Source organism: Ornithorhynchus anatinus, chromosome 2, assembly GCF_004115215.2.
Source record: "Ornithorhynchus anatinus isolate Pmale09 chromosome 2, mOrnAna1.pri.v4, whole genome shotgun sequence".
NCBI lineage: Eukaryota > Metazoa > Chordata > Mammalia > Monotremata > Ornithorhynchidae > Ornithorhynchus > Ornithorhynchus anatinus.
The window spans coordinates 78,067,372-78,139,460 of NC_041729.1; the positions used below are offsets into that span (position 1 = coordinate 78,067,372).

Below are 72,089 nucleotides of genomic sequence, written 5' to 3' on the forward strand. Positions count from 1 at the left end.
AAAGGTCATATTTTAAGACAGGCTTACGAACAACAGAAATCAATTTTGTTTGTGTGTAATATTTTATGCATAAAAGTCAAATAGTCCATGTCAATGGCCAGTTTAAAAAATGCTTAATCTAGCAAACATTAGAATATAAGAGCAAGGTACCCCCAGAGTAAAAGGCCTATCTTTCCACCTCTAGGTTTTTAGACATTCTAAATCCATGAAGTAATTCAGTAATTTTCAAAACTGATCTGAAGACTATCAAAACATGCAGACACAACACTCTTTGGCAAGTTGTGTGTTTCTTCCCAACCTTTCATTTTCAATAAAGACGATGCAAATGATTACTTTAGTTATTAGGTAATGTGTTGCCTCTCTCTCCATCTCCGAAAGGGCCAAAACTCCCTATATCTTATTTTTGGCCAAGTTCAAGATAGAAAATCATCTATAATGATATTTGTAAATTATGAAATTCCTAAAAATGGTTTCAAAAGTAGCGAAATGGTGCCCCCCACCATGACACTGTAGTCATTTTTCCTACATCACCGCTGAGGTTAGGTAATTCAAAAAACAAGCATGCAAACAGACACGAGCACTTGCCTTGTCAAAGGGGGATGGGAGGGGGCAAGGTGGGAAAAATCTCTAAAATCACAAATAAATGGAGATTTTAGATAAGATCTAAAACATAAGACACATACAGATAGGAACTCTATTATCCTGGTTTGTTCCTAAGCTAATAAAGAAGATTAACAAGATGATCACCACCTTGCATCTATTGGAGAAGAAAACTAAACAAATAACTCTGGATTTTGTCTGGCTGGAATTTACCTTTTGTCCCTTTGGGATGCATCTGCCAACTGCTCCCCAAGGTTGGAAAAACAAGTCACAAAATCAAACAATAGAATATAACCTTTTTTAATTTTTATAAATAACTTATCTGTTACAAAGACAGTTTACCCAGCTAAATCACAAAACCATCAACTCAAGATATCCAAATTAGGTTTTATTAATAAAACAGGTAAAAACTGATTTGTCAATCTTCACATAGAACTGCAGATGAAGCTGAAAAACAAGGCCTCATTTTTAAAACAAAATGCAAAGAATGCAAGTGCTCTGTGTCCACTGCCTAATTACCTGGGATGATCACGATTTTTTCCCAAATACAAAATGTAAAAAAACCTTTAAAAGGGCATTTGCATTCACAGATAATCACCTGGTTATTTTTAAAATGTCTACTGATAACCATTTACAGTGGGTGACAGTCTATTTTGTCTCTTGGCTTTTGCTACATTTTAGCACTTTCTTTTTGCCCCATTAAAAGTGCTGCTACATAATTTTTATGCTTTTTTAAATGCATGCTTACTCCTTTTGCTTGATTTCCATTACCCTACATTCCTGATCTCCTGAATATGTTTGTCCCTATAAAAATAGATCATAATAAAGAGATGCTTGAGGTTGCTTCAGTGTTCAAGTCTGCTTGTTTTCACTATTCCAGCTTTTCTTCTGTTGTCCTAAATATGGCTATCCTTGTTTTATAAATATATATGACATCGCCACCAAGTCAGGTTTCGAAACTGGCTGCCCAAACAGTAAAGCATTTACAGTTCTCTTAAGAAAGGGTTGTATGATGCTGCTGTCGTCATGTTGCTGGACTTTGTGTACTTCCCCAATAAATATCTCCTGAAGGTTTTGCAGGTCACCAGGCAGAAGAAGCAAGCTTAATCTTGTTGATCTGTTAGTGGGTTGAGCATATCTTACTTTTCCTGGGCCAGACAAAACACTCCGTTGTGTCACCCACCATAAAACTCAGTGTACAGAATGTACTATATGCAGAGCTCTTCTGACAACTCCTGCATTTTACCATGCTGCGTCTGTGGGTCTTCACAAAACATCAGCATTTTACAAGAGCCGTGTACAGAATGAGTAGTTATTGTGTGCATGGTTCCATTTCATTAATGCTCTTTTATTTTAAGGCATTGCTTCTCGCAGATAAAAGTTTAAAAAGGGACATGATCGTGCTTAATCACTAAAGAAAAAAAGAAAGTTAGTTAACAAAAGACTATTACACTATACATACAGAAGTACAAGAAAATAATAAAGAGGAAGAAAAGAAATCACTTTAAGCAAGCTCTAGAGCTATGTACAGTAAGAAAAGCTTTGGGGCATTTCACTGTGTGTATTGTACAGACAATGCATGCAGTTCTCCTTCTCATCTTTAGACTTGATTGTACTGATGCTGGCTTCACAGAGTGGATGCATTTCCAGGGAAGATGAAGACAAGGCCAAAAGTACCACAGATTTGTGAAGTTCTTCCCCTATCCATTGGCACAATGTGGCAGCAAACAGTTTAAATAGTTAAACCTTGTTCCTTTTCATTTTCTCCATGTATGTAGTGTTTCACTGAAAGCTTTTTCTTTTTTTTTTTAAAAAAAAAACTATAAAAGCTATCATTTTATTCCTTTCCCCGGTCAAAATTCAGTAGTGACATGAGGGGAGAAAGGTACTGGGAACACCCAAGCATGAACACAACGAGCTATCCTTAATTGGATATTGGTAATACTGTACATGATTTAGGCAGCTGGCAACCAAGTCTTTCCACAGATTCCCTTACATCTGATGAATTTCAACTGCCTGCGACACAACACTGAGGTATTATTAGCTCTGTGGGCTGACATTTAACATTATTAGCAAAACACCATCTTGTCACACTTTCAAATTTACAAAATCCTATGCAAAGAAACTCCTCCCCGCCCCCCCGCCCGCCCCATCCCCCAGTGACAGAATAGTCCCTTATAAATGTGGTAGGGTTTTAGAGAAGATATTGGGCCTTTTGGCTCAGAAATGCCTGGGCATCTCACACTGTTCACAACGGTTTAAGGCCGGATGATTCAAAAAAGTACAGGCTGTACAATTCCACTGAGCTCCCTCATCTTCCTCCATGTCTTGAGTCTTTGGTGTTTTGGCAATGGACCTTTGATCTGCAAGTAGGCAAAAAAATTTTCATTAGACAAGCAAAGCCCAGAGAAGCCAAGAGAAGCCTAACCAACTGCTGATTCATTTTTGAATTGAAATGTGCGAGCCAGAAAGGCTGTTAATTGGCTAACCAACTCCAGTGCAGGTGTCCAGAGTTTCGGGCTAAGTTAGATCCCATCGCAGGAGGGCTGAGGCGACACCTGGCTAGTGGAATCCTTACTCCGTTCCTCGGGGGTTCCCTTTATCAATCACTCAATAATATTTATTGAGTGCTTAATATGTGCAAAGTGTCAAACTAAGCGCTTGGGGAAGTATAATATAACAACATTGATAGACAAGTTACTTGCCCATGACGAGCTTACAGTCTAGAGACCTATCCTCCTTTTTGTCCACTCTTTCTAATTACATTATTTACCCCTGTCCCTTCCCTTCACCATTTGATAGGGAATAGTATTATTTATTCTTTATTATAATAATAAATATTATTATTTATTCTAAGGCAATTAATGGATTGAAGGTTCCTAGGGACATTACCTCGAAGCGGGAACAGGGAAATGCTCACCCATCACCTCTTGTTCCTAGGGGCCCTCCTAGCTATGGGAAATGAAGATACACTAGTGCATCAAGTAAATGACTTGATGAGGTTAACTCTGGCTGCATACTTACATCCTTTTTTCCTCTGAAAATACATTGGAAACTTTTGGGAAATGATTTTAAAGATTACAAATCATCTCTTACAAAATTTTTAAAGGACTTCCATATTTGGTCAAACCTGGTCGTTTTTTAAAAAAAAAACCCAGCAAATACTGACAAAAGGTGACATCTTTAATTCTAGACAATCACTTGCCGCCTCTGTCATGCTGAAGACTTCCAAACTCTTCATCACTGCTTTATCTTCTCTATTACTGCTCTAATCATCTTCTCGCCTTTCAATCCTCAATCTCCTCTCCACCATACCCACAGATCATCAAAAATACTCAAACATGCATTCATGCTCAAATACAACCTCAAACAGCACTCTTGGAGCAAAGAGGTAAACCTGCTCTTCGATAGTGCTTGGATACACCAGGAAAATGCAACAGTTGCAAGGTTTTCTTTGGCAGACAAAATGGTTTTGCCCTCCAATTTACAGGCATCTGATTCATTTTACATTCGCCACAGAGAAAGTTTGGAACCCTAAGAGGGGGTATTTTCCTTCTCAAAAGGTAAATATTTGGATATTCAATTGTCCTTCGGCTATCCTCCACCCCTGCAGATTTTTGAAAGAGTACTGGAGTTGCTTTGATTTTCTTCCCCTAAAACCAAAGAGGGTAAATCTTTTATCTCATATAATCCCATTTTGTTCCTAAAACAAGATATTCTTGACTTTTGAAAAATCTGTTTAGGGACCTAATGCAATGGTCTTTTCCCTCTTAATCTACTCTTGCACAAAAGAAGTGCTGTTTTCAAAAAGGAAATGGAAGAGAAGGATGAGGAAGCAGTGACATAATATTTACAGCACTGGTTTCTATACTCCTTTGCCTGAGGTCGTTCAGTGTTTCACAAGGAAATCTATTACACCAATAAGATAGTCAATTTCAATGTGATAGTTTTTAAAAAGTAGTAATTCAAATAGATTTCAATCAAATATGGGATCGCATTGTTGCCCATCATTTAAGGTAACTTATGGCTAAAAACAGATCAAAAAGCAATAAATCTAAATCGATGAAAATTATTCTCACCATTTGATTTATCTTGGGGACAGTTTTATTGAGGAGGTTTACCAATATCTTTCTACCAAAACCCTACCATTTCTTCAGCTGCCTCAAATCTTTCCCACTCCTTACAGAGAGGTAGGAAGGCCTTATTACTCACAAATTTATACAAATTAGAACAACAACAAATATGCAAGCAATCTGTTTCCAAAGAATTGTCATGACATGAACTAATTAGGGCGTGAACATAAACAATCAGATACACTAGGGGAAAAAACTTCAAAATTAAGTCAGAAATTCTGAGGAACTTAACACATGTATGTGGGGTGTTTTTTTTTTAAATTGGATGACACTATTCACAAGAATTCCCTTCAGCTTCAACTGCAGCCCGGGAAGCAAAACAGACAAAAATGAGTTAGAGAAGAGATATGAATGCAATTGGTTAAGAAGGTATGCACTCTCCTTAATTCTAGGAGATTAAGAATGTTCTAGTTGGTTTTAATTGATTTCTACATTGATGGGCTTTCATTTAGTTTTAAAAAATTCTGGGGGAGAGGGGGAGAGGGAGAGGGATTCTTTACAATTTCCAAAACATGTTTCTTTCAAAACATCTAGCAAACAAATTTAATTGAAGTTTAGAGCATTTCTCTATAAAGTAATTTGAACTTTTTCTTAAATATTCCATTACTCTAAGGAGAAAACATAATTTTCTGAAGAACTCAATTTATGCATACCAATTTGGGTTATGCTGGCAAGGATATAGAAGTGCAGGAATGCAACTCCAGGAAGAAAATGTTCATGGTAAACGGTTTAGAAAGTTTCCTAGCCAAAAGGAACTAAAACTATCTAGAAAAAAAAATCAGAGCTACTCTGCTGAAGCAGAATACAAGCTGTTTGAATCTTCATATGTGTAATATAATTTTTAAGACAGTCTAAAATGGAAATTAATGTCTATATTTGGCTTGTACAGTTTCAGTAGTCAGAAAAAAATATACCATAATTAAGCCTAAATCCACATTTCCACACTTTGTCATTCCCTCTTCTTTATACTCCCTTTAGGACCAGAAAAATAAAAAATAGCTAAATGCCATCTTACAGCCTGTCTGGTCAAATAATAGCAGAATGAACTGCATATTAAAAAAAAAGACATAATAGCCCAGAGGGAAGTTGAGGAAGAGAAACAGCATCTCAAGGCCTACAGGGGGTAAGGAAAGCAAATAGGAGAGAGAGAAAAACAAAGGATGAACACACTAAAATCAGTGGAAAGACTGTCATAGAAAAGGTAACAAAATGCCACGTGGAAAACAAACTGGAGAGGTGAAATAAACTAAAGAAAAAGAGCAACAGGCTATGGGGGAAAACACTCAACCGAATACTGAAAAAGATGAGACCAAGACAGAGGATATAGGGAGAGAGGGCAGTCAACTAAGGTAATTAAATGGTTTATTAAAAAAAAAAACCGAATCCAATTTTTTAAGCATTTAATTCCTTGGGAGGAGGTTCAGGGCCAAAAAACATACTGTTTATAGTTCGGAATGCATTAGAGGTTCCGACAGTTCTACATATTAATAAAGATTTAAGAATGCCACACTACCCAATGGGACTCAGTACCCATATTGGAAGATTTTATCAAGTGTTTCTGTGATATTAATTTTAGTTTTCAAAACTGTGGATAGCCCTTTTTAAGAGTCAGATAACAGACCTGATTAATCAGTCCCATTGTCTCTCTGCATGTTTGTGCTAAGCCCCTGCCTCTTTTAGAGTGCAAAGTTTCAAGTAACTAAAAGACAACAATATTGTTGGGGGAGATACACGGGGGGTGGGGGGGGGCAATAGAGGGGAAGCATTTTGAGGAAGCCTTGATGAGTAAGGTTTTATATATGGCTTTTCCATTAATATGAGATTCAGTACAGAATCATTTGATAGGAGGAAAAAATCTATCATGGCAGCAGGCTTGCCGTTAAAAGAAACAAATTTGGGAATATTTAATATTGAACAAAAAAGGACTCACTTTACTATTTTTCTACCCAGTCTCTTTAATGGCAAGTGCAATCTCCCACTTTCTCTTCCACACCTTTTTCTTAGCTACCCTAATACTTTCAACACCATTCACTCATCACATCTTTTTCAAACCAGATTCACCCACTCACTTCAAAATCCTAGCACAATAAATTAATTCAGTATCCTAAGCTCCCTTTCCATTCCTCTCTTTATCTTGAGTACATGTTTAAGTTTTCTGCCTACTGCTTTTGATATATATACATATTCTTCTGTATTATCTGCTAAATATGAAGCAATCTTTCACTCCACATTCCCAGGATGGTCTGAAAACTTTTGTTAGAATAATGCAACACTCCTATGTTAACACACATGTCAAATACATCTTTGATTAAATATTTCACATCGGTTCCCTAAGTATGAAATATTTATTCAAGAAAAATAAAATCTGCTTTCATTCAAACATACCTAAAATTATTATTTAACTAAATGGTTTGTAATATTACCACTTTTTCTAAATGTCTAACCTAGTAAGTTGGAAGTGCTATGTCAATTATGAGCCAATAGGATGAAGAATTTAATAATGTGTTTTTTCCCCTTTACTTAACACTATTTCTACGACTAGACTTTAGGAAATATATTTCAATCCCAACTTAGTATTTAACCACGGGACATGATTGATTTGCTCCACAAAGCACCCAATTGAACTCCTTCAGGTAATGAGTGAATGACATATCTGATTCCTGAATTCAGAGCAAACAATAATCATCAAGTTCACTTATTTGTTAAACAGTGCCTTTAAAGCTGCTGCCAAACACTTCTCATAACTTGCAAATATAATTTGGCAGTCTGGGATACTACTTATTCGCAAGATCCAACAGAGTTCTAAATTAATTCACCTGGAGTGAAAATAAAATGTAATCTAAAGGTGTACAGTAGGTTCAATTCTCGGTTTGGAGCTCTTGAAAGTTGGGCTGCAGAGGATAAAGTAGGGGTACATACAATTTTGCTTTTTCAAGATAATTACATATTTCACAGTTAATGGATACAGTACCTTTGGGTTTTGGTGGCACAGGACCTACAAATCCAATATTGTCATAAAAGTTATGAATTGCGCTGGGATTAAAATGTGGTCCTGAAATAAAAAGTAAATATCAGTATTATATGGCTCAAAAATGTTTTTTTTAAAAATCATTTTATTTTGAGAAAAGAATTACAAATACAGGCAATTCTTTTCACTTATTTAGTACCTGAAAGTACATATCAGGTTTTATAGTTCAAAAATACTTTTCATTTAAAAAAAAAAGAACAGAAAAGAATTATAAATATGGGTAATTCTTTTCCCTTATTTAGCTTCTTTAGTTTCATCATTTCTGTGGCTTTCTGATTAAGTACCTCCAAACCCCAGGGATCCACAAATACACTGGGTTGACAAGCAGGTAATCCTATGTGTAATAGGCAAACACAGCAAAGGGGTGCAAAGAGATACTGAGAAAAGACATCAAACAAACTTAAAATAAACAAAGAGATAAACCAAAAACTTCACACAGGCAAAGGCAGAGAGCATCTGTCAGTGGTATTTTTGTCTGACTGGTGAACCAAGCCAATATTTGTTGAATGCTGAAAATAGGTATGATTATTTCTGAATTTCAGAAAGTGGCAAACTGGGGAACACAACTGACTTTTGATGAGTTCTGCCATAATTTGGGAACAGTACAGGATTCTTGACCACCTGCTCTAAAGACTAGGCTTTAACTCCAAATTAAATGTAATAAGAAAAATGCATAAACTCTTTGATAAGTCTCAAGTGCTTACTCCAGTGAAAGTACTCCTCAATTTACAAAAAAACCCTCTCAAAAGATTGTCATTGAATCCTCCCATTATAAGGAACTGTATAACTCACACAATATTAGCACAATATCACTCTTTTGTTGTCCAAAAACACACAGGCAGTTCAAGTTCAGATAAGGGAGGTACAGGAGAAGATGGTTGATATAGTCTAATTTGTTCAAGGTGCTCCCCACATACACCTGATTAAGGATTCAGGGAGAAAAATCTAGATGCATTCTATGAGGACTTAAATACTGGTTGATGGGGTCTTTTAAAAAGCTTCTCTGCTTCTTTAGAGCACTCTCAAGCTGGGATTTTTAAGTATGGATTTGTACCTTTCTTGGCTGTCCTTTTCAACAGCAAATTTCTGATAATTTCTATAACTACCAAATTTATATTCCAATTTAATACTTTTTGAGGGCTAAATGAAATTATAAGATTATCTATGAAAGCAACAAGCAAATGCCTTTTTTTCCTCCCACAGACAGGCATATAAGGATAGAAAGAGCAAAACACAAACCATGTTCACCAACAATAAAGTACACTACCAATAGCTTAGAGACTCTGGTTTCTTTCCTTTCCTTCTCAGTGTATTAATCTGAAATATAACAATTGCATTCACATGGGGTGATATTTTTGCTTTACTGTTTATTTTGAAAATCAGGGATGTAAGAGTATTTTTTAGGAAAAATGGCATTTCATATGTTCTCCATAAATTAGTTTCCTCACACTAAAAAGTCAGGACTATTTTTAGTACTGCAAATTACGCATTATTTTTCCTAACAGTTGGGTTGTAGCAGATTTGGGGGAGGGGATGGGAGAGAAAAGAGAAGCAGATAAAATAAGCTTGGTTTTCAAACCAGCCACTATAAAAACATAAAAAAACCCCAAAACAACCCTTACTCTTTAGTTACAAAACAGCTTTCCAGCTTTTTAAAAAACACTAAGAGTCGGTACTTTACCTCTTGCTTGGAAAAGATCAATCTCTTTGGTTAAACAGTCAATGTCAATCTGGAGCTGTCTATTAGAACTTCTCAACTGCTGCATTTCTTCAAGCTGAAAAAAAATTCAGTGTTAGGATAAGATATCTGTTTGGTCTTCCAATCATTGTTCAAGTGGCTTAGGGAAGGCAGGCTCTGAAGGTATAGCTTGGGTCACAAATATAAGGCTTAAAATACATTCTGGGGAAATTAAGTGACTGATTTTGACAGATCTCCCATTCTGGTCTATTCAAATGTATAGGCTACAGCCATTATGACTTACTGAAGGAATTTGGGAAATGGAATTCGATCTTTTCAGGCGCCTTCGCGTTAGATTATTCTCCATTTCATTGACCTCAGATTTTAGTTTATCCAGCTTTTTCTTTTGAATTTCAAGTTCTCGTTGAAGTCGTTCCATCCTGGCCTTCTGGTGTACCAGTAAAGCTGCAATACATATTAGTATAACATAAGGTCCCACCCACTTTAGCCAAATTATTACCCTCTTTAAGACAATAACTGGAAACAGAAATAGAAATGAGCATTTCTGTGAGATGTGGCAGGTAAATTACCCCCAAGAATTCCCATGCCCCATAAATTTGGGTCTCTATAACAAAGCAGGTTGCTTCTTCCGCTAACCTCAAAACTTTTTTCAACTAAAAAATAAGTGCTTTAGTTTTCATTCAGATGAAAAGGGGACAGTCAAATAGTTTTCCACTTTATAAAACCTCAGCACTGTATATTACCACTGCCTCTTGGTCCTTCAAATCAATAGATGAAGATGATCATTTAGAACTATTAAATACTTCCACAGCATTCTGAAAAATATGTAGAGTCAATTTGGTAATGAACATTTTAAGAGTTTAATGTACTTTCAAATCGGGACACATTTACTTCTTTCTCCACACACACTGCTTACTAGAAAGTTTTCCTTCTACTTTTCCTTTCTTTTCCCCAATGCATGAAAGCACAAGTCTTTCTATCAGCTGTATTTGTCAATAGCCTTTAATGGGCACTGGCACAGTGCTGGCTTGCTTGCATATAACAACAAGTGGGAAATAATAATTCAGTGAATTTGCAAAACACTTCCCCACTGCCCAGAACTTGCACATCAATTACCTTAATATAGCCCCACACTATCCAAGAATTAAGCAGAACAATAAAGTAAGTGGGGGAAAGGGTATATGGAACTAATAACAGAAGGGGACAGTGAGAGGAAAAGGCGGCAAAAGTAGTCCTCATTCTCATTCCTTACCACATTTACACAAAATCTATCAACAGAATTTACTGGGCATTTTACTGTGTACAGAGTACAAATAGGAAACATTACAATTCATATAAAGACTTTAGAAACAATTAAAGTGAAGATAACCAGGCTTGCTTCTCTTCAATTTATTGCCATTATTCACATGAAAAACTGCCCTATAATGATTTATATGGGTAGTACTGCAAACAGCCCTTCATTGGTATACTCTAAGGCAGAGGTGGGGAGTTCCTGGAGACACTTTAAAAGACTTTACATGTACAACGAACAATGGGAAATCGGCACTCAGAACAGGAGCAGAAGGTAAGTACTCTATCTGGAGACTTTCTGAAACTTATCTTTTCTGTGACACGGGTAATTTTAGTTTCCTGAGGGAGACAAAGAGCAAACTGAGACTGAGAGGGACAGAAAAATAGGATGGGTATGGAGGTTGGGGGAAGAAAGGGAGAGAGTGAGGGTAGAAGGCACTGCAGATGAAACCCGGATGCACTGGGGATATTATTTATAAAAGTTTAAAATTCCCCATATAATCATGTTTTAATTTTTTTAAACACACCCAGAAGCAGACTATTCAACTTATATTAACTTTGGATGATGTTTCTCAAGCTTGGGGATGGAAGAAATCAGAACTGCAGTTGGTAGGCAATGGCAGCAGGTCTGCACGTAAGCCCAACCTCCTCCTTCACAATCTTCCCTTTTCTTAGCCACCACACCTCCCTTTTGCCCTATGTCTTCCTTTCTCTCCTCTGTTGGTCCTCTGCTCTGCTTTTCCTGCTGTTGAAGATTTATTTTACCAGAATGGCAACCTTAGGATAGGGTAGTAGTTAGCAAGAAACAGCTGTCTTACCCCATTTACTGTCACTCATAGGACAAAGACAGAAAATGAATTTCAACAACATGAATTTTAGGAGTCTACTTCAATTAAAGTACACAATGCTCAGAGCATTGTAGATATTAACAAATAGTAATCCTTAAAACAAGGGTCTTTTTTACTTTTTTTTCCAAAAATAGTCTCAATATATAACCAAATAAATCACCAGCTAATCAGTTTCCACAACCAGGGGTATACACACTTAAATAGCTTGGTAAAGTATAGCAGGAGTTCCTTAGACTTGACATAATAATTGGCCTCTAAGAAGAGCATTAAAAATTGAAGTATGAATTCAAGCTATTAAATAATTCATGTAACATTTTAAAATGTTCATTTTAAAGTTTAAAGCTTTTCTGAATGACCAACTCTACTGTAGTTTTTTCAGTGTAACTTATTTTTGCATGATTTAATGGTTTGAGCTTTTAAGGAGCATTATGGATGGCTTTATTACTTTTTTACTTTGATATTTATCTATTTATATTAATATGTCTCCCCTTCTAGACTATGAGTTTGTTGTGGGCAGGAATATATCTGTTGTAATATGGTACTCTCCCAAGCGCTTAATACAGTGGTTGCCACACAATAAGTGCTTGATAAATATGATTGAATGAATTAATGAATTGAGATAAACTGAGCAAAGGATTAACATTAGAAATGAAGGAACCATTCCTTTAAGGATCTGAACTGACTTCTGTTCCTTGGGAAAAAATTGATAAAATTAGTACAAACTGAGAAATGAGGAAAAGAGTTTAACACTTTCTGCATCTGTTTTTGATCTTCATTTCCATCTATTTTTTGAGACAGACAAAACAAAACTACAAGCAACTGACTGATAGTACCCAAGAGCAGAAAACTTGTCCTCTTGGAAATACCAGTCCCGACTAACCAAGAATGCTCAGAGGTTATAATTCTGAAAATACTTCAAAATTATACCGCATTGCTACTCAGGGGCACAAAGGGAGAACATCATTTCATTCTGCTGGGAACTATCACAAGTTTGTAATATCAATTCTCTTCTTCCACAACAGGGAAAGTGGGTTCAGTGTGCCATGCTCAGACTCTTCCCACCAAAAATAATTTTAAACTACCTAGAACCTTTTGGGATAGAGTAGCACTCCTATGTTGATTTATGGACTTAATAATTAGTATCTCCTGCCATTTAAGAGAAGATAATCTAGCTTTAAACACTCAACTATGTACACAATGTGCCTCATTTTCAATGAGGAAAAAAAATCCAACTCTACCGGATAATAAAATATTTTTATCATCAGGATTAAAGGTTCTACTGCTTAAAGGGAAGGGGAATCATTCGGATTAACAATATCAATAATAAAGTCATATCACACAATTCATTTTCCTTTTTTAACGATATTTGTTAAGTCCTTACTATGTGCCAGGCATCGTACTTAGTAAGCACTGGGGTAGATACAAGCTAATCAGGTTGTACACAGTCCATATCTCATATGGGGCTCAGAGTCTTAATCCCCATTTCACAGATAAAGCAACTGAGGCACAGAGAAGTTAAGTGACTTTCCCAAGGTGTCACAGCAGACAAGTGGCGGAGCTGGGATTAGAGGTCAGGTCCTTCTGACTCCCAGACCTTTGCTCTACCCACTAGGCCACACTGCTTCTCTTCACTGCCCCAAACTTTTCATCCATTCAATCGTATTTACTGAGCGCTTACTGTGTGCAGAGCACCATATGCAGAGCACCGTACTAAGCGCCTGGGAAGTACAATAGAGCAATAGACTTCAGACGACAGACAAGTTTCTTTATGTTACTGTGTAGGTTCCTCCAAACAATGTTTTTGACCACTTAGCTGTCCTTGATGCTTCTCTATCTAAATTTTCAGGGCTCTGCCCAGCCCTCAACCCCCCACTGCCTGTTGGGTGTGCACTGATGGTTTTTGAATAACTTTATTCTTCAAATCAAATTATTTCTGGCATTAACAGGGAAATGTGGTTGTGGAGATAAAACTGAATATTTTACAAGTGTTCTGAAGCTATTCTATCTTGGGATCGGCACCCCTTGGTTTATAACTTGCATTTAGAGTACAACAAGAGGTTTACCTCAATGTTCATAATTTTGCAAGGCATACATTTTTGCAAGGTTATTTCTAAAAAAATGGCAGTCCGATCCCTACAAACAGGGCTATCTGGGACAATTGCCCTAAGACCCACCCAGCCCTAGAGGGTCCAGGAGTAGCCAGGTAACAGGACTCTGGAGAGTTGCTGCCAGATGGAGCTGTAGGAGGAAGGTGGGATGAGTCTTGCCTTGCCTCCCCTCCTCTACCACCCCATGAGTGAACAATCCTTTGAGCCCTGTTTGCAAAGAAAGGTAGGGAGGCAGTGATTGAGTGTGGAGAAAGGAATGGAGAATGGTGAGAGTAGAATTTCCACTCTTTAAATCTTTCCCATTCCGCCTCCCAGACTGAAGCTCCACCACTACCTTCTTGCCTCTCATGATGGGAAAACACTATGACCCGCCCAGCAAGCAGGACCTTGGAAAGTTGCCCCCGCAAAGGGGATCACAACTGCTCTCCCCCGGCCCCCATTTCTCTGCAACGGGACAGCCCTCTGGAGCTTTATTTAGTGAGACGGCCCGGGTCCTTTAAAGGAGCCTACTTGAGTTTCATTGGGCCAAGAGGAGGAAGGGAAAAAGGAGAAGGAGGGAAGAATGCAGGAGAAGGAAGGAGACTGTGAGCCCCATGCGGGACATGGGCTGTGTCCAATTTGATTAACTTTTATTTCCCCACCGCATAGAACAGAGCTTGGAACATAGTAAGTGCTTAACAAATACCATTAAAAAAGAGAGAGAGGGAGAGAGAGAAAGAGAGAGAGATGGAGAAATTTAAGGGAGGACCTTTCTTTAATCATGTTTATTGGGGCTGCCACACCTTAAGTAAATTGCCCCGATGTTGATAGTGCTATTCTTTAAATGCTTACTAAGTTCCACATATTGTACAAAGTGCTGAGGTAGATACAAACTAATCAGGTTAGATACATCTCATGTGGGGCTCAGTCTTGATCTCCATTTTGCAGATGAGGTAACTGAGGCACAGAGAAGTTCAGTGATTTGCCCAAGGTCACAAGGCAGACAAGTGGGAGAGTCAGGTTTAGAACTCAGGTCCGTGACTCCTAGGTCCGTTCTCTTTCCACTAAGCTGCTCTGCTTTTCCTTGATCGCTTTATTGACCAAGCTATGCGTGTACTGGGAATATGACATTTTTTGTTTAAAATGTGTGATTGTGTGTTATAATGCATATCTGTTTTCATCTTTTACAAATGAGTAAAATTAGTCTACCTGAAAAATAATCGTGACTTAAAATTTTTATTAACTATTGAAATTATTTAAATTTAATTTAAAATAATCACCTTTGCCGAGTTGAAAAGATGGCTCTGACATTTTTCACAGAACTTTATCCTTCGTTTCAGCCATGTTTACAATAACCCAATTGCAATTATAATGTCCCTTCTTAGGCAAAGTACAAAATCAGTTATGAAATTGGTGTTTGGTTGTTGCACAACATTGATGCCATTCTGGCTGCAAAAGAGCTAATGAAGGATGAGTGTATATGAGTTGGGTGCTTATTTTCTTATCTCTACTTTTGTCATCAATCGGTGCACAATTTTGGGGGAATCCTTATCTGTGTGTTATTACTGTGCTAGGCACACAGTAAATGCTCAACAAATTCCACTGATTGATTAAATGACACCATAACCTCTCTCAAATTTCTTGAGGGCAAGGACCATGTCCTTTGCTTTCTTTAGTTTCCCAAATGTCCACCATACTGCTGAAACCAGTGGGGCACAAGTTAAATATTGATCTTGAATTATTTTATATGCAAGTGTAAGTAGGTAGCAGTTTACAAAAAAAAAAGCTCACTTTCTCCCATTTTTTATAGAAGGGACAATCGAATTTTAGTATCAAAAAATCTCTGCCACAATTTTATATCATCTCCTGCCTATATAGGAGGAGTGGCAAGAATGGGTTTAACTGCTGGCTTAAAATATAACATTGCACCAAACAGCTTTTAGGCCCATGATTTGCCCTACTTTTCCTTATCTTTTTGGCGGGATATAATTTTATAGTGTTACTATGTAAGTGATTTTGTTAAGTAAATATTATTATTTTGAATCAACACAACACAGATACTGATAAGAAGCCTGTTACCAAAATAAGCTTACTGCCAATTCTTGAAAATCATTTGCATTTACTGGGTGGTTAGAAGAGGGCTTTCAAATATCTGGGCTATTTAAGACTTATTTATAAATGCCTTTTCAGTTTTGATTATTCATTTCCTCTGAAAACACCTATTTTATGTAATCCTTTCTGGTAATTTTATATGCCTCATTTAAAAATACATCGAAAAGAAATTATTAATGTGAAAGTTTCCAGTACTTGTTTAGACTTTGACTTAGTAATTTTCAGTGAGTAAAAGATGGGGGCATATTAGAAAGGAAGAGAGTGAATCACGTGAATTTTAAACACTTTTCTCCCTCTAGTTTTTTTTTTAACCTATATGATGATGTGAATTTTTTTTTCATTCTATCTTCTATTCCATTCTCTGTGCTAATCTCCACAATGGGCCCAGAGTTTTAATGGTACTAAGCTACACATTCACAGAGTTTCTGCACAGAGTACTAGAAAAAGGATGATATTGCAACAAATTGGAATATGTTTGCTTTTTTAAAAAAAAAACATTTTTTAATCTGCTGTTTAATAGTATTCAAAAATTTAATTTATAGTTTCACCTATATTTGGTAGGCATCTTGGTTTAATCATTTAAATCACTGGTTAGTTCAGAATTCCAAAGAGGAGGTTTACAACTTTTGGATTTCTCCCACTTGACAACACAGCACGAGTTGCTTTCACTTCTCTGTGCCTAAGAAGTGCAGGAACCTGAATTTTCACGGGGTTTGGAGCAGCAAGGAAAAAAAGGTTCAGCGGTAATCCCAAATTGAAAGAGTGCATCTTTAAAACTGTTTAACAGTTTTCTTGTGCCAAAAATCAGTAAGATGAATCAAAGACAATGTGGGTGTCTTGCACTTGGCAATGTCTCTGGGAGCTAAATGTACATGCCTAGCCAATAATCTGAATCACTATGGACCACGGTTACATTTGATTTTGCTTCTATATTTGCAAAGCTAGAATGGATTCATCACACAGAGAATCTGAATCACTATGGACCATGATTACATTTGATTTTGCTTCTATATTTGCAAAGCTAGAATGGATTCATCACACAGAGCCTTCTATAAAATGTTTAAACTTCAGTTTCTTCCCAACATGGGGGTTTATTTGTTAATTTTCCATTTGACAAACATTCCCAAAAAAGTTAATTTACCTTGTGTGGCAGAATTACAACACATATTAGCACTTTTTAAATTGACTCTTGGTGGTCTGATCCACATAGCCGATTTGATACCTGTAAGTGGAAGTGTGTGTGTTTAGGAAGCAGGTGGGAGATTAGGACATCTCTCACCTAAGCAGAGTGGCTACTCTTAGAAGAGGGGGAGGACGGAAGAGAGGAAGAGCATGTTCCCTAGATATTGTTGTTTGGTGATTGTACTCCAGCTCCTAAGCCCAACATGCGCACATGTTTCTGACTTCCTTTGAGCAGGGAAAATTCAAAGACGAGGGGAAATGCAAGTGGTGTATGAGTACATACTCCTAGAATCATTTGTATTCAAATACGAATGCAGGAGGATTTCAAAAGAGCTAGGTGTGGCATCTAAGAGGCCTGGGTTACTGCAAAGATCAAGTGCCACCACCAAAAAGCTCACAAACGTCCTGCATGTTGTACACCCAATGATGTTGGGTCATAAGCAGCATCACTCCTAAAACAAAGGATAGCTATATCCCAACACAGGCCCATAAATACACCCATACCTACTAGCTTGGAAGTGAAGAGCACCAAAAGTGAAAGATGCCATAAAATCTGAATTTTTTTCCCCTTGAAATTCTCAGTGGGAACAATTCTGATTTTAACTGTTACCATTATTTGAGTTGTAAAGTAAGAAAGGTCACGTTTTGCTCTCATTCCTCTTGATAGTTCCCCTTTCCTTCTCTTACAAGCTGTGGTAACTCCTTGAGAAGTTTATTGCCCACTGAGGCATCATTTACGTAGTAGAAATAGAAGACACTCAACGAGGGAAAGAATCTGAATTTGAGGAATGCGATTTGAAGGCAGACAGAATTAGTAATGTGATATTGAGAAGACATAACAGTTTGCTGGAACAAAACATAGGAATAAAAGCAATTCTTGGTTAAATAGGAATATCCATGTGAAATCTTTGGACCATTCCCAATATACAGTTGCCCACCTCACAACATACACAAATAAAATTTGCTCCCTCTTCCAATCTTAAAGACATCATGTAGACTATGTTCAAATCAGAGAGAGGTCAGGGTTGATAATGATGGTATGAAGTGAGGAAGTTACAGTATCACCATCTAGTCCACATGGAAGTTTTCCACCATTTGTGTCCAACCTAACATTTTTAATGAATATTAAAGAAAATCCAATCCAAATATCTTCACTGGTGGAGATTCAATTTATGCCTTTCCCCCATGCAACTAAAGAACAGAAATTGATTTTAAGACAAACTGCCAAACATCTAGGTTTACAACAAGGTTTAAATGACACAAACATCTCTATTAGGAATCAAGGAATAACACTAAAACCAGGTAACAATTTATTAATTTTGTATGATCCAAACTCATCGATGAATAGCATTGCCAATTTTGTTTCAATCTCTTCTGGCAAAGGAAGAGGTGAGCACTGTCTACCAATTCAACAAGAGAAGAATTGACAAGAGGGTTCCACATGTCTACTCAGAGAAATTATTCAGGGATGTCAAATGTTGTCATTTAAAAAACACAGATGCCACAAAAGAATTCAGGCACCCTTGCTACCTAATAAAGTCTTCCACAAATACTGGAAGGGAAAAGTTGAGATTTTTAAGAGTAGTACTGTTACAATAAGGCATCCTTTTTCCAAAAAGCAACTCATTCAAAAAAATTACACCATTTCAACCAGGCATGAACCAGCACACTACCTTACTCTACAAAAAACTGAAAGAACATGACACGTGAAACATTCTACATAGGAAGCAACAGAACCTCGACGACCCCCTGGCCCTTCCACTCAGCAGTGCCTTTACCACCGGAGAATTAAAATGTCGTTTTATAAATGCAAATTATGACTTGTACAGTCCTTGGATTAGTGATAGAGGAGGCATCATTGCTTCTTCACAACTGCTACAAGGTATACTTGAATGGTGACCCCTTTTGTTTGGAAACCAAATACAGAGCAGATAACCAAACAGGAAAAGAAAAAAGAAAAGAAAGAAAAAGAGAGAGAACCTACATTTTCAGCAGTAAAATGTTTACCTTGTGTGTAGGCAGCATCATCAGATCCCATACTGAGCTTCCGGGCCTCACTGATCCTGTCCACATGTGCTAAAACAGGGTCAGTAAGATGCTGAATACCCTCTGATTCTACGTAATGATCAGGAAGGTTTAGAAGATTCGTAGGTTCGAATGTTGGGGACACCACCCCCGGAGAAACTGCAGGGGGTTTATTTGGAGAAACGGTAATTTTGAAAGTGTATTTTGTATTGGGTTGAGTGACCACCACTCGAGGAGAAGTTGCAGGGTTGCCTCCCGTTCGACTCTTGGGCGGGTGGTGATGAATAAAGGCAGGGCCCATGCTTACTTGCCCGGACATGTTCCTGGTGGCGGCAGATGCTCCAGGGTTCGTGGATATGAAAAGCGTGGGCTGGTTCCGCACAACTTGCTCATCTCCCGCGGTGGCGTTGGCTGAAATGTAGACTTTCGGTTGACTGCGGGAGATCATCTCATCTGCGTTTGGGGGGCTGGCGGCTATGTAAACAGTAGGCTGACTTCTAGTTAACGTCTGGCTGTTGACAGAGGGAGCGTTGGCAGAGGGGCGGGGTCCAGACGAACGCAGTTTTGTAGAATTGTTTCTCTGTGGGGGTTCAAGTTTGATCTCGATCTGGTTTTTCCGAGGTCCTGTTGAAATATTCTGGATGTTATACTGGCTGTGGGCAGAAGACTGAGAGCCGCCGGACGAGTGAACCAGGGGCGGTTGGGGGGTGGTGGGTGAACTGATCGGCATGTAGACGTGAGAGGTCTGGTGGCCTGGTTGGTTTGGCTGGTTGGGTTGCTGGGCTGAGGTATGTGACTGAGAACTGGATGAAGGAAAAGTAGTCCAGGGGCTAGGTTGGGAAGGCTGGTAGACTTGCTGAGAGTGCAGGGGGCTCAACTGAGACACCCAGCCAGGAGGCTGCTGTGCCTGTCGACTTGTACCACTGGGCGCGGTGATGTAAGGCCTAATGTAGATTGAATTTCCCTGTGGACTGTTAAGAGCGGGCGGAGGTACCCCGTGTATGTGCAAAGATGTAGGGGTGCTGCGACCAGTCTGAATATTTGGGGCTAAGGTGACCATTATGGGATTGAATCGGGGGGTCTGAGAAAGATTAGATACCCCTTTGCTGCCTAAGTGAAATCCGAGGTGGGGGGCTGAATTAGACACGCTAGATGGATTGGGCATTCCTAAGATGTTAAAGCCCTGTGGAACTTGAGCGGGGGCCGTCTGTGGCTCCTGTGGAAACAGTTCGCTGTTGGACTGACCACCCTGGAGGTGCCCATCGCTAATGCTGTGCGTTAAAGTCCTACTTCCATTCATTCTACTGCCTTCTCTTCCATGGTGATACACATGCTGCGACTGCAAGTCCAAGTTGAGAGAAGTCATGTGATTTCGTAGACCGGCAATCCCAGAATCATCCGAAAAATTCAAGTCTCCTTCGCCGTAGAGATACTTTGTACTCTCCTGTGAGAGAACTGCACAACAGGCATCCAGGTTATTATTATTCTAAAAAACAAACAAAATCATAACAGTTTGATGTTAACACCCAGGAACTTTATGATTAGTTGATCATTCAAAAGTTAATACTCAGAAATTAATTAAATGGAAAGCTTAAGGGAGCTGGCTTGCATGTCAAGCTCCCTATTTTGAAGACAGTGCTTTGATCTTTGACACCAAAAGCAGAGCTCTGCCCTCTTGCTGCAGACAGGGAAGAAATGACAGACTGTGATGCACTAAAAGATAATAATAATAATAATAATGTTGGTATTTGTTAAGCACTTACTATGTGCACAGCACTGTTCTAAGCGCTGGGGTAGATACAGGGTAATCAGGTTGTCCCACATGAGACTCAGTTAATCCCCATTTTACAGATGAGGTAACAGGCACAGAGAAGTTAAGTGACTTGCCCATAGTCACACAGATGAGAAGGGGCAGAGCCAGGAGTCGAACTCATGACCTCTGACTCCGAAGGCCAGGCTCTTTTCCACTGAGCCACGCTGCTTCCCATAGAGTGCACCTTGGCTGCACTGATTTAATTCTAACAGACCAGATGAAGAGCAACCCTCAACATTGGCCAAAGCTTCTCCTGAGAGGGGTGGGAGACAAACCGGAAGAACAGTTGGATTTTGGAACCCAGGAATACAAGCAGTGCTTGAAAGGAGATATAAAGACCTTTTTACAAAAATTGGAACGAGTTTACAGTCCATGATCTACCTCTCCCACTAGCCTGGAATAATCATATTAATAACTGTGGTAAGTATTAAGTGCTTACCTTGTGCCCAGCACTGTACTAAGCTCTGGGGTAGATCCAAGATAACCAGGTTGGATCCTTCTAAGATTCTCAAATGTAGAAATAATGTATGGTGTTTCTGCTGTAGTCTCCCAAGCACTTGGTAGGGTAATCTGTGCACAACAGATGCTCAACAAATACCTCTGATTGATCCAATTTCCTGTCAGCTCTATTCAAGCAACTCATTCTCATTTTTTTTTCTTTCTCTTTCTCTCTCTCTCATCGCAGCAGTCTAGGAGACTGAAAAGTTGAAAGTGGAATGAGGGGGTGGGCTGGGAAACGAGAAACCCAAGTTCCTATATTTCCAGCTCACCGCTCTTCTACCTTCTGCTAGATAGAAGAAGGGAGTGGAAGGGAGGATTCCGCAATGACTGGGTAGAGCTCCAGCATGTCAGTCTGCGGAACAACAGGCGGTCCAGCAGTTGTCAAGGGGGCAGGCTCAAATTGTGGCTGGGGGCTGGTATGTAGGTCAAGATGACTTGGCATGTCATTGTTTGCCTGGTGGGACTTAGTGATTCTTACTTTAACCCTCTCTTCATGGCTCTTGCCCAAATAATAATAATGATGATTGTTAAGCACTTACTATGGGCCAAGTACTATTCTAAGTGCTGGGGTAGATACAAGTTAATCAGGTTGGCCATAGTGCCTCTCTCACCTGGGGCTCACAGTCTAATGATGCTTTTCCATGTGACCCAATAGGTTTCTGGATTTTGCTGACCAAGTTGAGAAGTGGAGATAAATGTTATACAGGTAAGTTCTATTATTCTGCAATAAGTGAACTAATGGAATTTTCCAGAGACAGAGCTGGCTCAGAGTCTAAGGAGCTGTTGCCCTTGTTGGGCACACCTATCTACCTAAGAGAAGCAGCATGGCTCAGTGGAAAGAGCACGGGCTTGGGAGTCAGAGGTCATGGGTTCGAATCCTGACTCAGCTACTTGTCAGCTGTATGACTGTGGGCAAGTCACTTAACTTCTCTGTGCCTCAGTTACCTCATCTGTAAAATGGGGATTAATTGTGAGCCCCACGGGGGACAACCTGATTACCCTGTATCCACCCCAGCGCTTAGAACAGTGCTCTGCACATAGTAAGTGCTTAACAAATACCAACATTACCTGGGAGCCCTTCAAGAGGCTTTTAAAATTATGGATATTGACAGGTGATGTTCATTAAGAGTAGAGGACAGGGGAAATGGAGCAGTGATAAGGGGAACTGCTTTTCGGATTTCTGGGGGAAAGGTTTTCCGGGAAAATGGGAGCTTCCTTTTCCTTATCCATGTCATAAAAGCATCACCTCGTGAACTGGTCCTCAATTGTGGATTCATATTTAGCTCATCTGCCATGACTGATTTCTACATCCCTCTCAGCTGCACTTGCACATAAGTGGTTATCGTTCATCTTATATTTGTCTTTCTGCCTTTAAGTGTAATTCCCTTTCCCTGCTGTCCACTGTATTTCACTGCTCTGACTACTACCTCACTTCTTTACCAAGATTAATTGCTAATTCTAATCCTTATGTAATGAATACCACCTTCTTCCTCCCTACCCCACAGGGAGGCAGTATAGTTTAGTGGAAAAGAGCATGGTCTGGGAGTCAGGAGACCTGGCTTGTAGTCACACCTCTGCCACTGGCAGGCAAACGTGACCATGGGCAGACAGCTTACTCCTTCTGTTCCTTTCTTTCCTTACCCTGTAAAATGGTGAGAGTGTTACCTCTCCTTACCAAAGATACTCTGAGGATAAACTGAAACGGTTGAGGTTAAACCACTTTGGAAAAAGAAAAACACAGTGTAAATACCTTGCATTGCACTACTTCCCCCTTAACCTCAAGCCTAGAGAAAGGAAATAGATGAACTTCACATTTCCTTTTAATCTTTCCATATTTCTTTGGTGGGGGAAAGAGGGGAAGGGAAGAGAGATGGTGAAGCTCAGTTAAAAGCTTGAGAACTAATGGTGTAATATCCTATATTCCAGTGAGACAAGTCATTAAATCATGTAGCAGTTATATCAATCTTATTACAATTGTAGTTCAGAGATTATTAAAATTTCAATTAAAGAGGGCCTGTTAGATGGGAATGAAATAAAATTTACCCATCATAAAAATAACAGCAATAAATTTATCTTTATCCCTCCTCATATCAGACAAATAATTGATCTCTCCCACTTCAAAGCCTTTCTGAAGGTACATGTCCTCCAAGAAGCCTTCCCTGACTAAACCATCCTCTCTTCTCCCACTCCCTTCTACATCATCCTGACTTGCACCCTTCATTCATCCTCCCTCCCAACCCATAGTACATATGTATATATCTGTAATTTGTCTATTTTATTTATTAATGTATGTTAATGTCTGTCCCCCTCTCTGGCTGTGAGCTTGTTGTGGGCACGAATGTGCCTGTTTGTTGTCATATGTACTCTCCCAAGTGTTTAGTACAGTGCTTTGCACACATTAAGCACTCAATAAACATGACAATGAATTAAAATCTTTACATGTATTCCTAAAATATACACTTCACCTGATACCTTCAAAATGTATAAGTATTTATTGTTTACAAATGTTTTTGCACCAGATGGTTATTATTTTAATTTTTAAAATGTTTCCTGGTGGCACAAAATATCCATGAGGCAATACTAGAAAACCACTGCCTTAGATAACCATGAACCAGGAATTCCAGTTCTTCTTCTACCTTCCAGAATAGTTGCACTTATAGTCAGAAACTTTGGGGGTTTCCCCTCCTGTCCTTTGACACCATATCATGATTTCCTAAGTTTCACATTGATAAGTTAATGTTCTGTAGACCACAGTGCTTTAATTACCCCCCAAATCTTTTGTTTAAATCATGATCAAAATTTAAAAGTTTAGGTTAGCCAAATATTAACTGTCTTCCCAGAATGTCATGTTTAAAGAATCTTAAAATGCTCTTGGTGATGTTATTCACAAAGTCGCACACTGAATTCTAGGCCACACTCGTCCCTACAAGCACCTTCTTCCCTAATTGGCAAGGTAGAACTAAATGGTTTTTCCCGGCCCCCCTCTCCCATTCCAGTGTTTAGGTATTTGCTTTTATTGTTTCATGCATTCAATACCAGGAAGGGTTAGTGGAAAGAGCAGGGGCCTGGGAATCAGACACCTGGGGGCTAATCATGACATTGCCACCTGCTTACTCTTCGATCATGGCAAGTTACTTAACTTCAGTTTTGTACTTCTCTGTACTTCAGTTTTCTCTCCTTACCTCACAAAGATACTCTGAGGATAAACTGAAATGGTTGAGGTTAAAGCACTTTGGAAAAAGAAAAGAACAGTGTAAATACTTTGCATTACACTACTTCTCCATTAACCTCTGTACTTCAGTTTTCTCTTCTTTAAAATGGGGGTGAAATACCTGTTCTCTTACCAACTCTATGTCCCATGTGGGACGGGGACTGTGTCTGATCTGATTATCTTGTATCAACTGTGGTGCTCAGTTCAGTGCCTGGCACAGAGTAAGCACTTAAATACCACAATTATTATTTCTATTATTGAGTTGGTGAAAGATTATTAATTTTAAGATGCTGATTTTCTTCAGAATTTTATCATATACATTTCTTTAGGAAATTGCTTCAAAATGACATAAAAAGTAAATTAACAAGTAGTTCTGCCCCTGCTCAAATACCTATTAGCTCTTGCAGTTTTCCATTCATTTTAACAGATAAAACTAAAATAAAGCATATTCTCAATAATACCCATTAGTTTCATGAGTATTAGCCCCAGGAAATTCAAAAAAGGGGGGTAAAAAGCATGAGAAGTATTTCATGATAAGAATTAAACAGATGACCTGTGACTGTGAGCCTGTCATTGGGCCGGGACTGTCTCTATCGCCAAACTGTTCATTGCAAGCGCTTAGTACAGTGCTCTGCACATAGAAAGTGCTCAATAAATACTACTGAATGACCTGTTTAATAACGCCAATGTAATGTATATCAAACCACTAAGAATCAACATTCATTTTCTAGTTATACCAGGCAGGGAGCAGAGCAGATGGAAGTATGGGGTAATGAATACAGGAGACGGTGAGCCCATTTAGTCCTAGAACTCTTGCTTTGAAAAGACAGGGGTAGAAGCCAAAACAGAGGTGGGGAACAGGATGAGAGACAGCAAGACGAGCATCCTACAGGCATGTTAACAGTAACCAATAGTGGAGTGGGAGGCAATTTACATTCTTAATCACACACATTATGGTTTGCAAAATAGTTTCTCAACGGCTTTGGGTTTTTTTCTCTTCAGATGTTTAATTTCTAGAGCCAAAATAATTTGCATATTTTTTTTTTCAGCCCTGTGGTTGCTCCAGGGAAGAGAGCTCAGCTCTAACCATCTGAAGATTAGGTCTTAGTCCTAGATCTATTCGCCTGGGGCTCTGCCATAGCTGCTGAAGGATTCTGACTGAAGTATCAAGCAGGGAGATCCTCTGGGTGAAGAGGACCCAGTAGGAATCCTGGAAAAAGAAAAAAAGCCAGCTAAAGTAGCCAGCAAAGTTTGCTGCAGCTCACTTCACTACTCTGACAACTGCCTGCTGGTCTACGGACTATAGCACAGCATTGGCACTAGGCTAAGGTCACCGTGACCATAAATGGGCCCTGCACATAAAAAAACAAAACAAAACAAAAAAACCCAAACCACCCTTTCTGTAACTGCTGCAGCCTTGCCTTCCTACTCACTCGCTGCTCTCTCAGATGAGAAAGTGTGAGTGATGATGTGTCAACTACTATCACTAGAATCAATTCCTTCGTGCCCGTTCTTGGTTCCGAAATCTCGGGAATGAAGCTCATTCTGAAGACTGTGGGCCCCTTACGGGCAGGGCAAGAGTCTACCAACTTACCAACTCTGTCATATTGTACTCTGCCAAGCTCTTAGTACAAAGCCCTGCACAAAATAAGCAATCGCTAAATACCGCTGACTGTCCGAGCCATCACTGTCAACGGCAGTCTGCATCATCATCATTTTCTTTCAGAGAAATAGCAACTTTAATTTCATCTGTAATACGGGGATTGAGACTGTGAGCCTCACGTGGAACAGACACTGTCCAACCTGATTTGCTTGTATCCACCCCAGGGCTTAGTACAGTGCCAGGCACATAGGCTCTTAACAAATACCACGATTATTATTATTATGGAATCGATCACGCAGTTAGACACTGTCACAAGCTGATGCTTCTGGATAGAACATTAGAGAGGCAGCGTGACTGAGGGGAAAGAGCACAGAAATGGCAGTCTGGTTCTAATCCTGCTCTAAATCGTGCCTGCTGTGTGACCTTAGGCAAGTCACTTAACTTTTCTGTGCCTCATTTTCCACATCTATAAAATGAAGATTAAATGCCTGTTCCCTCTCCCTTAGACTATGAGCCTCTTTAAGACAAAAATCGTGTCTGATCTGATTGTACTGTGTGTACTCTAACATTTATCATAGTGTTTTGCACGTAGTAAATACTTATCGAGTACCACTATTATAACTACTGTCCTCGTTCATTATGGCTTATAGGTAGAATGGACAACAACCTTCTTCATGCACTCAATCCTGAACAGTCCCCAAGAAAAGTAATCAGCAACTAATGATAATTAATGAAATTCCTAGGGGATCTTAGACATAGTAGCAAGCTTACTAATATGAATACCAACAGTATAAGCACATGCATTTCTGCTCTGATCAAATATATATGTGAGTTTAGAAAACTGAGAACTGCTAAGAAAATCTTTTGCCCAAAAAAATGAGTTTGAAGTATGCTTCAATGAAATTAAACTACAATAAAAGACAGTACCAACAAGACTGTTTTTATCAAAGGGGAAATGTGGACTTTGCACTGGAGGACAGGCTGAAGCTGACTTTGGGGCAGGCATGCTTCCTTTTGCGGGGAATGCTGCCTCATCCACCAAGAAATAACTCTAGAAGGTGCCAGTGAAAGAAGGGCATAGGAACACTATGAGAAGCAGCGGGCTTCATGGAGTCAGAGGACCTGTGTTCTAAACTCTGCTCCACTATTCATTCATTCATTCATTCAATAGTATTTATTGAGCTCTTACTATGTGCAGAGCACAGTACTAAGCGCTTGGAATGTACAATTTGGCAACAGATAGAGACAATCCCTGCCCATTGACAGACTTACAGTCTAATCGGGGGGCTTACAGTCTAATCGCTGTAGTCTGCTGTGAACTTGGGCAAGTCACCTAACTTCTCCGCGCTTTGGTTACCTTCAGCGCTTCAGCTATTGCTACTATCGGCCTTCTCCTCTCCATCCAAACTGCTACCACGCTGATCCAAGCGCTTATCCTATCCCGCCTTGACAACTGCATCTGCCTCCTTGCTTACCTCCCAAGACTCTTGTCTCTCTCCACTACAATTCACACTTCAATCTGTTGCACAAATCATTTATCAACAAAAACGTTCGGTTCGCGTCTCCCCACTCCTCAGAACCTCCAATTGCTGCCCATCCACCTTCGCATAAAACAGGAACTCCTTCCCATTGGCTTCGGAGCATTCAATCAGCTTGCTCCACCCTACCTCACCTCACTGATCTCCTACTACGGCCCAGCCCGCGCACTCCACTCCTCTAGGGCCAGTTTACTCACTGGGCCCCGATCTCATCTATCTTGCCACCGACCCCTTTCCGGGAATTCCCTCTCTGTCCATATACACCAGGTCACCACTCCCTCCACCTTCAAAGCATTACTAAGGTCACATCTCCTCCAAGAGCCCTTCCCCAACTAAGCCCTGTTTTTCCAGGCTGGCTCGCTCTCCCTTCTGCGTCGTCTATGCACTCCAATCTGTAACCTCTGGACACTGGATATTCACCCCCCCACCCAACCCCACAACACTTATGTACATATCTTTAAATTATACATTATAAATCACTTATTTACTCATATTAATGTCTGTTTCCCCATCCAGACTGTAAGCTTGTTGTATATATTGTTGCACTGTACTCTCCCAAGTCCTCTGCATAGTAAGCACTCAAATACAACTGACTGATTACCTCATCTGTACAATGGAGATTAAATACTCCTCTCTTCCAACTTCAACTCTGAGCCCCACGTTGCTCTCTTGATATCTTGTATTTACCCCAGCACTTAGTTCAGTGCCTGGGACACTGTAAGCACTTACAAATACCATATTAAAAACAAGACAAAACCAAAAAACACTCTGGTCTGAACTATGTAGCCTGAGGAGCTCATGATTCCTATTGTACTGGGTCAAGCAGACCCTTAAATTGGCTTTGAGTAAGTAAGAATCTGGCAATGAACACACAATAGTGGAAAAAAGATTACTGGTCAGCTCACAACGCTAAATGGTTTCTAATCTAAAATTACAGGACGGGTTTTTAATGATGTACACGCCAGAGGTCTAGAACTTTGTAAACCAAAGAAGTACTCAAAACTTAATGGATCATCATTTCTTCCTCTAGCAGGAAAAATTCAGGGTTAAATAAACTGTCTTGAATACCACATCCACAGGTTTTGGGGTCTTTTAAAAGTTAAATTCCATCTCCTAACCTAAATATTTACCATCTCAAAATGATAGACGTATTTCCTTTTATTAAGATTGCCAACCAGGTTGGAATTAAAATTCTCAAATTCACATTATCTCTTGTAGAAAATGGTGTTTGGCAGAAGAAATGACCAAATGATAAGGTGTGACTGTATGTGCATGTTTAGAAGTTGTGAAAATGGCAATATTTTACCAAACATTTTCCCCCCAATTTTATGAAGTACTTCCTATTTTGAATGCTGGGTAACCATTAACCAATGGCTAATGCTTGGGTTTAAAAACAACAGCAAAGCACTTGGCAAAATAGGATGATATTCTTTTCAAGGTTCCCCTAACAACTTAATATGAGTGCTAGCACTAGATTAGATCTTCAAATTCAGCAGACAAGCAATACTGACCTGTAACATGCATCTGGATACAACAACTTCAGGTACCTCAGGAAACTTCTGTCGCAGGTCATGTAAAACCTGAAAATCAATTTGGTGGCTTCCTTGGGCCATTCGTATATTGCCTGATCAGGACAGTTGTTCGATAGGCAGTTCTAGGCCTTTGTAGGAATTGAAGTCATCTCTTCAGTCCATGCATTTTCTGTACAGAAAAGAAAATAGACCTTTACAAATTTCTCATGGTACAAAATCAAGAGAGTGATTGTGACTTAATTTCATACCGCTTTGTCCCAGAAAGGTAAGGTGCATTTCTCTAGAGGCTGTCAGAGTCTTGGGTATATTTAAAACATATACTTTCTTCTACTGATTAAAAAGTGTGTATTAGAGTTGATATAGACTCCTTACTCATTAAAAGATTAAGAAGAGGACTGGTAGTGGTGCAAAGAAGTCCAGATGAAGTAACATAATAATTGACTACGTGTACACACCCAAACGGTAATGCTTGGTATAATTATATAAGTGGTAAGGGTGGCTGTTTGGATGACGTGACTGGGGATAATGAGAATTATTTGGAAGGAGGGATTTTCATGTGTATCAACTCAGTTGTATTTTGTTCTCCCAAGTGCTTACTACAGCGCTCTGCACACAGTAAGCATTCAATAAGTACTACTGATTGAGGGAGTGAAGATGGGGAAGAAACAGCAGGTTTGAGGGGTGCTGGAAGGCAAAGGAAGATGTGGGAGGTGGGGGGGAGAGGGGGAGTGGAAGAGTTCCAGTCTGAGGGACAATAACTGTTGTACCTGTTAAGCAATATGTGCCAAGCACTAGGACAGATACAATAAAATCAGTAGGATACAGTTCCAGTACCACATAATAATAGTAACTGTAGTTTGTGCTAAGCGCTTACTATGTGCCAGGCACTGTACTAAGCACTGGAGGGGATACAATCAAATTGGGTCGGACACAGTCCCTGTCCTATGTGGGCTCACAGTCTCAATCCCAATTTTACTGATGAGGTAACTGAGACCCAGGGAAGTGAAGTGACTTGCCCGAGGTCACACAGCACACAAATGACGGAGCTGGGATTAGAAGCCATGGCCTTCTGACTCCCAGGCCTGTGCTCTGTCCTCTACGCCATGGGTTCACAATCTAAGGGGGAGGGAGAACCAGTTTTGAATCAGCATTTTAACAGATGAGGGAACTGAGGCACAGAGAAGTTAAGTGACTTGCTCAGGGTCACACAGCAGACAAATGGTGGAATCAGAATTTGAACCCAGGTCCTCTAACTCCCTGGCCCAAGTTCTTTCCACTAGGCCCCACTGAATTCTGACATTAAAACAAACCACAATGACAAGTGACAGCATGCATGTTTCCAGAATCGAATGAGGCCTATGCACTTTCTATGATACAAAAATTTATTTTATTTTGAGGTATAATTTTACTTATTCCAGATGCACAAACAACTCATAGGGATACTAAAAGATGACAAATTTCTGGTGTTTTCAGAAAGGAACATTGTTAAACTAGGGAAGCAGCTCCCTAGTTCAGAAATGGACAGTGTAATCTAGGGGCCATCACTGCAAGATGCCAAAATAGAAGTTGTGGTTTCTCCACCACCAGATAAATCTGTGGGATTAAAAATTCTTGCATCAATTTCAAGTGGATGAATTTATAAATATGATGGAAGAAGACCCTAGAAGCCAGGAGTACAAATAATTGTGATATTTGTGGAGTGGTTATTATATACCAAGCACTGGACTAAGCACTGAGGTAGAGACAAGACAATCAGGTCCCACACGAGGCTCACAGAGGGGAACAGATACTGAACCATTTTGCAGAAGAGGGAACTGAGGCACGGAGTAGTGAGGTGACTAGCCACAGTCACACAGCAGGTAAATGGCACGGCTGGGATTAGAAGTCAGGTCCTCTGACTCCCCGGCCCCTGCTCTTTCCACTAGGTCACACTGTTCCTTCTGCTAGTCCTCCTAAAGATATACAGAGGTGTTCATATGCAGTTTGCCTGTTTTGAAGTGCTTCAGTAAGAAAAGAGAGCTGCTATTCAACCTAAGCTGGACAAATTCTTCCACCAATGTTGAAATACTACTAGCACAGGCTCCAGAACAAACTTCTACTTCTGCAATCCCTTGCAGAGACTCAGTCATATTACAATACATTTATTTAAAATAGTTTGTTACAGTCATTTATTTTAATAAAGCTTTATTTTGTGGTATTTACAAAATAATGAAACAGCACAGAACATGTAAAGGAATATTATGTTATTTTTCCAATGGTTCTGGAACAGGTCCTGATTTACAACACATAAGCCCAGAGAAAAATGTACCCTCATCACACCACCACACCCAGTTGTAACACAGGCTATGTCTATAGTTTTGATTCATTTTCCTTTAAATGTTTTAAGAGGGAGAATAATAGGAGACTGCAGTTTGTTTGGAACTGCTTGGAGCAGCTACAAAGCCATACAGAAAGGAGAAGAAACAATAGATTAAAAAGCTTAGGTCCCCGAAGAATAGACAGTTAATGATCACGGGGCCAAGACCGTCTGCTTACAGCCTCTTGTGCTTGCATCCAAGATGGGTGCCTGGCTCTTGGATGCTCCCAGGAACGTGAAGCACTGATGAACGTGAAACACTGATCCCTGCAGAGGCTGGTGAAGGATGATAACTCTGCATGAGGTCCTTGGCCTTTCTGCTCCAGAAGCAGATGTTAAAGCTGCAGGAAAGATCAATTATCTGTGGGGCCTCCGTGAAAATGAAAATTTCATCAACTGGATGCTTTGGGAGAGCTCAGAGGTTCACAAGAGGAAAAGGAGGAACTGCCCCTTTGGAGTGGCTGACTGGTGACTCTCATTGACAGCACCCAGGATTCCAGACAGTCTATTCTGGTACCACCAGAAGCAGGAACCTGACTGCCTTTCTGGCCTTTCAGAAGGAAGAGGATATCCTCTCAGGAGGGACAGTACAAAGAAGCCTGGGACTTTGATACCCAGGAAGGAAAGGAAGGTGCTGGTTGTCAGTGATTCTCATGGGTGGGGTGGTGTCACATGGGCCAGATACTGAATCCCAGAAAGTGTTACCTGTCAAGGGCCCAGCTGAGTCACCACGAAGGAATCGAAGGAGTCACCCAGTTCAATGTCCTCCTCACTCTGGTTGCTGATTACTCACTCATTTGCTAACTCTGAATATTGCCCAGTCTCACGTGAAGGTTAACAGAACTAAAGAACTTCAGAAGTAAGGAGGAAAACAAGGGCAGACTCCAAAGATGTTCCTGTAAATATCTGCAGTAATGGGTGAAGGAGGTTTCTGCAGGGACACGTGCCAGTTGGGGATGAAAACGTGGCTGCATGACAGAATGAGAATCTTTTGGAGAAGAGGGACTCCTGACCTGGGAAGAAATCCCACCTTATGAAAGAGAATATTTGGGAGCCGACCTAAGGAGGATGGTTTTAAATTAAGTTTGGAGAAGGAGGAGCTACCGAGTCAAATATGAACTGAAATTTACATTAACCTTGGAGATAGGACTAGAAAAGTCTTGGAAAATTCTCATATTGACAACTTGGGTTACAAAGTGGAAAGCAAAGAGGGGCAACCCATAGATACTTGAAATGTTGGCTGCTGTTGGAAATGCAAAGAGAATTTAAAATAACCCAGAGGAAGGAGGACAACTCAGGAGCACTCTGCTGAAGTAACTGGAATAATACACTTGAAGAGACAGCACTTCTGCTTGGAATACTGAACTAGAAGGTTACAGTTCAGGAAAGGAAGGCAGAAATAAGGGGAGATAGTATAGCCCTTTAGATCAGGGACAGCTATATACACTCGAAGGCCCTAGAAACAGGTGGAAGTCTTCAGGGTTAAAATAAAGGTAAAAAGAAGTGGGGTGAAATCAAATGGAAGAGAATGTACATGACGTCTTCTTTGGTCAACTCCCAAAGAGGCTTTCGGTTAAGATCCACTACTCACGTGTATGATGGAAAAGCAATGCAGCAGGACAGATGGTTGCCTACTTTAAAACTGCATTTGGAATAATGGCCTGGTATAAAATCAAGTAGGGCAGATAGCAGGGAAGAATTGCATGGGGATATACAAATGGATGGCTATCTTGGTGGAAGCAGTAACAAAATAATCTTACTTAAGAACTTAAGGTAAGGGGAAGCCAGCAATATAAAGAATGATGATTGCTAAGAAAGCAATTTTTCATAAGCTGATGGCACCACTAGGCAGGACCCAATGAAAGGCAAGCCTAAGGTGCACAGGAGTACAAGAAAGCTAGTTGTTCTTCAAAACTTCCATTCTGCAAATTCAGGAACATATTATAATAGTGCAGCAGAAAGTCAAAAAGGATAACAAAATCCTAAGTAAGCCGATCCAAGAACTCTTGTGAAGATAAAGTGACACTTGGGTCAGATCTCTGTGAGTTCTAAGAAATAGGATTATACAGAAATGGGATTTGAAAAGTAAACCCAGAAATGGCATTTAATTAGCACAAGATATACCAGGCAACAAAATAAAAAGCAGCAGTAAATGAGAGAGGAATAGTGGACAGAAATAGCAGCAATGGCAGGGGAGAGGGGATTATAGTGACAACAGGGAAGAGGAGGACAGCGAAGTAAACAGCTAGCAAAATTTGTATCTGTGCCTGTGTAGGTTTGTTTTGTTATAACTCAGTCCTAAATGCACTTTTAATAATAAATGATACTTCACTGTGATAGACTTGCCTTATCTAAAAGTTTTATCAAATGTTTTACTTCTACTACAAACCAATTGTATTTATTGAGTGCTTACTGTGTGCCAAACACTGCACTAATCTTTTCCCCACAATCTTTTCCGAAAAAATTGAGCACACATAGGACTGCCTTGAAAAACCATTTCCATACTCTAGCTAAGAATACAAATGGGGGAAAAAGCTCTCTAAACAGATTAAAGGATGCCCATGGAACAGCATCGAACTGAATGACAATCCATGCCCCCAAATGGGCCAAAAATTAGTATACATCCAACAAAAAGTGGCAATTTATTATGAGCACCATAAACTGGACTATACCTGCTACCATCAATCTCTTCTGTTCAGCTGGCATAAACATTGCTCACTACTATTCCACCTGACATCCAGAAATGCTCTCTACTTCCCTTTCACCTTGACTTCCAATACCCCCCTATAAAACAATTCTTCTCAGAACTCTCAGAATACTAAAACCAAAGGAAAGTAACTACTGATGTCAAAATATACAATTATCACTCTAACAGTCCTTTTCATATTAAGTATTAGGCAGAGGGCTCTCTTTTCCCTGTCAATTGAGATAAATTGCCAAGAGGATCTTTTCTTAAAGATCACTGTTTTTTCCAGTGTGCATCTAAGGAGAAACAGGCCATGCAAAGTACATAAAGATCTGTTGGCTCAGTATTTTCTCAGATAAAAAGACTAGTACACTGTTTCCGGGAAAAGTCTAGTATTCCTCTGAGGCAAGGCTTTCAACCAATGTTTTTTCACAAGGAGGGTGAGAGGTAAAAGGAGGTCAGAGAAAACAGGCTTCTTGGCAGGGCTTGTGCTTACTGTTGGTGGCAGCAGCTGCTAGGAGAAGGTGCTATGGTGACAGAAATGCTCTCCCGCATTGTCTGACCCAGTTCCTCTTGCTTCCCCACAAAACTTTCAAACGCCCTGACCTGCTGATTATATTTTGCTTCACAATTCAAACCCCCAAGTTTCCCATTCCTCTAAACACTATCTTCCCCTTGCCTTCCTCCAATGCGTAAACTCCTGAGAAGGACAGAGAGAGGAGTTGTAAGCAGGCCCTCTATCTGGGTCACAGTGAGCTTTACGGTATTATTTGATGAGGATTATGGTCTCTGTGGCTCTTTAGAGTATCAGCTACCCCAAGGCCTACTTAAGCCATGTTCTGTAGCTCAACCCTCTAATTCCCTGATCACAATCTCAGGTCTAGCTCCTTCTCTGAAGACACTGACAGCAGAACCATGCAGGGCGAGGGTAGCCGAAGCCTGTTGTCTTTTCCCCTGCGCTTAGAGGACAGCACTGTGTCCAATGGGAATTCAACAGTGCTGCCAACTTTTCATCAGGTGTGTGGAGAAGGCAGGGATCTTGGGGAAGGAGAAGAGAAGGCAGGGATCTTCGGGAAAGTGTGGGGGAGTGAGGAGGAACCGGAGAAGTCTGAGTGGGGTCAGACTTCAAAGAGTCAGAGAGCCTCCATTTTGGGTATTTTCCAGCCCTGCCTGGAAATCCTCAGACCTTGCTGGAAATCTGGAATGACAGAGGTTGGGAATCCATTTCACCTAGCTGTGGGGGCCATCACCCCCATAAGTGGGCATCTATGATGCTCAATAACGTTCATTACTACTCCTAATACTTTTACTATTACTGTTAATATCAAGAGAAGTAGAATGCAAAAAGTTCTGATGAGATGACAACCTGCATTAGACAATTACTAGTAGACAGTAGCGTTAATCTTTACAACCGCTTGGAAAATATCAATGTTGATTATTAATAATAATAATAATAATAATAATAACAATAATGATAATATTTTGTTCAGTGCTTTCTTTGTGCCAGGCACTGTACTAAGCGCTGGGGTGGAGTGATTAATGATGGTACTTGTTAAGCGCTTATGATGTGCAAAGCACTGTTCTAAGCACTGGGGGGATACAAGGTGATCAGGTTGTCCCATGTGGGGCTCATAGTTTTTAATCCCCATTTTACAGATGAGGTAACAGAGGCACAGAGAAGTGAAGTGACTTGCCCAAAGTCGCACAGCTGGCAATAGGCAGAGCCGGGATTAGAACCCCTGACCTCTGACTCCTAAACCCGGGCTCTTGCCAGTGAGCCACGCCGATTTATCTGCAAATCAGGATTAAGATCCTTAGTCTGGCACCTCCAGCCTCAACCTTTCCACTGCAGTACCCGCCCAATATTACTAATGAGTTTAGATGGCCAAAAAAAAAGAGAGAATCTAATCAACTACTCCATTCACTGTGGCACTAGGCATTTTCCAAACACAGAAAAGCTAGCAAACATGATAAATGAATACTATACTGGGCACCACCAGGAAAGACACAGAAAATAAAACTGAAAGTATAGTTTCTGCCTCTTTAAATACCATCATTTGGCTGCACTGAAACACTACATGAAATTCTGCTCTATGCATTTTATGAAGGCTATCTTAGAGCTGGAAATGGTGCAGAGAGAAAGGCATCCAATATGAGCCGGAGAAATTTCCAAGAAGATCAAATGAAAGCTGAGGTGGCACATAACTTTACAAAATTAACAAATTTAAAAAAGGCTCAAGATGGATAAATAGATAAGCAATTTTTGTTCACCAAATCCCACAGCAACGAGATGGAGACAACCATCGACATCTTTTTTGTGTGGAGGTGAGGTATTTGTGCTGTATTAAGTGCTAGGGTAGGTACAAGTCAATCGAAATGGACATACTAAGGGCTCACAGTATCAATCCCCATTTCACAGATGAGGTAACTGAGGCACAGAAGTTAAGTGACTTGCCTAAGGTTACACAGCAGATTAGAGGCGGAGACAAGATTAGTACCCAGGTCCTCTGACTCTCAAGCCCGTATGGTTCAAAAGAATAAAAGGAAATGCTTCTTAACACAAAAGGTAGTAAGCATAAGGAACTAACTGCAACATGAAGACGGTGCTGTATGTACAACTTAACCATTAGGGTGGTTGTAAGGAACTACATCCATCATTTATTTTCATACCACTTTCAAGTATTTAGTACAGGAAATGGTTGCTCAATAAATACTATTACTAACTTTCATATACTTTTTTGTCACAAATTCCTCCGGTTTCGAATCGCAAATTTCATTTCTAGTTCCATTCACTTTGGGGTCACCGCCACAGAATTTTCACTAAATGTCACAGTTTAAGTGAGCTACCCCAGAAAAAATGGTCTTCTCATTTCCCTCTGTATTTTGGAAACCAAATGACCAAGAAGGCTTCCAGGTCTTTCTTTAGAAAAGACTTGACTTATCAAGGGCTTCTTTGAAGGCACACTAAACATCTATGCAAAGACAGTATACCTGAAAAACAACAGAGTTCAGAGACTATCCCAACATCCAGTAAGGGAACCCCTGTCCCCTCAGGTTCATCCATGGCCACCTCCCAGGGGTCTTTCTGTTATTAGCCCTGCAGTGCCCTCCTTATAAACTACCCCCCCCGAGTCCAATGGAAAGAGAATTGACGCAGCCAGTAGATGTTGTTCAAAATCAAGGAGCTGAAACCCAGAGATGAGATAAAAGTGTCCAAGCATAGCATTTTTCAAGACACCCCTCTTTCCTTCAGCCTGATGTAAGTCTTTAGATATTTTGCTACATTAATTCCCACGCAGGAGTTAAGGCAGAATCCTCTGAATCACAATGCATTTCATCCCCGGTATTTGTTGACCTATTACTAAGTGCACTGAACTCTCCCAAATGATAAGTACAACTGAAGCGAGACCCACATTACCTGCCTTCAAGAAACGCATAATGTATAGGAGACAGATATGATTTACAAATAGTGTGTATGGGGTAACAGAACAGGAATTCACACAAGCGTATCAGAATGAAATAGCAGAATTTTATGTATAAAGTGAAAACAAATATACAGGTACATAAATTAGGACAAGAATACATAAGTGTAAGAGAGGCATGCAAGCAACACGAGATAAAAAATGTGGTTCAAATCAGACAAGATCAAACAATGTGTTTGTAAAATTTAGTCAAAGCCAAAGGACTCTTTGGCAGTAAAAATCAGGAAACCAAAGCAAAACTGATACCATACTAAGTTGATTATTCTTGCAGGATCTGAAATGTTCACAAATCATGTTTATCTGAGAACTCATCAGCTCTATAAATAGGGATTCTGGGTAAAATTCTAAAACTGCACTGTGTCACCTTGAAATAATTAACAGGAATTTCAAACATGCATTGCTTTCAGGTAGGCTTCAAGGAACTCAAATATTTTTTCACCTTCATGGAGGATACTGCACAAAGAAAATGCTATATATGGCTAACTGCTTAGTAGTATCAAGTTTGTGAATAAAAAGGTTGGCAGTAAAACATGTAAAAACACACCCAACCCTACCTACTAACTTTCATATACTTTTCTGTCACAAATTCCTCCGGTTTCAAATGGCAAATTTCATTTCTAGTTCCATTCCATTCACCTTGGGGTCACCTCCACAGAATTTTCACTAAATGTCACACAGTTTAAGTGAGCCACCCCAGAAAAAATGGTCTTCTCATTTCCCTGTATTTTGGAAACCAATTGACCAAGCAGGCCTTCCAGGTCTCTCTTTAGAAAAGACTTGACCTATCATGGGCTTCTTGGAAGGCACATTAAACATCTATGCAAAGACAGTATTCCTGAAAACAACAAAGTCCAGAGACTATCCCAACACCCACTAAGGGAACCCCAGACTTAATAATAATAATAATAACAATGTTGGTATTTGTTAAGCGCTTACTATGTGCCGAGCACTGTTCTAAGCGCTGGGGTAGACATAGGGGAATCAGGTTGTCCCACGTGGGGCTCACAGTCTTGATCCCCATTTTACAGATGAGGGAACTGAGGCACAGAGAAGTTAAGTGACTTGCCCACAGTCACACAGCCGACAAGTGGCAGAGCTGGGATTCGAACTCATGAGCCCTGACTCCAAAGCCCGTGCTCTTTCCACTGAGCCATGCTGCTTCTCTACCTAGTGGGGAGACTTTAAAAGGATTGATCCACTTCTATTGAAGACCTTATTTTACAAGGGAGAGATAGAGAGATTAAATCAAAAAATATTCTGGGTAGGCAAGACTCCAACTCTTCTGAAGTATCAGAAAGAAGAATACAAGGGAAGAGATTTCTTTAGTTATACAAGCTAGAAAATTCTAGATTCTTATTCAGAGTACAAATACCCAAACTGTCCTAAAAAAAAAAAAAAGGTTAGAACTTGGCTTAAATTAAACTATTTTTGGATAAAAATGCAAATACTTTTAATTTTCAACGTGGGAGAAAACTATCAAAACAGATTAGTACAGAGCAAATTAAATATTTTTTAAAATCTATATAATTGTCAGGAGATTTCAACCTGGAGGGAGGAAAGGCAGGAGGCAGGAAGGTCAGCAAGGAGGTCGATGCAGTAGTCAAGACAGGTCAGAATAAGTGCTTGGATCAATATGGTAGCAGTTTGGTCAGAGAGGAAAGGGTGGATTTTAGCCTCCTTTGGGAAGGTAGGACCAATAGGATTTGAACGTATGGAATGAATGAGGACGATAAGTCGAGGCTAGTGCCAAGGTTATGGGCTGTGAGACAGGGAAGCTAGTGGTGGGGTCTGAGAGAGTCGGGGGAGGACAGGGTTTGCGTGGGAAGAAGAGGAGTTCTGTTTTGGACATGTTAAGTTTGAGGTGTTGGGGAATTTCCAAGTAAAGAAGCTCTTAAGGCAGGAGAAAATGTGAGACTGCAAAAGGAGACAAGTCAGGGCTGGAGATGTAGATGGTAGTGGAAGCCATGGGTGCAAATGAGTTCTCCAAGTGGGTGTACATGGAGAATAGAAGGGGACCTAGAACTGTGCCTTGAGAGAATTCCACAGTTCAAGGGTGAGAGGCAGAAGAGGAGCCCATGAAAGAGGCTGAGAATGAATGGTCAGAGTGATAGGAGAACCAGGAGAGGACAGTGTCAGTGAAGCCCAGGTTAAATAATGTTCCAGGAAACGGGGGTAATTCGCAGTATTGAGGGCAGCTAAGAGATTGAGGAGGATTAAGGTGGAGTAGAGGATGGTGGAATTTGGCAAGACGGCGATCCCTGGTGGCCTATGAGGGCAGTTTCTTGAGAGTGAAGAGGGTGGAAGCCAGACATGAGGGGACAAGGAGATAATTGGAGGAGGGAAAATAGAGGCACTTGGTGTAGACAATTTGCTCAAGGAGTTTGGAGAGGAGTGGTAGGAGGGAGATAGGGTGATAAATGATGGGAGCGTGGGGTCATGGGATGATTTTTATTTTTAGGATTGGGGAGACAAGAGCATGTACAAAAGCAGTGGGGAAGAAAGAAGCCACTGGAGAATGAACAATAATTATTCATTCATTCAACTGTATTTAAACCAATAATGTTCAGACTGGCACAAGAGAAATAGCCTTTAACTTCACACTGCCCCACTGCTATAGCTTTGTGGACAGAACTGTCCTCTTGACCTGCCCACTATGTGGAGCCAAGATGTTGGCTCCAGTTCCTGAAATCTAGCCCAGTCCTGATGCTCGCAGAATTTCTGCACCTTCACAAGGCTTCGAGCTTCAAGGCCAGAACAGGGACTTGTCTCTGGCAAGTCCAGAGCCCAGTGAGGACAAATGATACACCCACCTCACCCTTAATAATAATAATGTTGGTATTTGTTAAGCGCTTACTATGTGCCGAGCACTGTTCTAAGCGCTGGGGTAGACACAGGGGAATCAGGTTGTCCCACGTGGGGCTCACAGTCTTAATCCCCATTTTACAGATGAGGGAACTGAGGCACAGAGAAGTTAAGTGACTTGCCCACAGTCACACAGCTGACAAGTGGCAGAGCTGGGATTCGAACTCATGATCCCTGACTCCAGAGCCCGTGCTCTTTCCAATGAGCCACGCTGCTTCTCTGCAGACAGCTTAAGTGATACTCCGGAGATGAGGGGGATGTGAATTATGAAAGGTGCTGTGGCATCTAGCTGTATAAACCCCACAGACACAAACTACATTGCTGTCCTTCTCCCAAACCAGAGTTACCAACCTTTTCCACTGTAACCCAGTGGCCCTGGTTTAGATGACCGATCCATGGCTGGCACCAGGTCATCTGGTTAGAGATAGGGGAAGCAGCAGAAGAGTAGGCACAGCAGTGCATAATAAATACTCTTTTCATCATCTTTCTCCATTATTCCTCTTCTTTCTCACCCTCTTCTTTCCCCTCTCCCAATTTTCTCAATGCAGCACCCTCTCAATGCTCTACCCCAGGTTTGCTCCATGTTTTAGATGTACAGTAAACCATCCCCCTGAACCTCATGTTTATGTATTCTCTTCTCAGGATCTACCAGAATCCATCCACTAATAATGCACCAGGCCTCTAAGAGGAAAAATGATCAAATGGCAATGTTTGACAATTCCTAAATTAGAAAATTATCTTAAGCAGGCAACAGAAGCATTATGCCACTTCTAGATATTTTTAAATTTCTCTGCCCCAAATTAAAAAGTGACTTAAAATTAAAATGGAAAAAACCCTGAATACTACCTTGAAAACTTTAAACCTCTGATGTAGTTTCATGTTTGCACCAATCACTGGTACTTATTGAGTGCTTACTGGGCATAGAGCACTGTACCAAGTGCTCAGGAGAGTCAAATACCACAAAGTTAGTAGACATGTTCCCAACCCACAAGGAGTTTACTATTAGTGGTAACCCTGACTTTGGAACTTGGAAGAATCTTTAATACCTTGCTTCCTTTGTTTCAAATCTAGCTCGGCCACATTTGCCATTTCTTCATCTACTATCTCGGAGCCATCCATTCCTGATTCTTATTGCTTCTGCCTAGAACTTTCAAATTGTTCATTTTGAGTTTCACAATGTCCCCCTCGTCTTCCTCCAATTCATCAGTAATTTACTTCTAAAATTTCTGAACCAGATTACTAAGGAAAATCCCTGAATTGAATGAGACTATGATTTTTGCTCACTCACTCTACCCCATATATAGATTGATTTATTAAGCAAGCACACATGCATACACACACAAAGCAGGGTGCAAAGGGGTCCCCCCTCTTACCAGGGCCTGATCACAGGGGTCCCATCACCTAACATTCTGGTAAGAGCCTGAATTACTCCTCACCCATATCCACATTCCTAGAAGTCTCTGGTAAGAACAGAGCTCATTATTCCCACTTTTGCTTCAGGAAGGTAAGTACCAGAAACAGGGCAAGGATTTTTATTTGTCTGCTGGCCTGGTTTAGATCAATGTAAAAATAACAGTTTGAAGAGTATAATTTTGCTCACAGTTTGTTGAAGGATTTTAAGTGTTTAACACTGCATGTTTTGATAAAAATATGTCAATGTAGAAGCAGTGGTGACCATTAAGCTTGGCTGAACAAGGACATGAAGCAACAACTTAGTATAATCAGCAAAGCACATGGCCTAATGGAAAGAGCACAGGAACAGGAGTCACAGGATCTGCTGGTTACCTGCTGTGAGACCTGGTTAAGTCACAACTTCTGTGCCTGTTTCTTCATCTATAAAATGGGGGTTGAATACCTGCTCTTCCTCCTACTTAGACTGTGAGCCCTTATGGGACAGGGACTCTGTCTGACCTAATTATACTGTACCTCCCCTGCACATAGTACAGTGTTTGGCACATAGTAAGCACTTAACAAATGCCATTACATCAAATTACATCCACTTTTGTTCCACTGTGAGGCAACGAAGTGTGTGTGTGTGTGTGTGTGTACATACCCCTGCAATTCACACTTATCAGTAGCAGAATCAATCAAAATCACTTCTAACTGAGGGCAAATTACTAAATTTGGGTAACACACAAGAAAAAGATAAAATCCCTGTCCTCAATCTGTGGTGTGCCTAATTGAATGGTTACTTTCTGAGTTGCTTCCCTCACGTTCACTATATACCACATTCTTAAAAGATAACATGAAATTTGTTCTTTTTAAATCTTGTGGCCAATCAGGAATTAGGACCAAAATTTCTAATTTTACGGATGCACTTAATAGGCTTGTTGGAATTATGGAAACTTTGCTGTATTTAAAGCGTGGTTTATCTCAGAACTCGAGCAATGAAATAAAATATTTTTCAGGTAATTACATTTCTCAATAACCCAGTAAATATGATATCTGTATTTTCCATAATTTGAGCCAATTACTTAGTGACTCCTGTTCTACAACCCCATGTTATCGGCTCGATTCACCCATACCATGTAATTTAAAAAGATGCACTTTTATTCATTCATCTATTCATTCTTACTATTATATACCCCATAATCAGATAACTATAAAAAATGGAAAAACACCAGGAGCAATGCCTTTGTGTCAATAACAGCTTCGAGGGTCAAATTCTGTCTTGAAAGCAATTGGCAACATCTTCAAGAATAATCACATTTTTCTTTCAGACCGGTCATTAAGAGATAAGATACTTATTTAGACAAGTTATTTTTCAGAAGCAAAAAAAACCCATTAAATGCCAGTTCTGTATTTTGGGCAAGAGGGAATGGGAATGAAGGAAAATGTCAGGAAGCAGTGTGTACTAGCAGAAAGAGCAAGAGACTTGGGTACCAGGCTCAGCTCTGTGACTTGCCAGTTGAGTGTCCACATACACATCACTACTTTCTCTTTGCCCCAGTTTCCTCATCTGCAAAATGGGGATTAAATACTGGTTCTTTATCAGTAGACTACGAGCCCCCTTTGATCTGATTATCTTCAATCTACTCCAGTGCTTGGCAGAGTGTTGGGCAGATGGTAAACACTTAATATAATAATAATAATAATGTTGGTATTTGTTAAGCGCTTACTATGTGCCGAGCACTAAGTGCTGGGGTAGACATAGGGGAATCAGGTTGTCCCACGTGGGGCTCATAGTCTTCATCCCCACTAATGTACCACTATCATTACATCTTCCATAATTTGAGGAATGTTTTATCCTTTGTTGGCTTTACGGTGGTCTTCCTCCCTAATAGGAATAAAGTTTTATAAGACCATTAAAAAATAAAGTTAGAAACCTCATAACTATTAAAAGAATGAGAAGTTTCCAAACACCTGCATTTTAAGGATTATACTTACAGTCTAAGTGAATGCCAAACTTTTAAAAGACCCTCCTCATTTCTTGAAGTGAAAAGCAATTAACCACTTGTGTTAACAGAGCTGCGGGACTCTTCTGAAAGGAATGTGCAAGTCAGCCAAACTCAGCAATTACGTAAGGTGGTTTTGTGGTGAGTGCTACCATTTACTAAGGATCAAGCGAAGTGCAATAAATCTAAGGCTGAACTGTCACACTTCATCAAAGCATAACACATTATGTAACTGCTTACTTCCTAAATGTTTTCCATTCTCATTTCAATACTGCCCTCTATTTCCAAATACATTTGGGATTAAAATGTAAGGAAGTTGTTGATAAGTGTAATTCTTGAAAGGATACATAGTCTTAAAAGTGAATTTATTCACTCATTCAATCATATTCATTGAGTGCTTACTGTGTGCAGAGCACTGTATTAAGGGTTTGGGAAAGTACAATATAACAATAAACACATTCCCTGCCCACAATGAGCTAACAGTCTAGAGGGGGAGACAGAGATTAATATAAATAAATTACAGATTTGTACACAAATGCTATGGTGCTGGAGGGTAGGGGGGAAGAAGGGGGAGTGAATAAAGAGAGCAAGTCAGTGCGAACCAGAAGGGAGAGGGAAAAGAGAAAAGGGGGAAGGCCTCTTGGAGGAGATGCCAAAGTACTGCAATTTAGCCAAATGTTTCAACTTGGAAAAAATGAATTTATTTCAAACTTAAAATCCTTCAATACTGACTATATTGGCAGTGCGACTCATCATCATCATTAGTCATATTTATTGAGCACTTACTATGTGCAGAGCAGAGTACAAAGTACATGGGAAAGTGCAATACAACAGAATTAGCAGAAATGTACCCTGCCCATATACACGTGGCCTGTGAACTGTGAGGTAATTGTGGAGACAGGCAAACATTTTTGGCAATACACTGGCAACGAAATACTTTAAAATCAATTTGTTTTACTATCCCCAGAACAACTCATCTGCAAGGCACTTCCAGAGGTGCTCTGCAGACAAAATCTGAAATTTTACTCAGGAACAAAATAATAAAATTGCAATACCCACAGTTCAGTTATTCAAAATCTTTAAGGGATGGGATATAGAACACCCCAAGAAGATAATTTTTAAAAAGCCAAAAGTGAGAACTAAGCTAATTAAGCTAAATCTCACAATCTGTCAGATATCATCTGTTGTTAAATGAGAGGCAAAGATTCAAATCTAATGCCATAATCCTGACCAAGCTGACTACTATTTTTGCCAGTTCTGACTGAATTTTTGCACTTTATATCAGACACTCAATAATCAATCCCACCAATGAGAATATGAAACAAAATCAATCTCACTGGGTTTCTGATAAAAATAACCTCCCCTCTTCCCACCCCCCCCCACATACCCCACCCAAATCATAAAGTTCTCCAAATAGGGGTATATTCACATGTAAATCCAGCAGAGGCACCCAATACAGCCCTCATATTTCTTTTGATTTGGTCTTATCTTCCCTATGGGTAGGGATGTCATTTACATGGCAAGAAGTTTTACTCATGCTCATTTGGCAGTGTGAGCTAAACCTTAACTCAGACCTATGTGTCACTCAATGTTTTGGTTTTTTAAATGGCATCTGTTAAGCACTTACTCTGTGCCAGTAATTGTACTAAGCAATGGGGTAGATACAAGATAATTGGGCTGGAGACAGTCCCGGTTTCATATAGGGCAAGTTAAGTGACTTGCTCAAGGTCATACGGCAGACAGGTGGCAGAGCCAGAACAAGAACCCAGGGTTTCTGACTCCCGGTCCTGGGCTCTTTCCACTAAGCTGCTGTCTTTGTTGCTGCTGCTTTATTGAGTGCAGATGACTGTACTAAGCACTCGGAAGAGGACAATACAACAGAGTTGGTAGACACAATCCCTGCTCATCACGACTTGACAATGTGTAGAGGGATAGAGATGCATTAAAAATGAATTATGGATATATATACATAAGTGCTGTGGGGATGGGGTGAAAGGGTACAGATCTAAGAGAAGCAGCGTGGCCTAGTGGATAGGAGTCAGAAGGACCTGGGTTCTAATTCCGGCTCTGCTCTCATCTGCTATGTGACCTTGGGCAAATCACTTAGCATCTCTCAATTCTTTCATCTGTAAAATGGAGATTGAGACTGTGAGCCCTTTATGGGACAGGCACTGTGTCCAACCTGATTAACTTGTATTTACCCCAGCTCTTAGAACAGTGCTTTGCACACAGTAAGTGCTTAACAAATACCACTATTATTATGTGCAAGGGTGACACAGAAGGGGGAGGAAGTAGGGAAAATGAGGACTTCATCAAGGAAGGTCTCAAGGAGGAGATGTGATTTTAATCAAGTTTTGACAGTGGGGAGAGTGGTGGGCTGTCTGATACTAAGAGGGAGGGAGTTCTAGGCAAGAAGAAGGACACAGCCGAGGGGTGGATGGCAAGATAGACATGATACAGGCAGAGTGAGGAGGTTGGCATTGGCAGAAGAAAGTGTGAAGGCTGGGCTGTAGTAGAAAATCAGTTAAAAGAGGCGGGGGTGGACTGATTGAGTGCTTTAATGCCGACGGTAAGGAGTTTCTGTTTGATGCAGAGGTGGATGGGCAAACCCTGAAGGTTTTTGAGGAGGAGGAGACATGAGCTGCACAGTTTTTAAGTAAATGGTTTGGGCAAGCGAATGTAGAAATGACTGGAGTGGGGAGAGGCAAGTGGTAGGGACGTTAGTGAGGAGGCTATCCAGTAACCAAGGTAGGATAGGACAAGCGCTTGAATCAGCGTAGTGGCAGTTTGGATGGAGAGGAAAGGGTGGATTTTAGTGATGGTGAAGACAGAACTGACAGGATTTGGTAACAGTCTGAAAATGCGGGTTTAATGAGAGAGCTGGGACAGGAATGCCAAGAGTTTGAAGGACAGGGAGGATAGAGGTGTTGTCTGTAGTGATGAGAAAGGGGGAGGATGGGATTTGGGTGGGAAGATGGTTCTGATTTGGGCATGGTATGTTTGAGGTGTCGGTAGGACAACCAAGTAGAGATGTCACCAAGGCAGAAGGAAATGAAAGACTGCAGAAAAGGAGAGAGGTCAGAACTGGCTAGGTAAGATTTGGGAATGATCCAGAGACGGTAGTCGAAGCTGAGTGAGGAAATGCGTTCTCCAAGGAATTGGGTGTACATGGGACTAGAAGGAGATCCAGAACTGAGCCTTGAGGGACTTCCATAGTGATAAGATGGGAGACGGAGAGTCTGCAAAAGAAACTGAGAAGAGCAGCCAGAGAGATGGAACAGAACCAGGACAGGACAGTTAGATAATGTTTCCAGGAGATGGTGGTGGTCCACAGTGCTGAGGCAGCTGAGAGATCGAGGAGGATTAGGGTGAAGTAGAGGCTGTTAGATTTAGCAAGAAGCCCACTGGTGACAGAGAGGGTAGCTTCTGTGGAGTGAAGCAGGTGGAAGACAGATTGGAGGGGGTCAAGGAGAGTAATGGAAGACAAAAACGAGGCAATAGGTGTAGACTTGCTCAGGGAATCGATTAGACTGTAAGCCCGTCAAACGGCAGGGACTGTCTCTATCTGTTGCCGACTTGTTCGTTCCAAGCGCTTAGTACAGTGCTCTGCACATAGTAAGCGCTCAATAAATACTAATGAATGAATCTGGAGAGGAATAGAAGGAGGGAGATGGGGTGATAACTGGAAGCAGGTGTAGGGTCAAAGGAGGGTTTTTGTTTTTTTTAGGGAAGTGGAGACAGAAGCATGTTTGAAAACAGTGGGGAAGAAGCCATTGGAGAATGAACAGATGAAGATGGTGGTCAGGGAGGGTAGAAAGGAGGGGAAAGTGTTTTTAAAGCTTAGAACAGTGCTTGACAGATAGTAAACACTTAAATACCATAATTATAAATTGTGAAGGGATGGGGTAGGAAGCATGGGTGGAGTGGATATATTTTGAGAAGAGGTGGGAGATCTTTTGATATTCTGCTAGGAAAGATGGGAGAGATCTATCTTTAGACTGTGAGCCACATGTGGTACGGGAACTGTGTCTGACCTGATTTAACTGTAGAAAGGGATTAACTAATGATAATAAAAATAACAACAAAGGACTAACTCAGATTGCTCATTTTCATATCCAAATAAAATTATTCAATAATTTTAAAATTTGACACTTCAGAATTGAATTAGCCTGGAAATCTTTATTCCACAACCCTTATTATATAGAAATCACAAGGCTCTGCAGTTATTTATCCATCTAGAAATTTTTCATTTGAAAATGGAAAGAGAGAAATGCAAAACCCTCAATCTACATGTGATCAACTGCTATTTAATATGTGTAAGCCCCTTCATCAACAGGGCTATGTTCTTTGAAAATGCAGTTGTATTGTGAATGGTTTCATCACGGGGATATGTTTTTCCAAAACATTACATTATAAATTAGACTCTGTTCCAGAGACTCTGGAAAATCACTATGAAATTCCTTTACATGATATATACTGTAATGATAAACATCACTGAACTACTGTTTAATCTTTATTAAAGTAATTCAAAGCATAACATCACGATTTTAAATGAGTTATAATGTGACATTGAGCCTTTGCAGGAGGCTGCAGAATAGTCTTGTTCTGCTGACTATGGCAGTTGTTTTTCAATTTTAGTGCAGAATCTGTCCACCTTAGACTGAACACCAGCCACCTTCTCCTCTTCTTTAAAAGCACACTAGAGCAACCTAATTCTTTCTGAACTGCTCTGAGATTCTTTGATCACCGCTTTCCATTAGGATCTACCTCAATTCTACTATTAGAATATCCATTGCCTTGTTGCTTTTTTTAAAAATAGTATTTGTTAAGCACTTATTATGTGCCAGGCACTGTACTGGGGTAGATACAAGCTAATCGGTTTGGACACAGTCCACGTCCCACAAGGGGCTCACAATCTTAATCCCCATTTTACACTTGAGGGAACTGAGGCATAGAGAAATTAAGTGACTTGCCCAGGGTCACACAACAGACAGGTGAAGGAGCTGGGATTAGAACCATGCTCCAGGATGCTTCAACTATTTAATCCCATTTTGTGTCCTGCAATGATACACTGCATTGTCAAAAATTTGATGAGGTCCTTGTTGGACAAAGATACGGTGAATTTGGTGGAGTTAACTCAACAAAATCTCAATTATCCATTCCTAGATTAAGCTGTCTTGTTTAGCAACTTCTTTGGACTCTGCTCCTGGGCTTTTTTCTTTGTCTTGTAAATGTGACAGACTGTGACTGCGGCCTCTAAAATCCATCATTTTAGCAACTCACTGTTGATTGCTTAATCTAGAAGATTATGAAAAGCAGCACCAGCCTAGTGGAAAGAGCAAAGACCTGGGGATAAGAAAACCTGGGTCTAATCCTGGTTTTGCCACTTTGCCCAGCTCGGACAAGTCCCTTAAATTCTCTGTACCTCAGTGTCCTCAGCTGTAAAATGGGGATTTTCCCACCCTATTAGACTGAAGGACTATATCTGACCTGATTATCTTTTATCTACCCCAATGATCAGTACAGTGCTTGGCTCTTAAAGAGTTCTTAAATACTACAATCCTTATTATGATAGGGGCTTTCTGTAGGATTTTCTGCAGGCCTGGGTGATTAAGGGATAAGGGATCAAACAATGGAGGCTGCAGTCCAGGCTGCGGCCTACATTTACTTTTCGACTTTAAAAGTTGTGCCCAATATGGTATTTCACTATATTAAACTGAAGCACACTTCTCCAGTCCATTCATTTCACATCGTAAAGCAATGGAAATTTTGAAAATAAACTACATACATCAACTTGCTTCAAACCACATTTAGGATTCTCATATTCTCAAGTTCATTTCAGAAGTTCTAGACTGCCAGATAAATTCTCCATCTCCCTTCCCTTCTCTCGTAAACTCTCTCCGTCCCCTTCTCTCATGCTCTCTCTCACCTTTGTCCAGGTCACCAGTCTGTTCCCTGGCTCTATACAGGGCAGGGTATTGTATTATCCCCACATCTCTGCCTAGGGTGCACCAGCATATGTCCCTGTTATGAGATTGTGTTCTAAGTCACTTTATTTCCTCGACAGTCTTAATTGGATTTCTCTACCCAATTTAGGATGAACGAATCCCAATACAGTGTAAAGAATGAAAGGGGTCAGAGAAAAGACTGTAAAAGACGATCCTCTGCCAGTTCCTCAGTGGAAGAGATTCAGTCTCATGAAGCTAAGTGCCCTCCCAAACAAGTGGGGTGGACAGCATTTGTGGATGGGAGGGAAAAAAGGGAAGGGTACTGCGGTGTGAACAAAAGCTGCAGGAGGAAAATTCGGCCATAGAGAACCAGTCATACAGAGCTTGGGGATGGTAGGCAGAAAGCCGGGCAAGATGCCCCACCACAGTAAACCCAGTATGGATGCCGAGGCAGGGAGGGACAGGAAGGGAAGATTGGGGGATCCTACTCCACAAACTTCCCCTAGGAGCCAAGGAAGGTTGGGGATTACCATTTGTTGTAATCTAGTTAAAACACACACTTACATAAAGACTCACCTCCCAAAGCAAAAAGTTGATTCTCTCAGGAAGCACACTCTAAAGCTTAATCCATGCTGCCAAAGCGTGCAAAACCCACAGGGACCTCCTAATTTGAGCCATGAGGTAGCTAAATTTAAATGAAACAGCCTGAACGAGGCTGTAGGAGAGAGAGTAAGGCCAGATTCCTGGGCTCAGAAGTGTGACTTGGGCAGAAGATGTTTCCTAAACTAGGAGCAGAGATAGGAGGTGCACTGAGTGATGGCATAGACTCTTCTGAGCTTCAACATGGGACAAATTAATTCAAAGGAAATTTAGGGGTTCAAAAGCAATTCATGCTCTGCCAAGGCATAAATAATAACAGAAAACACTACAGTAGAGCTACAGTGTATTTTACACAGATGTTAAAGCAGTGAGCAAGCAAATAAGATTAGGGATCCATCAAATGCAAAATTTAACCAAAGAGCAAGATTTTTCGTTGCAAAAACATTATGCTTGGAAGCTCTTGACAACCACGAAGTTTAAAAGTAATTTTTGCATTGCTGAGCTTGGAATACATGCTGAATAATACACCCAGTCCCTACCCTCAAATAGCTTACAATTTAACTGTGGGACAAGACAACTAAACACACAATTGCCATAATCGGGTTGAATTAACCTAGTTACCTAAATTTAAACGACACCCTAAGGGCAAGTAAATCAGAATGTAGGTGCTACTGGCATTCTTTTGCCATTCTGGCCTTTACAGAATTTAAACTAAGTGCACCAAAGTTCTGTTCAAAATTGCTATACATGATTTCCCCTAACCCTATTCCTGTTTTTGTCAGCACTACTTTATTTACACTCACTCATGCAATTGTACTTTTTGAGCGCTTACTGTGTGCAGAGCACTGTACTAAGCACTTGGAAAGTACAATTCAGCAATAAAGAGAGACTAACCCTGCCCACACCGGGCTTACAGTCTAGAAATGGGTAGAGAGACATCAAAACAAGTAAACAAGAAGCAATATAAATAGAATTATGGATACATACATGTCAAAACAAGTAAACAGGCATCAATATAAATAGAATTAAAGATATGCACATATATACACAGGTGCTGTGGGGGGAAAGAGGGGTAGAGCAAAGAGAGCGAGTCTGGACGACAGGGAGAGGAGGGGGGGCTGAGGACAAGGGGAGCTTAGTCTGGGAAGGCCTCTTGGAGGAGGTGAGCCTTCAGAAGGGCTTTGAGGGGGGGAAGAGTGATTGTTTGGTGGATTTGATGAGGGAAGGCGTACCAGGCCAGAGGTAGGACGTGGGCCCCAAGTCAACTGAGGGACAGGTGAAAATGAGGCACAGTGAGAATGTTAACGCCAGAGGAACCGGAGTGTGTGGGCTGGGATGTAGGAGAGAAGGGAGATAAGGTAAGAGGGGGCAAGGTGATTGAGAGCTTTGAAGCCAATAGTGAGGAGTTTTTGCTCGATATGGACGTTGATAGGCAACTACTGGAGATTTCTGAGGAGTGGGATGACATGCCCACAACGTTTCTGTAGAAACTTTCTATTAGCTGGCATGCAAACAGTATGCTGCTAAGTGAGTTTTGTCCCCCACACAATGCAAAGGTAGATAAAGAATTTTGCTTAACTTTCTTTCCTTCTCTGACTTGCCAAATACAGTGGCACAGTCAGTCTCTGGCACAGCAAGTTCTGGGGCCGTAAGTCCTACAAATACCCACATACAAGATGATTTTGGGGGAGAGGGAAGAGTCAGGGAAAGAAAGGGGGTAGAGGGAGTGGAGAGAGGGAGCAAAGGGGGGATGGAGAAGAGACACTGTCCAGAGTAACAATATGGAACTTGGCTTATAGCGATTTAGAAAAGAATCATCATACTTTGTAGCTGTATTTTTTACAACTAGAGACGACTAATAATATTAGATGTGATTAATTTTTAAACCTCCAGTAAGATTTCAACTTTTAGACAATCTTATTTCACTAGGAATGACAATTACAAAAGCCCAAAGAACTAAACTACAACCGTTTAATACATCATTTGAGTGCTAAATATTTGTTGCTAAGTATGCTGAGTTTAAGCAGCACTTGAACATTATTTCCAGAGAACTGTGAGGTCATAATGATATGGTTGTGCAAGGATTCCTAGAACGATAAGACTGGCTGCAAAAGATTAGGGCTCCCGGTTAAAAGCCACCACATTAATTTCAGCAGCAAAGTAGAAGGGAAAAAATAAAACTGCAAGAAGATAAATGTGTAGTCAAAGGGCCTAAATATATCGGACATGCCCACAAGACTTGGTTTCTTTAGAGAACCTCCTGCTTCTTCCTTCACGTCTCTAAAGGGCATTTCTTGAAATTTAAAAGTTGCCTGCTGCTTGCTTTAAATATGTGAAAAAAACCCTCGAGGTAGAGGGTTTTTAATAATTATAATAATTGGATAAAACATTTTGCTGCAAGATAGTTCAGAGCAGGCAAGCAAATGGACAGTACAGGGCCTGACACATAGTAAGCGCTTAAAAAATAGCATAAAAAAAATAGAAATGGTTCCTGCATACCCAATTAGTCCGAGCCATTATTTCTGAGCACTAAGTGACCGATTTTTAAAAGTTAACTGAGTTAAGCCTCAAATCAGATGTTGTACCTTAAAAGAGAAAGGATAAACAGCACATGCTAAGCTGCTGCATCCTGGAGCTTTTCTACAATGGCATATAGGTACCAAAGTAGTGCAACCAGGCATGACCCGAAGGCATCTACAGATGTACACAATGTTACGTTTTGGCCAACTGAAATCAATATTACTATGATAAATAACTTGCCCTTCATACTGAACCTATTTACAGAACCACCACCTTGAAACCTCCTCTTTCTCTCTCCTCTTCACCCCCCACCCCGCCATTCACTCACACCACCACAATGGATTTTTCACTCTGGAAATTCCCATGCCTTTAAAGTTCAGGCTGTGGTTTTACATAATTCTTGAGGGTTTTCAGCACAAAACCTCTCAAATCTGGGGAGGCCACAGGAGGCAGAAAGACGCAACAAAAGAACCTGAAAATCCCCAGCATTGCTCCTCCCATCATATTCCTTATCTCCAGATGCCCTGTTCCTTTTCCCAGTGTCCTATCCCCACCTACTCCTTCCTCACCCTCCCAACTCTACAATTGAGAGACTTAAGGCTTTCATGTGAAACACTGTTGGAAATTGAAGAGTAGGCTTTCAGGCTCATTTAAACAGATAAGCTAAATCTGTAGTTCCGACAGGCTTTCAATATCAAATTGAAAATTTCTCCATTATGAAAATGGTTCAATAATTCAATTAAATTGTATATGTAAGATGATCTGATTTTGGAAGCTCATACAGAAGCTTACCTGAACTTGAAGGTAACTTTGGAAAACCAAGTTCTAATTAGAAAACTACACTTTCTACGCTTCTTCAAGGATAGAATCACTAGTCAATCTGGAGCTCAGAAACAGGATTTCTTTAATACAAAAAGTTCACATTTCACTCCAAAGAACATAACGCTTCCCTTTTCATGCTTCTGGTATTTTCTACTGATCCATGCATTTTAATTTAAGAAACAAATTAAATTATACATATTTGAAATTTGCCCTTTGGGAACTTTGACTCAGTATCCTAGAAGAATTTATTGAGCACTTACCAGGTGCAGAGCACTGTACTAAGCACTTGAAATGTACAATTTGGCAACAGAGACAATCCCTGCCCAATGACGGGCTCACAGTCTAAACGGGGGAGACAGCAAACCGAAACAGAATAAAACAAAAAGACGACAACATCTAGATAAATAGAATCAAAAAGATGGATACGCAAGTCACTTACCAGTAATAAATGACTTTATGGGAACAACTCATATTTCTCCAAAAGTGGGGAACACCCAGATTGTGACTATGGGAGATTTTATAGTGAAATGACACCAAGGTAAAAAGGGAATGAGTTTGCTCAGGGAACCAATTGAGGGAGACAATTCTGAAATGGTTCTGCCCAACTGCCAGCTCCATCTAGTCACCAAGCATTCCACAAAGGTGCATGGAGAAGGACCCATGGTGGCTTTGGCATATGTCAGCCAGTGGCTGTTTCTCGGAGCTGACACTATAGTGGCACAATCCCTAAGGAGCTGTCCTGCGATGTAATTGTACTAGGTCATGGCGGTAAGAAATGCAGCTAAAGAGACTCCTTGGAAAATATTATCCTAGGACTGATTCCCTTATCAACTTGATATGGAGTTGGTATGGAGTAAGGGTCAACTTTGTTTAGGATGCCCGGTTCCCTGGATAATATGCAGACCAAAAAATTCCCTTGGCCACTACGGTAAAGGAATAAGGTGAGCAGAACAATATCTTGGTTGGCGTACAACTCCGACATCTCTTTGGGGAGAAATTTAGGGTTGAAACGAAGGATGAACATACATGTGGGTATGCATACAGAACTAAATATAAACAAATACATCTTAGTTTGCTTTGTATTCTAAATCAACATTAATAAAGGGGAAATTTGCCCGGGGATTCATGTGTGGCTGAAAAGGCAGACGTGGGACACAGAGTTCTGACCACACTGTGCACACTGTAAGACTACATCTTCTTGTTCTGCAACTCTGCCTTGCTATTTGACACTGAGTACAGCCTACCAAATGACCCTGATGGGTCTGCTGAAGGCATCAGATGTGGCACCTGGGGAAAGTTCAGGCATCTCAACTGCAGCACTATAACTCTTTAGTCTGGTCTGGAATCTCATACAGTACAGCAACTGTGCTTTGTTTAACAGTCTCCCAAAGAATGTGCTGCTGGCCTTCTTGAGTCAGTTTTCTATTTCCTTGTCTGTCTTTGCACCACTGGCCAGTGTGCTGCCTAAGGAACAGAGTTATGTGACAGATTTTTGGTTGTGTGCATGGCTTCTCTGGCACAGGCCAATAGAGTCCCTTTGGGAACATCGAGAAGGAGGGGGGTGGTTTCCCTTCCCTCCCTCAAAGCCACACCTCCAGACACCGTGTCCTTTTCCAGACTCAACCCAAGCTTGCCGCCCTCCCGACTCCCCCTGCCCCCTAAAATGAACAGCTGGCACTCCTGCTGCTTCTATTAAAACAGGAAGAGGGCTTAAACTTGCTTTGTATTGGGCTCACCTCCTCTACCTCTGAGCCTGCTGGAAACCAAAGTATATCCCTTGTACGATGGACAGAGTGTCCAGTCCAAGAGGGTTTCTGCACTGTATAGTGAGGCCTCCAAGAAGCTTTGAATCTCCTTATAAAAAGTTTGCTGTTCACAGTCACAGCTGCTTTCTAGCACTAAAGCTGTCCAAAATGATAAAATATGTACACTTTTGCTTTACGGGCAACTTTTCAAGATGTATCTATTCCATTTATGGAGGAATGCCTAGATATAAAAGGCAGAAGAGTAGTAACTAACGGAAAGAATCAACAATATTCACATTGTTAAAGGAAACAATTAGCTAACCATCATAGTTTTATTTAAAAAGTACTCTGCACACAGTAAGTTCTCAATAAATACCAATGATGGCTAATTTTTAATAGAAAATCAGTGCTGTCAATCCGAATCAACTACTAAACTGAATAAAACGTACTGCTCTATTGGAAAGCAATGGCAGGTCTCTGTAGTCACACACTAACAGTTGCTAAGAAGCAACTGCAAAGCTTCAGTTTTAAGAGCCTAACAACGTTCTATGCTCATTTTTACTAGGAGGTTTACCACCACACCATTTCAGAACATCTACCAAACAGGTATATGACAAACTCCAATTACCTACATACAAATGAATTAATAAAGATGAAAAATATTTACAGAGATAGACCCAAAGGTTTGTTGGTAAATGAAACGCGCTCTGATAATGATCCCTCTGGCTACATGCTAGTTAGCTTTGCATATGTTTCCCAAATCTCTCCCTTCAAACTCAGAGGTAGGTAAGTGACCTAAAACTAATTAATTCAATACCAATCTTGTCCTTAACTTGTCCAAGATGAGTTAACTGGGCCAAATCAACATGCATGAAAGGATGAGGTAAGAAATAACTTGCATTTAGCCAATGGTTTTCCTCTTTCTGATAGAACACAGTGTCCCACAAAATCAGTATTTACTAAACATGGATCAAATATCAAATTACACCTTCCTTGCCATTACTAAGAAGTTGTGCATGTGTCACAAGAAGCCACAAAGATTTAAAAAAATGCTTTCCTTAGAATCACTCCAAATGTATTCGTTACCACAAGTTCTTTTTTTTTTTTTTAAAATAAAAAGCTTTAAAGGTTTAGAAATTAGATTGAAAATGAGCTTGAGTTTTACCAAATGACTTGTGCTTGAAGTACAAGTGATAAATCTGAATTGCACCAATAAGTTTTATAGAACTACAAAAAACATTCAGGTGCAAGAAGTCAGTAATCAATCCAGACTGATGGGCTGTTTCAGCACAAGACCTGTCAGGAAAAACTGACAGATCTTTTGAATTCCTCATTTCCCTACCCTGCCCCCAATGGACAAATAAACATTAAAAAAATCTACATTAGTATTCACTGTGCTAGTATTCTATATTATCAGTTCCATTAGAAACAATACCATCAATGGTATGTAATGAGCATTTTCTCAACATTGTACTAAGTGCCTGGGAGGGTACAATACCTCAGAGACGAAAAACATGCTCCCTGCCCACAAGGAGTTTACAGACAAGAAGGGGAGACTGACATTAAAATAAATTACAGAAGGTACTTAAGTGCTATACCTATGCTAGAGGGTACAGATCCAAGTGCATTAGTGACACAGAAGGGGGAAGGAGTAGGGAAAATGAGGGCTTAGTCGAGGAAGACCTCTTGGAGAAGATGTGATTTTAATATGGTTTTGAAGATGAGGAGAGCGGTGATCTGTTACATCTGACGGGGGAGGAATTTCAGGCCAGAGGCAGACGGAAGCACAGTGGCAGGTTAGTGTTAGAGGACTGAAGTGTGTGGGCTGGGTTGGAGTAGGAAATCAGCAGGGTAAGGTAGGAAGAGAAGAATTGATTGAGTGCTTTAAAGTCGATAGTAAGGAGATGATGAGGATGGTAATACAAATGTACATTCAGACAATGGACAGTAAACATCACTGACTAAATATTACATAGGTTATTCACCTTAATAGTAGCCCCTCCGGGGCACGTAGCACATCAGATCCTGGCAGAGGACTGGTCAGGAGCCCAACCCATTATTAATGATCCTCCATGCTACTCCACCAGGCTTACAGGGGTGATTTTAATACAGTGAACATTTTAATTAAAACCTCACCCTCCCACTAATTTTAGACTCCAAATACAAGCATTCCCCATGGGTCACACAGGTGCATTCCCAGCAAATTCACCACTTCCGAGGCCTATGTTTCCTTACGTGGTATAGCAGTTTTTGATATAGTTCCAACTACACTGTTATATAAAAAAAAAAATTGAGGAGGCTCACAGAACCAACCTTCACTTGACAAAGGGTGCTGGCGGGCGGGTAAGATCTTTCACTAGTGGACTTCTGTTGGGACACCTCAGCACTCCAACTTAATATCATCAAACTGAATTCCTCACCTTCTTCCCAAACCCTCTCCTTTTTTTTTAATCACTTGTCAAAAACACCAACTCCCTCCCCTGATCCCTCCCTGCAAGTTCTTCCTTTGGAGTATTACACAGATCTGCTCCTTCCTTTATATCCTTCCAACCAGCAGCCCGGCACGCAGTCTCATCTCACCGCCTCTTGGCTGGATAATCTTTACTTGTCTCCCTCCCCACCATCCTGTCCTCTATTCGGTTTATTCCATTTATAGAGGCCTTTATCATCTTTCTAAAACGCTGATTGGAACATAGTGTTTCCCTCCTCGAAAATCTCTATGGCCTCTCCACTGTTTCTTATATGAAACTAAAACTCCTGCCCTCCAATCTCTTGTCCCTTATGACCTGCCATCCCCTTCATCAAGAAAATTGAAACTAACAGGCAAGATCTCCTCTGCTCTGCCAAGCAGCATGGCTTAGAGAAAAGAGCATGGGCCTGGGAGTCAGAGGACTTGGGTTCTACTCCTGGCTTTGCCAATTTCTTGCTGCATGACCCTGGGCAAGTTACTTAACTTCTTTGTGCCTCAGTTTCCTCTACTGTAAATCTGATGACTTAATACCTGTTCTCCCTACTACTTAGTCTGCGATCTCCATGCTGAAGAGAGACTGTCCAACCCTCTTAACTTGTATCTACCCCAGTAGTTAGAACAATGCTCAACACAGTCAATTTTTAACAAATACCACAAAAAAAGCTGTCCCCTCGCCATCCCATCCAACCTCCCTATCCAGTCATTCATCCTTCTTAGACAACTCTTAAAAGATCTCCTGCCTCTTTTCAAAACCTAGCCCCTCCACCACCCTCCCATTTCATAAACCCACACCTTTACACTGTCCTCGACTCCCCACACCTTTACACTATCCTCAACTCTTTCCTTTAGCCCGCATATTTATCAAGCACCAAATCCTGTCCAGAAGCCCCCCTTCCCCCATCCAAATCACCGCTCTGGTTCACGCATTTGTCATATCTTGTTTCGGCTACTGCAATCAGCCACCTCCCTGACCTCCTTGCCCCTCTCCAGTCACTCTGCTCTGTGCCCAGATTCTTCTAAAACACTGTTTTGCATACATCTTCCCATTCCTCAAAAACTTCCAATGGTTACTTATCCATTTTTGGATCAAGGAGAAAACTCCTCACCCCTGGCTTTAAGGTTCTTGTCAGCTTGCTCTCTCTCTCCTACTCAGCCTCACACTTCATTGCAAAAAGTGTATCTGCTCCAGGATGCTCTTCCTAACTACTCTCTCATCTTATCCTCCATTCCCTCCACCCCGCACATTGTGTCACCTATACGCTTGAGTCCATACCCCCAAGTACTTGGATAACCATTCCCCCAACCATCCTCACATCACTTATGTTATTTTCATATTCAGTTGCTTCCCCTACTTTCAGTCTATCTTAATGACTGTCTACCCAGCTATATTGTAAACTCTTTGATGGCAAAGATCATTTCTACTGAATTCTCCCAAGCACTTAGTAGAGTGCTCTGTATGTACATGTTAAGTGCTCAATAAATACCACTGATTGATTGATATTTGCTTCCCCTTCTCCTACCTCCCCGCTACTATACAATAGTTCACATTGACCACACCACCCAAATAACTACCTTAGCTGTTCCCCACTTTAACTATCCCACCACTGACCCACTTCTCATGTCTTCTCTCCCTGCCTGGAAAGCCCACTTTCAACAGTTTTCGCAAATTACATGCAAACTTTCTAAAATGTCAGCTCCTCTGGGAGACATTCCAGGGGTAATTGTCTACTTCCCCAGTTATGTCATAACACAGGGATGGCAAAACTGTACCTCAGGGGTCATGCAGAGCGTGGCTAAATGGAAAGAGCATGGGCTTAGGAGTCGGAGTAAAGGGTTCTAATCCCGCCTCCGCCACCTGTGTGACTTTGGGCAAGTCACTTCATTTCTCGGTGCCTCAGTGACTTCATCTGTAAAATGGGGATTAAGACTGTGAGCCTCACATTGGGACAACCTGATTATCCTGTAATAATAATGTTGGTATTTGTTAAGCGCTCACTATGTGCCGAGCACTGTTCTAAGCGCTGGGGTAGACACAGGGGAATCAGGTTGTCCCACGTGGGGCTCATAGTCTTAATCCCCATTTTACAGATGAGGTAACCGAGGCACCGAGAAGTTAAGTGACTTGCCCACAGTCACACAGCTGACAAGTGGCAGAGCCGGGGTTTGAACCCATGACCTCTGACTCCAAAGCCCATGCTCTTTCCAGTGAGCCACGCATCTACCCCGGCACATAGTAAGCGTTTAAATACCAACATTATTATTCACCTCTTGTGGTACAGCTCGAACACTCCTTGTGCTTTATTGTTTCACCATGTTGGCAGGCAGCAGGGTGCTACTGCTGCTCTGGCCCTTTTGAAGGCACTGCTTCCACCCATGTGGGTCTGGAGAGGGGAGCAGGGCTTGGCCCCACCCTAGTCCTGACAGTCTCTTGTTTGATACTGCTGTCGGCCCCCTTCGACCCTTCCGTTCTGTTGGAAATGTCCACTCTGTTCTGGTTAAAGGGATTTTTTTTCTTTTTTTTGCTTTGCAGTTGTCAGCCACACTGTGTTTTTGGTTTGTGGCTCTTCAGTTCATGAGCATGGCCATACCTGTTAGCGCATAAGCCTCCTCAGAACTTACATATTTATCTGTTATTCTCTTGTGTCAGATCTGTTCTCTTATTCAACTATGATGTATACCTGCTGTCGATTTGTATCTGCTCCCAAACAGATGGGAAGCTTTGAGGGAAGGGACTGTGTCTTTTATATCAATCAATGGTATTTATTGAGTCCTTACTGTATGTAGAGCACTGGTACTGAGTGCTTGGGAAAGTATACTATGATAAGGTTGGCAGACACGATCCCTGCTCACAATATGCTTACTGCACCTAGTACAAAGCTTTGCACAGGGAACGCTGATATTTCCGAACTAACACTGGTAACGTGATATTAAACAGTGCATAGATAACTTTCTGCCAGTGACCTTTGGGAGAAGAGCAGTACTGAAGGATCGCCAAATATTTCTTGTCTTGCAGACCAAGTCCTAGCTCCATCACTTGTCTGCTATGTGATCTTGGGCAAGTTACTGAACTTCTCTGTGCCTCAGTTACCTCATCTGTACAATGGGATTAAGACCGTGAGCCCCATGTAGGACATGAACTGTGTCCAAACTGATTACCTTGAACTTAGCCCAGCGCTTAGGTACAATGTCTGACACACAGTAATCACTTAACAAATACCATTTTCTTTAAAAGTGTCTGCTCTTGAGTTCCTGCAGATGATTAGTTGCTTTTTGTTCATGGCTTTTCTTTGCAATTCTTAGTCCTGAGAGGGCAAGAATGTACTGGCTTTTTTTTTTTTTAACTTTGTCTCTGGGTTCCTTGCTTTTCCCAGGTAAATAACTATTCTTTAAAAACATCTCAGTCGGATCTTCAGAGTGGCCTGGAGGAAAGAACACAGGATTGGCAAAATATCCAGGTTCTAGTCCGGCTCTGCCAATTCCCTGCTTATTATTACTGGGCAAGTCACTTAACTTTGATGGGCCTCGGTTTCCTCATCTGTAAAATGGGGACAAAATACTTGTTCTCCCTTCCTCAAAGACTGTGAAGCCATGTGGGACAAGGACTGTGTCTGACCTGTTATACTGTTTCTACCTGCACATTTAGAACAGTACCTGGGCCACAGAATCATCACCATTCTTCCCTCTAATTTATTCTTTTGCATCTGGCAGTACGAGGGGTTATCCCCCTCTCTGTCTTCACCAGCAGCAGCCTCTCCTATCCAGGTGGAAGGAAGAAGTAACTTCAGCTGTCACCAGATCTCTAGACTGTAAATTTGTTGTGGGCAGGGAATGTGTTTGTTTATTGCTGTAAGCTCCCCAAGCACACAGTACGTGATCGATAATTACAATTGAACAAACCTTTCAACAGCAAAGCAGTGCAAGATATTGCCTCTGCCCCTCCCACTGGCTGTTCAGTGGGAGTCAAGCTGTTGTTCTCCTTCTTTAGTCTTTTCCAGTGTGAAAGGAGGAGCTCTCTAGTGATGACTCAGGAAAAGCAGGTGAAGTCCCCTTACGGAGTCAAACTGGAAAGAATTAAACTGGGGGAGAGAAACGGTCCTCTAAAGTATTTTCTGTGGATGGATGAGCTTCACTGCCGACAGAAACTGAACTATTCTCCATTCCAGAAGAGTCATCATTTCTTTCCACTTCTTCACCCCAAGTTTGTTCCATTTCAAGTAGGAGAGAATTTTGAATTGGTCATAAGTGGGGAAAGAACCTATTTTGAATAGTCAAGGCATAATAAAAAAAAGAAAAAGACAGTCTCTTGTTTCTTGGAACGAGGGGTGCCAGAAGCTACAATCCTGTTTACGAGACACTTGGTGGAGCAGCATTAATTTCTCCATCGTTTGCACGTCACTACAACCAAGTAATTCTTTAATGAACATTGATAGGCTTAGTGCTAAGAAAGACTCCAAGGAAATCAGATTTATACTTGATATTCTATCTTTAGAGAAAGAGAAACTTCTGAATCAGGTTATTTAATTATTAGTCTTAATGCTACTGCATTTATACTGTACATAATCTTACATATACAAAATTGAATATTAGCATAAATACTATCATCATTAATGGAATTTACTGAACACTTACTATGTACAAAGCACTGTATTTAGTGCTTGGAAGAGTACAGTACAACAGAGTTATGTCAATAATTACCATTAGACTAAACTGTTTAAGTAACTTATGAATACAAGAGCTTTTAAAGGAGAGCCTATACATTTTAGTCTTAGTGAGTTTTATAGTTCCATGCATTTTGTAGTCTTAAGTCATTTTATTTTAAGGCCAGAAAAGTGATGCTGAAAAGAATAAACATGTACAGCAGAAGAAACATGTTTGTCAGCATTAACCCCTATTTACAAGGGATTTTAATTCCTCGCTGAAATTGGTTCCAGACTATCTCAGTGTACAGCTGCCAAACCTGGGACCTTTTCTAAAATTTTAAAAAGTGAAAGACAAGGGCTCCCAAACCAAGGAAAAGAAATGTTTTCTTTTGTATCCCAGAGGTCCAACGGCTTCAACTGGTATTATACACCAAATGATTAACTCAATGATTCCATTTCTCTTTCCTACTGGCAGCCTGATTTTCCTAATAAGCAGAAGATGCCATTTTATATTTAGTCACAAATTGCTTCTTTTACATTTAACAATTAATTTTGGCACTGTAGTTGGGTAAAAGCAAGGGTGGAAGTAGGAATGATATTTATTAAGTGCTTACTATGGGCAGAGCACTGTATTAAATGCGGGAAATGAATACAGAGGTGGGAATTAAACATGGTCCAGGCATTACTGAAAGGTAGCAAATAGAAGACAAGAATCAAGAAAAACACTTTGCTCTGCTCTCCACTGTGAAGTCAATGGTTCCTTAACTTCCACAGCAATGAGTTTAACCACTTTAAAAAAAACCACAACACTAAAAAAATTCAGCTAACTAGCCAGTCAAGTTAAATTATACTCCATACTTTCTCACAAGAATAGTTACAATGTAAAAAGATGGTTTTAAAAAAGACTTTACTTGAGGTTAAAAAATAAATTTTAAGCTTTGTTTAATATTAAGCAATACCACCATTTCTATCACTTAAATTCACAAAGAAAGCCTGTCCTAGTAACACAGAGTACAATAGTATGCATGCTCCAGGCACACACATTTCTGCTAATGGTGATGATGGCAGTGTAACCTGGATAAGACACTCAACTGTACTTGTGTATATTTCCATGCAGCACATTTAAGAGGGAAAAAGTTTTCTCTGAAAGCAAGGCCATTTTCGAGAGCAGTTTAACTTGATAGAAAATTGATCTTTCCTTCCTTTCGCCCAATACAAACTTGCTTTCTATTTCCAACAAATATTTGAGAGTGCAAAATGAGGGAAAGGATTGTAGAAGAGAAGCAAAGCCTAAATCAAATCAATGGTATTTATTGAGTTCTGATGGATTCAACAGAAAAATAAATTCATCTACCATGAAACACACCTAAATTTTCACACTCCAAACTCAGGAATATAAAATCAATGTCAATATTATTAATGTATAAATATTATTATAAATAATATTTACTATGGGCAAAACACTGTGCTAAGGGGCTGGGGAAAATATAAGACAGAATGGACAAAGGCCTTGTCCCAAAAAAGACTCATAATCTAAGAGGGAGGGAGAACAGGTATTTTATCCCCATTTTACAGATGAGGAAACTGAAGCCCAAAGGTGTGGTGACTTGCCCAAGGTCACCCAACAGGCAAGTAAATGGTAGATAGGATTACAACATAAGTATCCCTACTTCCAGTCCCGTATTCTTTGCACATAGCCTTGCTGCCTCCCTAAAATGAACAGCATGATGGAAAAAAATGTCAGAAGGACTTCTTTTTCCCCACAAATACTCTAACTTCCAATTACCTAGATATATTTTTGAGGGGGATCTTCTTCCCTGATATATTTTAATCAAAACTGCTGGGAACGCTATCAAGAACATGCTAACCTACATGCAACTCCAGCCAGTTGTCTCAACGACATTCTGAAAAGCCCCATTAACTACAGCTTAAGAATTTAGCATGGGTGGTGCTCTTTGTGGTAGCCTAGAGACTGTGGATGAATGCCCAATGATAACTCAGTCTAAGTTCCATGATTTACATTCATGATAGGAATTAGACCCCAATCCAGTTTTCAACAGGAGACTAGCATAAGCAGCCAATAACAGCTATTTTATGTTTTAAATGTATGTCAAACTAAGGCCAAAACAATTACAAATTGTCAGTTACCCAGATGGACCAAGACTAAGGATGCTTTGTATAATTGAGAGTTGAGATAGGCAAGCCTGTAAGCCAAAGGGTGGGTGGGGAGTCCACCTATCCCATCCACTTGGCTAATCAACTCAAGACGCTGGCTAGCAAGTCGTCTGCAGGGAGGTTCCTCTCGGTGGCTTAGCTAGACAGCCATCTGGGAGCCAAGTCGACAGGAGGGAAAAATTAACTAGTGGGTAATTTTTAATCCATCAGTCGTATTTACTGAGTGCACAGCACTGTACTAAGCACTTGGGAGGGTACGATATAACAGACATTTCCTATCCACAACGAGCTTACAGTCTAGGCATGCAGACATCAATATAAACATAAATTACAGATATGGATATGTGTGCTGTGGGGCAATGGGGATCTCATTTATAACGGTCATTACAAACCAGTTTAGACCAATCACTGGTGGAGGGAGGGCACGGAGACGAGTGCCCTCCATCCTGCAGGCCAATGGCTCAAAACAGCTACCTGCTCCTTGCCCCAGTAAGCAAGCCCCCTTCCACCCTCCAGGTCTGACTTGGTGGCTCCCTACTTGGAGTAAAGCAGCTCTGTCACACTGAAGAGAGAACCTTCTAGAAGAGAACTTTCTGGGAAATTCAGTAAGGCAGAGGTGTATGCCAGTGACTCAAGGAGGCAGCAATGGAAACCAGGGCCAGGACATTTGCATAACCCTATTTTTAGGCCAGTTAACCAGTCTGGCGAATGACTGTTGTTCAGTTAAATGCTATTTTATCAAACTAGAATTATTATTCTCACTTACCGCTCTCTAGTTAAATGGGTACTGCATAGATTAAATGCAGACAAAACAACATTTTCATATTTTTCTTGAACAAGGTAGAGATAAAAAGGTAAGTTTAAGATAAAAATCACAAGTTGGTTTTTCAAGATGTGTTATGTCAGTTAATCCTTCCCCGCATTATTGCTCAGTTTTCCATTTTTCAAATCAGAAAAAACTAGTAGAGCCATGAACCCAATGGAAGCTCAGTTGAAAATGGTAGTGATCAACTGAAAATCCTCATTATATATTTATTGACTTTTAGAAACAGTAAATCTGGTGTAATAACAAGGAAGCAACTAAGGTAAGTATGAGGGTATTCCTCGGCCCCCATTGCTCCATAATTCACCTCACCTATGCCTATCTCTGTAGTGGGAAAGTTTGACCATGAATACCTCTGACAACCCTCCTCCTCATCTTCCAAAAGTTGAATATGTTTAAATAAGTAATAATAATTGTGGTACTTATTAAGTGCTTACTATGTGCCAAGCACTGTTCTAAGTGCTGGGGTAGATACAAGCTATTTAGGTTGGACACTGTCCCAGTCCCACTTTGGGCTCACACTCTTAATCCCCATTTTAAAGAAGAGGTAATAGAGGCAAAAAGAAGTTAAGTGGCTTGCCCAAGGTTACACAGCAGACACGTGGCGGAGTAGGGATTAGAACTGAGGTCTGACTCCCAGGCCCGTGCTCTATCCACTAAGCCACGCTGAGAATGAGCCTGTTGTAGCAACTAAAAAGTCAGCAATTGACTTCCAAAGAGTAGTTTGGAAGAAAGGGTGCTAGATCATATCAAAGTAATGTTTTTTTTTTTTATGAGGTCCACATTTTATTTAGGGATGCTCAATTGCTCTGGTTCAAAAATGGGCACTTAATGAATTTTTTTGAAGCAGGCCTTTGGCTTAAAAATTGGGTCAAAAAATTGCTCAAGCCTGGGAGTGAGAAGAATTGCATTTATTCCCAGTTTTCGCCTTTAATAAATTACTACTAACTGGTTTAAATGGCTCACCCTCTGATTTCTCATTTGCTTGTTACTCGGTTCACCAACGTTGCTCTCCTACTTATCCACTTGTCTCCCATTACACCTAAACTCACAGTCATATCGTTCCTCCCAACACAATCTACTCACCGTGACTCGCTCTCATCACCCCAACTGACCTCTTGCTCACACCCTCTCACTTTTCTCTAACTCCCTCACCTTGATGTCTGTCTACAAGACCACAGCTCTCCCACTTCTTTCTCAAGTCCTTCTATAACCACACCTCCTCCAGAGTCCTTTCCCTGTTTAATCTCTAATATCCCACTTTGTATTGGCAACTGCCACTTCAGTACTACCTAAAAACTTAAGTACAACCCTCCTCCTTCTTACAACTTTTATACACATCACGTATTCTATGACTTCCCCCTAAACTGCAATATATTTTAGTTCCTGTCTTCTTAATCCATGGTATTTACTGAGTGCAGAGCTTTGTGCTATACACTTGGAGAATGTAATAGAGTTGGTGGACATATGCACTGCCTGCTCACGGTGAGTTTACAATGAAGGGATCATGTCTGCTAATCTCACAGTACCCTCCCAGAGTCTCAGTACAGTGCTCTGTACACAGTTGGGGTTCAAAAATACTACTGACCGAGACAATTTTAGAATGTTGAAGTTCACCGAATTTTCTTGTGATGTGAGGGTTTGGGTATTTGCAAATCCTTGCTTTAAAGAACACTGGTATTCAAACATTCTGACCTCAGACACACAGGCAGCAACAGTTTCTTCCGTAACAGCACCATGAGCTCAAACAGGCTTGCGATGCACAAATATTTCCCAATTTCCTAATAGTGCTTTAGCCAAAACACATATTGAAAACATGCATTTTAGCCAAAATGAGTGTTCCTTGATATGAAGTTCCACGTACAGTCCCACAGAATCAACATTTCTCAGGTTATTGGGGAGGATACCCTGAATGATTATGCGGTTTAAATTATAAGCACAACTACGATCACAGGCATAACTAAGTTCATCCTGTTCTCTACAATGCAAGGGTTGTGTTCTTGTGAAACCTTGTATTAAAGAAGCCACGTGTGTAGTTCTCACTCCTCCAACTCCATGCACAAGAGCAGTTTCTTCCATACCATTGCCTACAAAGTCCAAGCGGGTTTGCACTGTTAGAAAAGGTTCCCTTATTCCGTTTTCTCAAAAACACATTCTGAAAACACATGCTATGGCATAACTGAGTGTACTTTTATTAATAAGGCAAGTTTTTGACATCTATACCTCTTCTCCAAGTTTTTAAAACCAAGATAATGGCTGTTACTTGTCTTCCGCATGAGCTTGGGCAAATCACTTAAATTCTTATTGTCTCAGTTTCCTCATCTGTAAAATGGAGATTCAATATCTGCCTTCCTGCGTACTCAGACTGGGACCCTCCACGTGGGATAGGGATTATTTCCAACCTGATTAAGTTGAATTTACTCCAGTGCTTAGAACAGTGTGACACATAGTGATTACCAAATATAACAAGAGTAGTAATAATAATATAGCATGGGACCAGATATCAGGAAACCTAAGTTCAAATCCGTACTCTATCAATGGTGTGCTGTGCGACCTTGGTCAACACATTTAACTAGGCCTCAGTTTACTCCTCTGCACATTTGCATCAGTAGGGCCAGAAAGACAGAAGCAGCTGATAAGCAGCGAATAAGATAGGTTGTGATCCCTGCAATGGACAAGAACAGTGTCTGATCAGATATCTTTGCATCTACCCCGGTACTTTATACATATTAAGCACTGAATAATGCCTTGAAGTACTGAATGTTTACTCTTCAGGTTTCAGCATAAATCTTACTCCTCAGATACTTTCTCCTCTCTTCTTGCTCTTGCAATTCCCTTTCAGGGATTTGTGTATCATCTCTCTCCCCTGTGCTATTTACCTGCTCAGCATTTTTTCCACCCTGCTCTAGCCCTGCTGATCTTGGAGGTCATTATCTCTCATTTCTAGAGGAGAATCAATTATCTGAGTATGCTGAATTGCCTTTACCCATTTTCTTTTGTCTTTGTGTCCAACTGCCTGAAATTCATCACTTTCTGTCTCTCTCTCCCAGGATGACAGGTTTTTCCTATTCTTTCCCAGTCTTTTACCTTTCAAAGACTGTTCTTCCTCTTCTGTCCCTGTCCTTTGGGGTTTATGTGCCCAATCTTTTCTCATGAAACCATGAGCTATTTCTTCTTTCTTGCCTATTTATAGCCTCTATTCTTGCTTCGTTTTCTCATTGTTTCTTACCTGTTCAAACCCCTGTCCTTAATGTTTAGCCTTTTCTCTTGTCATCTGGCTCCCAGTTAATCATTACAAACTTTAAAGAGATTTTTAAAGTAGTTGATATTTACTTCTAATCACAAGCTTAGGCAGAAATAAAAATATAAATACCTGGATGAGAAGGTTTTTATTTTGTCTATACTGTTTTTAGTTTAACATTTTTAAAGAATCACCCTTTTGAATCAAATAAACATTAATACACTTCAGGGTGCCAATTATAAAAAAGTCAAAGACAGAGCAACTAAAAACAGGACAATTATGTTCTCTCAACATGGGAAGGAAGACACACCATTAAAAAAAAAAAAGTAACTGCTCCTTGGAGACAATTAAGTTTTTCACACTGGCTTTTTTTTTTAATAGGGGTATGTGACGACATTGCATCATGTAAAATTGGTATTTATAAAAATTAATGTTCCACTGCAAAGACTCCAGCCCACACCCAGGTCTTGCTTGTTCTGTGAGAAACCCAGCAGCTATGGCCTTCCAAACAGTCTAAACTGTATGGTGGCCACAGGCTGCAGCTGCTTCTGTCTTTCTGGCCCTACTGATGCAAAACGGGTTGAGAGCAAGGCCTCAGAATGATAGTGGGGAGGCGCTTTGTGGGGGTGGGGTTGGCAGGACAAGGACAGTTATGGAAAATCAGCAAGAAAGACTGATGTAGTTTTTAAGCACGGTCTATTATAAGTGCCTGGACCAAGGTGGCGGCTGTTTGGATGGAGAGGAAAGGGCCAATTATGAAAATGTTATGGAGGAAGAATTGACAGGACTTACTGACAGACTAAATATGGGGTTGAAAGAGAGCTGTGTGTCATGGAGAATGCCATAGTTGTGGGTTTGAGAGCTGGGTAGCATGGAGGGTTAACTGTGATGGGAAAGTTGGTGAATTAGAGGCTGTGGAATGAGGAATTCAGTTTGGATATACTGAGCTTGAGGTTCCAGCAGGCATTCACAATAAAGATGTCCTGAAAGTAGGAGATGATGTGAGATTGCAGAAGAGGAGGGGTCAGGCTAGCAAGGTAGGCCTGGGAGTCATCCCATGCAGAAAGGGTAGCTGAAGCTGTGGGAGCAGATGAGCTCTCCAAGGGAATGAGTGCCACTTGAAAAGAGAAGAGGTTCTAGATCAGAGCCTTTAGGGTGTCACAGGGAATGGGAGGCAGAGGAAGAGTTGGTGGAAGAGACTAAGGATCAGCAGAGAGGTACGACTAGGGCCAACCAGGAGAACCGTCAGAAAAACCAAGGTTAGACAGTGTTTCCTGGAGGTGGGAGTGATCTAAACGTCTAAAGCAGTGAGAGGCTGAGGAAGATGAGGATGCTAGATTTGGCAGAATCATTTGTGGCCTTGGAGAGGGCGGTCTCAAGAGAGTGAAGGGGACAGAAACCAGACTGCAGAGAATCAAGAAGGAAGCGGAGAAGAGGAAGGAGGCAACAGGAGTATCCGACCTGTCCAACTTTGCACTGCAATGGGAAGTGACAGGACAAGGACTGGATGGTGCAGTGAGGACCAGAGAAAACTTCATTTAAGATGGTACCCTTTATTCAGCCCACATCACTTGTGTACCTATCCATAATTTTTTTATACCAATGTCTGTTTCCCCCTCTAGACTGTAAGCACTTAACCGGCAGGGAACGTGTCTACCACCTCTATTATACTGTACTCTCCCAAGCCCTTAATACAGTACTCTGCACACAGTAAGCACTCAATACAACTGATTGGGGAGACATGTAACTGCTTGAACTCAGTGGGGAAGGAGTCACCTGGTGAGTGGCTGAAGAGAGCAGTCAGGGCAGATGAATGGGAGCGAGGGTTAATAGAAGTTGACAGGGATTCGGGTAGGAGGAGCAAATGGAGGGAGTTGATTTTGAAAACTGGTGAGAAATCATCTCGAGAGCTGCCCAGGAGGATGTGAATGGGCGTAAGAGTAGGAGAGAGTAAGAGAAATAAACCGGAGATTTTGTACAGCTCACCCCCAAAGGTTTTAAATTTTTTTAATGGAATTTGTCAAGTGCTTACTAAGTAAGCTGTGCTAAGCGCTGGAGCACAAGCACAAGGGGCTGGATAAAGTCTGTGTCCCCCATGGGGTTCCCAGTCTTAATCCCCATTTTACAGATGCGGTAACTGAGGCACGGAGAAGTTGGGTAACTTGCCCAAGGTCTCACAGCAGACAAGAGGCAGAGCCAGGATTAGAACCCAGGTCTTTCTGATTCCTTGGCTTGTGCTCTTTCCCCTAGGCCACACTGCTAAGATCATCAGTGGCTAGGGAGGGATTTTGGGAGACAGTGAAAACTCTGTTAGAGTTGCTGGAAACTGATGAGAGAACTAATGTTGCTGAGTGGAAGGGAGGGCAGGGTTAAAGCAGGTAAGGATTAATTTGAAGGGTCCAAAGCTAACAATAAAGAGATGATGCGGAGGTGGATGGGCAACCACTGGAGGTTGAGGGGTGGGGAAATAAGGAGTGGGCATTTTTTCCGGACAGCAAAGTGAAGTATGGACAGGAGAGTGCAGAGACAGAAGCAGGTGTAGGGTAAAATAAGAAAGCAAAAAAAAAGCAAACCCTTGGGTCACCATCCATGAGTTTTATTTTTTTCCAACTCAAAGTTATAATCCAGGACTTGAATCATTTACAACAAAAACACAACCTTCACTCACACACATCACTCTTTACAATCTAATACATCACAGCCAAAGGTGTCTGCTTTCCTTGAACATAAGCTTGTTGAAAAGATCAATCTGTGCTTGCAAGGCTTTCCACACTGAATACACCTATAACCTGTACATTGAATACACCGGTAAACTTTGTTGGTAGGGTCTGTGACGGTCTCCCTGCTGCCTCTGCTTCATTGATTGTATAGGACCATTTCATTTTAAACTTGTACCATTTCAACCTACCTGCTCCTCTTTGGAATATCATTTGTAAATGGCATTAGATGTTTTAGAAAAGGTATACACAGGAGATTACAACTTAAGTGAAAATAAATATTTTAATAAAATGCCACCCATTTTCATAACTGTGGCATGACATTTAAGTGGTCATTTCAATTAAATAAAAATATTTAGATTTTATTAGGAGGACTTTTATTATTGGATGATATTATTTTTAAAA

General features: G+C 40.7%; 1 protein-coding gene across 3 annotated transcripts; it reads right to left on the reverse strand.

The window, feature by feature from the left end:
* Positions 1-2,748: 2,748 nt before the first annotated feature.
* TAB2 (TGF-beta activated kinase 1 (MAP3K7) binding protein 2) lies at positions 2,749-29,366 on the reverse strand. 3 transcript variants are annotated; one of them, XM_029054425.1, is made up of 6 exons: positions 29,182-29,366; positions 18,987-20,490; positions 9,744-9,904; positions 9,443-9,536; positions 7,705-7,785; positions 2,749-2,963 (listed from the first exon to the last, which is right to left on the reverse strand). In XM_029054425.1, the coding sequence occupies exons 1-6, from the start codon at positions 29,281-29,283 to the stop codon at positions 2,821-2,823; spliced, it is 2,085 nt and encodes a 694-aa protein (XP_028910258.1). In that variant the 5' UTR covers positions 29,284-29,366; the 3' UTR covers positions 2,749-2,820. The 3 variants fall into 3 exon arrangements, with proteins under 3 accessions (XP_028910258.1, XP_028910275.1, XP_028910265.1); XM_029054442.1 differs by having other exon boundaries at positions 18,987-20,459; positions 29,182-29,285; XM_029054432.1 differs by lacking the exon at positions 7,705-7,785.
* Between the last annotated feature and the right edge of the window lie 42,723 nt (positions 29,367-72,089).

Bases quoted from the DNA above. Each gene is read 5' to 3' on its own strand.
- TAB2 (XM_029054425.1), bottom strand. From the start codon at position 29,283: ATGGCCCAAGGAAGCCACCAAATTGATTTTCAGGTTTTACATGACCTG. The intron at 7,786-9,442 runs GTAAAGTACCGA...TTTTTATTTCAG, and splicing joins TGATCTTTTCCAAGCAAGAG to GACCACATTTTAATCCCAGC. The intron at 2,964-7,704 runs GTACTGTATCCA...GCCTACTTGCAG, and splicing joins TGTGCCACCAAAACCCAAAG to ATCAAAGGTCCATTGCCAAA.